Below are 71,927 nucleotides of genomic sequence, written 5' to 3'. Positions count from 1 at the left end.
TCCAGTACCCACATACATGTCTGTTCACCACTTTCTTTAATTCTAGTCCCAATGGATCTCAAAGGCAAGTCTAGCCTCCTTAGAGATCAGATACACAAATGGTATGCTGACATACTTGCAGGCAAAACGCCCATACACATAAAAATAAATACAAATTAAAAAATAGTGGGCTATTTTAAATATTTTTTAAAAGTTCATTGTTGAGCTGACATGTAAGCAAGTAGACTTTTGAGAGCGTCTTGGGAAGAAAACTGTGAGCTCCAGAGGAAGTAAGCACAGCAGCCACACTTGTCGTTCTGCTGGTGTTCTGAAGGCCAAAGAAGCCTGGAGCTTTGGTTTTTACAGAGTAGCCATGGAAGGCTGGACAGTCCGAGGGTTGAGTAAGGTGAGAATATCCACGGGACCTTCGTGGAAAGCTGAAATTCCCTAAAAATAATCAGTGAATATACTAGGAAGAAATAGCAAACCTGTTGGAGGATACAGGGATTGGAAGTGAAGTGTGCAGAGAAGAGTGTGTGAAGTCCTTTTCTTGTTCCTGTTAACAACATATCTGACAGAAGGAACTTGAGCAAGGATCACTTGACTCCTAGTTCAATCTGCATAGGACAGAGACAATGTGACTTAGTTCCTTAGTGATGGTTGACTAGAAAGCACAGCACTTGGGCAGGCATTGGAAGAGATACAGCTTTTAAGGCCTGCTTTAGCTTCCCACTCAGGCCACATCCTCTACAGCTGGAGAACAAGTGTTCAAATACCGGAGCTAGTTGGGAACATTTCAAGACTCAAACCATAACATGTTTGTCTTACCTTGTGTTCACTGGGAGTCTGAAATAGTAGGTCCACTCTACCTGGATTTGGAGATAGAGTTCATACTATGGGAATGGTACAAAAAACCCAAGATAAGAATTTAGTGGAAAGTGGTCTCAGGTTTTGGTCTTAGGACTAATAACCAATCAAGCCAAACCCTTTGTTCGTTCCCTTTCCCCTTTTATTCTTCTCATTTCCTCCTTTTCTTTCCCAAGACTCCCTCCTTTTCCTCTTTCCCCTTTCCTGAGTAGTGTCACATGTACCTCAGGCTAGCCTTGAACTCACTCTGTAGACAAGACTGACATCAAAGACTTGATCCTCTTATCTTCCCTACACTTAGGATTGCATTAATCTAGATGCTTTCTTCAGGAATGTTGCATTCTAGACTTAAGAGGCTTAGGTGTAGCCTTAGAAAGTAGAGTATGAACTCACGGTCAAAGAAGTAAGAAAAAATTCTGTCTTCATCAGGGCTTCTATTGCTGCAATGAAACACCGTGACCAAGAAACAAGTTGAGGAAGAAAGGGTTTATTCAGCTTACACTTCCACATTGCTGCTCCTCACTAAAGGAAGTCAGGACTTGAACTCACCCAGGAAAGGGACCTTGGGGCAGGAGCTGATGCAGAGGCCATGGAGAAGTGCTGCTTACTGGCTTGCTTCCCCTGGTTTGCTCAGCCTGCTTTCTTAAAGAACCCAGGACTACTAACCAGCACAGGGGATGGCACCACTCACAGCTAAGTGAGAAAATGCCTTATAGCTGGATCTCATGGAGGCATTTCCTAAACTGAGGTCCCTTTCTCTGTGATGTGTCCAGCTTGTGTTAAGTTGACACACAAAACCAGTCAATACAAACCTTGAAGTCAGTGATGTTTGTCAGCAGAGCAGTGAAGACTGTAACCAAGCACTCTACAGTTATAGATACGCTGTGTCAGATATGGCACATGCAATAAGTTCATATTTTTAAAAGACTTGTTTATAGTTACTTGTGTGTGTAGTGGTTGGAATAAGAATGGCCCCTATAGGCTCATATGTTTGAATGCTTGGTCTCCAGTTAGTAGAACTAACTGGGAAGGGTTATGAAGTGTGGCCTTGTTGAAGGAGGTATGTCACTGGGCTTCAAAAGCCCATGCCATTCTCTACCCCTCCTTCTGTCTTCAACTTGTAGATAACTGATAAAAGCTCCCAGCTACTGTATCAGCACCATGCCTGGTTGACTGCTGCTGCTTCCCCTCCATGTTCATCAGAGACTGACCCTCAGTTAAGTGCCTCCTTTTGTAAGTTGTCTTGGTCACTGTGCTGGCTAGTTTTATGTCGACATCCAAGAGAGGAACCTCAATTGAGAAAATGCCTCCATAAGATCAGGCTGTCAAAATTAGATAAGCTGCATTCAGTAAGGTGTAAGGAAATAATTACATTAAAAAAAGTTTTAGCAGGCAAGTTTGGTTCTGCATTTTAAAAGAATACTAATGTAATTATTCATAGAAGCAGTTTAAATGTTATTTCCCTTGCTTTTGGTACCTGGATTGAGCCCAGGGCCTTATACTAGGCAGTGCTCTGCCACTCAGCTATGTCCTCAGCACATGAACAATTTAAGAAAAATGGCAGTGCCTTTAAAATGCAGAAAATTAATTTATTAAGTCTTTTATGGTTAAAACCTATTACAAACTAAGGACAGAAAGGAGATTATTTGACCTGATAAAAGATATCACTTTAATGATTGTCTTAGTTTGGGGTTTTATTACTGTGCAGAGATACCAGTGACCAAGACAAACATTTAGTTGGGTCTCGGGTCTGACAGTTTCGGAGGTTTAGTCCATTATCATCATCATGGCAGGAAGCATGGCAACGTGCAGGCAGACATGGTGCTGGAGAAGGAGCTTAGAGTTCTCTGTCTTGGTCCAAAGGCAGCCATGAGAGACTTATTATCCACACTGGATGGAGCCTGAGCTTAGGAGGAGACCTCAAAGCCCACCCCTAACACACTCCCCAATAAGGCCACACCTACTTCAACAAGGCCACAACTCCTAATATTGCCACTCCTTATGGCCAAGCATTGAAACTCATGAATCTATGGGGGCCAAATCTATTCCAACCACTACATTCCAGTCCCTGGCCTCCATAAATTTGTAGCTATAACATAATGCAAAATGTATTTAGTCCAACTTCCAAAGTCTATCACAGTCTCAATAATATTTAAAAGTTCAAAGTCTCTTCTGAGAGTCGTGTAATCACTTAATTGTTATAATTACTACAATCACCTACAAAATCAAAATTCAAAAGCAGATCACATACCTCCAGCATCACAGGATATCCATTATTGTATTAGTCAGGGTTTCTAGAGTCACAGAGAACGTAAGCAACGTCTCTATATGACGGGAATTTGTTGGGATGACTTACAGTTGGTAGTCAGCTACCCCAACAATGATCAGCTGTGGATAGGAAGTCCAGGAATCCAGTAGTTACTCAGTCCCATGAGGCTAGTTGTTTCAGCTGGTCTTCTATGGCAGTAGGTTCCAACAAATAATGCTGGCAAGTAAATGCAAGCAGGCAAAGAAGATCGAATCTTCCTTTTTCCCACGACCTTTTGTTAGTCTCCAGCAGAAGGTGTGACCCAGATTAAAGGTGTGTACCTCCATGCCTGGATCTGGGTCGTGTTTTGTCCCAGGCTGACCTTGGACTCAGAGGTCTCCTTGCCTCAGTCTCTTGGGGTTAAAGGCCTGTACTACCTTGCCTAGGCCTAAGCTTTTCATAGCCACTTTGCCTCAAAATCTCCATGCCAAGATCCAGGTCAGAAATTTGTGTCTTCCAGCCTCAAGATCTGGATCACAGGTGAGCCCTCCAGTTCTGGGTTGTAGTTCATTCCAGATAGAGTCAAGTTGACAACCAGGAACAGCCACTACAATTATGCTCCAGCCTGTGGGGGTTCAGCGGGAACCTGAGGAGGGGGGTGAAAGGATGGGGGGGCAGGAGATTCGAAGAAGGAGAGCAAGTTGTAGTCTGATCAAGCTCTCAAACTTTATTTCAGGGCAGTGGCTTATAAAGACAAGCAAGTGGGAAAGCCACTCAGGGCCCAAGACCCAATTCATCACCATCACCACCCTTCCACTGTTCTTTGGGTTCCTGTGACCATAAACCACAAGTTGCAGGTGTACTGATAAGAACAGATAGCTGGCTAGGCTTCCCAGAGACAGTGGGCCTGAAACAGTCCTGAGAACAATTCCTGAAACAGGGTGTATAAGTGGGCTTGGCTCCTGGCACAATTATTATTCCAAAACATCATAGTGAGGTAATACTGGACCAGAGCATGACCAAAAAACCAGCTGGGCAAACTCCAAACTCTGCGTCTTCATGTCTGATGTTCAACTCCTTTCAGCTTTGTTGACTATAACACAGTTTTTTCTCTTGGCTCGTTCCACTCCCTGTTGCAGCCTTCTGCAGCAGATATCCATGACTCTGGCTTCTCTAACATCTTAGGGTCTCTAGACAACTTCAACTTCACAGTTCTTGTTCCATTGCCTGGGATCCACACATGGCTTTGACAAAGGGCTTGCATCACTTCTCCAGCTCTGTCTTCTGAAGCACTCTAGGCTCTGGCTGACTCCAGGCCATTGTTGCTGATATTTTTAGTGGCCATTCCTATGATACTGGCATCTCTAAAACACTGGGGTCTTCCACTGAAAGACCCCCGGAGTGGGGAGACCCTCACTCAAGTCTCGGGATGACGCAAACCCCCAAGAATTCACACAAGACCGTCCTTGTTGTAATCACATGAGGTTTATCGATAGCAAGTGCACTGGGGTCGAGACTCGTATCCCACGCAGGGGCAGTGGAGTTCGACCCCGAGAGGCTGGGAGAAGAGGTATTTAAAGGGAGAAACCACAACCTGAGGGGGCAGGGATGGCGTCATAGAATAACAGTGAAAAATCACAAGGAAGAACTCTGTGTCTCCCAAGATTGTTTCCTAGGAGAAGCTGTCTCTTACTTCTCAGATTGTTTAACTTCATGGTCCGCTAGTTCTTAGGAGAAGTTATTTCCTGCTTTTCAAGATTGTTCTCTAAGATTTATGGTCAGCTAGTTTCTGGGAGAAAGCTGTTAAGCTGGCCAATGTAATTATCTATTCTATAGCCTTAGGAGAGGCTTCTTGGAACATATAATTCTGGGGCCTAACCTGTTTTCTTTTTCTGCTCTAAACTTTGTGTCTAGGGGGGCAACTTTAAAACTTTTATCTTTCACCACTACAATTAGGCTGTACTTTTACCAGTAGCCTTTGTGGTCCACAGAATGAGTATGGCCCTCATAGATGCATGTGTTTGACTGCTTGACCCATAGGGAGTGACACTATTAGGGGGTATGGCCTTGTTGGAGTAGGTGTGACCTTATTAGAGGAAATGCATTACTGTGCTGGTGGGCTTTGAGGTCTCACATATATGATCTAGCTACACCCAGTGCAGAAGATAATCTCCTAGCTGCCTTCAAATCAACATGCAGGACTACCAACTCCTTCTTCAGCATCATGTCTGCCTTGACACTGCTGTTTCCCACCATGATGGTAATGGACTGAACCTCTGAAACTGTAAGCCAGTCCCAATTAAATACTGTCCTGAACCTAAGCGTTTTTAAAATTTCCTTTTCACAAGATCTTTCTTTGTAAACATGACTACTATTCCTCAAGATCTGGATCAGAAGCCTGTGTCTTCCAGCCTCAAGATCTGGATCACAGGTGTGCCCTCCATTTCTGGATTGTAGCTCATTCCAGGTAAATAGTTAGGTTGACAACCAAGAATAGCCATCACAATCCATCCCTTGTCAATTTGACATACAATCATATTTTCTCATGTCCAAATAAAAACAATAACCAGGTCATAATAACACCTATCATGATAATTATCCCTGTTCAACTGCAGACTCAGAAATATGCTTAGCTGGGTGGAATCTTGCCCTGAGGTTACCACTCCCTTAGTCCATATAATATCCTTGAACATAGGATTTAGCTCCATTTCACTTCCTGCCCCTTTAATCTTTGAACTGTACATTTTGTATTTTTCCTTTCTAAATTTGCTATATCTGGTCAGAAGGCTCTTCAGAAGAGAGAACCACAGGATGGACAGAGTCTGTGCTAGGCTGTTTTGAGATTACCTTCATCAATGCAATTAATCTAAATCTCTTCATTTTAGCCTTAGGCAGACTTTTTAGACAAAGGCAAAAAGCAGCCACATTCTTCACCAAAATATCACAAGAACTGTCTCTAGGCCACATGCTAAAATTATTCTTCTCTGAAACATCTTGAGCTAGACCCCACAGTTCTAATCACCCTCAGCATCACTGTCTTCCATGTTTTTACTAGGAGGTCTATTAAGCCTTACTTAAAGCATTCCCCTGCTTTCCAAAGTCCCCAAATCCACATTCCTCCAAACAAAAGTGTGGTCAGGCTTATCACAGCAATACCCCAGTCCCTTGTACCAACTTCTGTAGAAGCTGGAATCCTGAAGAAGTAGGCTTCAATAGATGTGCTGGCCAATAAGTGCAAGCAGGTAAGGAGAAAAAAAGACCTCTTCTTCCATTGTCCTCATGTAGGCCTCCAGCAGAAGGTATGGCCCAGATTAAAGGTCTGTCTCAAGACCTGGGTTAAAGGTGTGTGTTGATCCAGATTAAGAACGTGTGTCATCTCTTTTCTACTATTGTGACAAAGCATCAAGAGCAATGCAGCTCCTAGAGTAAAGAGTTTATTCGGAGCTTACGGCTCCACAGGGAAAATCCGTGACCATCATTGCAGGGGATGTGGTACCAGACAGACATGGTGCTGGTGCTATAGCTGAGAATTTACATCCTTATCTGCAAGCATGAGGTGGGGAGGGGCGTGGTAATTTTAACTGGGAATGGTGTGGGCTTTTGAAACCTCAGAGCTCACCCCTAGTGACACACCTACTCCAACAAGACCATCTCTAATCTTTCCCCCAAAATCCCACCAACTTCAGACCAACGTTCAAATGAATGAGTCTTTGGTAGTCATTTTCATTCAAGCCACCACAGGTGTCTATGAAAGGCCTTCAGCAAGTGTACTCGATGGCAAGACATTCCTAGTGTTCCTTTAGACCTTAGCAGCAGTAAACACCTACCTTTTCATTTCAGTACATTTCTCTTGAAGACCCTAGGCGGTAGAAGCTACCAGGCTAAAAGAAACAGTGATCATCCTTGAGAGTCAGTGTGGATGTTTTCATAGAAAATTCAAGGGTCTCTAGAGAATTTTCAGATTTATAAGTTTACTAGCTTGCTTTATATACAGTTACAACAGTAAAGTCAGTTTTGTTGCTCTAAACTAGCAACATATAACAAAAATTTAGTAATGTCTCAGAATAGCTAAAAATCCACCTAATTGAGCATTTAAAAGAAAATATGTGTCTTTAGGATTGTGTTAAATCAGCTTTTCATGCTGTAACACATTAAGATAAACTGGCTTTAAGAGAGGAAAGATTTACATTGGCTCATGTTATTAGAGGTCTTAGTCCAGAGTTGATTGTTCCTGTTCATTGTTGCATGTGGAAGCAGAGTTGGGGGCACGATACAGGAAGCCAGTCTACCTCATAACAGCTGAGAAGGAAAAAGAGAAATAGGAAGGGGCCTTAGTCCCAATATCGTCTTCAGAGCCTTCTCTCTGTGACCTCCTGCCTTTAACTAGGCACCCATTTTAGAAAGATTCCACCACTTTGTAATAGCATACTGGCTTGTGGTCAAGATTTAAAGTGTGGGGCGTTGTGGGAATATTTAAAATCCACAATAGCAGGCAGAGCAGTATCTTTAAATAGGTTCTGAAGTTCAGTCCATTATCATGGCAGGAAGCATGGCAGTTGAGAGTTCTGTATCTTCATCCAAAGGAAGCCAGGAGCAGACTGTTTCCAGGTAGCTAGGAGGAGGGTCTCCAAGCCCACCTCCACAGTGACAGTTTCCTCCAGCAAAGCCACACCTCCTAATAGTGCCACTCCCTGGGCCAAGCATATTCAAACGACCACAAGAACCAAACCCAGGATTTTCACATATGTTAAAACATACGTCACTAAGCTACACATACAGGTTTTATACTAAGTCTTAAAGCTCTCATACAGTAAGCATTGGCTTCTGAAATATCTTGGCCATTCTTGACCTTTTTCCAGATAGATCTGGAATTAACTTGTTAGTTCCACAAAAATGAACTAATCAAAATATACCCTACACAATTACCTAAAATTACCAATAAATTTATTCATTAATGGAAGTTTGTTATTTTCAGCTTGTATCTTTTTTTTTTTAATATTACCCCACGATTGCTAAGAAAATCCATTTTTGCACAGTTCTTTCAATTGTGTTCATGTCTCAGGCAACAGAACACTGTGGGAGTCAGGGTTACAGGGCTGTCCTCCAGTGCCGTCAGGCTCTTCCGCACCCAGCTGGTCAGCCCTGATTTTTCTGAAGGGTAAACCTGCCGCTGCAGTCGCGTAGCAGTTTGATTGGATAAAGAGCAGGAAAGTAAGTGTTGATGAAGTGGGCAGCTGCTAGTCTCCAAAAATTTAGATTCTTTGTATAGAAAAAGTTCCAGTATTTTTGAAGCCCTTCTTTCCTCCCTAGCAGTAGTCACTAATGTGTCCTTGGTGTGTAATTCTGTGTTTGTAATATAGTTTGGGGCTTAAGCAGTATGTCTTGCTTTGACTTGTTAAATGGAATAAGCTATACCTGCACTGAAAATGGTGTCTCTTACTCCTTGTACTCATAGTGACACAGACATAGTTCTGGTTTATTCAGTTTGTCTGCTGTCTAGTACTTTGTTATATATGTCATTCATTTTCATGTAAAATAGTTTTATTTAATTTGCATGCTTGTCTGTACGTGTACACCTTTGGAAGCCAGAAGGAATCCAGATTCTTTGGAGCTGGAGTTGTGAGTTAGAACCAAACTAAGTCTTCTGTGCACCCATGTCTGCAGTGTGCCCGCGTCCCCCACTCCCATTTTCCTCTGGATGTACCTTCAGGTTGTCACTCTTTACTTGGCCACTATAGACTATAGTGTAGATACCTTCAGACTGTGAACCTGGGGTTGGATTACGAAGGGCCATGGGGGTGCTTTCTTTAGCTTTACTAGATATCACCAGTTCCTTTCTTCACTTGTTGTCATCATGTTCCTCCTGCTTTCATTATTCATTCTTCCTCTTACTCTGTTGGTGCTGGGGATTGAACCCAGGGCCTTGCCATCCTAGACCAGTGCTTACCATAAAGCTAAGTTTCCAACTCTGCCTTCTTGCTTCATTTGGAGAAGTTTTTATATGTTCTAATACTAAAATCCATGAGCTGTTTTGTGACATTTTCTCTCAGTCTTTGGCTAATCTTTTAACTTCATACAGTACATTAACGGTTGAATATTCACCCTTGTGCCTTGTAGCTCACCTAGTGCAGCTCCCTCTTTCCAGGGTTGCCATTTCTCTAGTTTCTTCCTGTGTGTTTGCAGATAATTGTTCTTGTTTCATCCAGAGACAAAACTGCTCATGGCAGATTCATTTATATAACTTTGCACTTTGTATGCACACATCTACTGTGCTTTTACAAAACAATAGGACCTTGTGGAATCTCTATGGTTTTGTCCACATGCCAAGTACATGCCACGTCATTAAACTTCACACCTTTTAATATACACATTTTGTCTTTTTATCTTAATATCAATTACTCATACTTGGTTTAATTTCTGTCATTTTATACTTTCTATATTGGCAAATTTTCTGTGATTTTTTTTTTTAAATCCCATTCCTAATTCTCTTTTGAATAGATGTTACTTTTTTCTAAAACTTTGATTTTTTTTTTTTTTCCTTCTTTCTCCTCTCCTCCACTTGCCTCTCCTCTCCTTCCTTTTTTTGTTTGTAAAGCTATTTGTTGAGTATTCTCTCTAACTCTGGGCCGCACTCCACATCTGAACTCAGAGCATTGAGCTTCATGGCAGAATTCAGAGTAGTAAATTTTAACCTAAGAAAGCCTAGAGGAATTACTGGCAGAGAGCCATGGACATTGTCCCTACCTCTCCACTTAGATGTTTTAACAATCTCTTTTTACTTGTTTTCAGTGTGATACTTAAATAAAAAGCCCAACATTAATTAAATATCTATCCTACATATAAACATGGAGACCTTACATTTTATTTTCAGTTCTCAAGTGTGTTGTCTAGTATTTTTATTCTTGTAATAATTATTGAGTTTCTTTCTCTGTCTTGTGCCAAGAACTGCCAGATACTATAATAATGATATTAGACAGAATACAGGCTTTGCATTTTTGCAGTTCATATGACAGTAAGCTGAGTAACTATGTTGACTAGAAAATATTGTGGTGCTCTCATCTGGGGAAGTTCCTGTTGGATTCTTTACTTCCCAGAAACTGCTCCTCAGAGTGATGTTTGATGTTGTTTCCTAGTAGCTTAGGTTTTGGTTAGAGGAAACCGAATATAAAGTCTTAAAAAAAAAAAGGCATTTGTGTTGAAGACATAAAAGTGACAGAAGAAATTAATAATTTACTCTGAGTATCGCTTTGTACTGAGTGAGGCCTTAGAATGTAGCTAACAATTCCTGTTCACCATGTGCTGTTGAACTGTGAGCTCCTATGAGCTCCTATGCCATTGACAGACAATCCTGTATTTTCCTGCTTCTGTGTTTTAGCTCAGTTTATGTAAATATATTTTTGGCCTTTTTTCTATTGTAAAACAAGTTGGTCTTTCTCCTCACCAGTTTTTTCCTTGTAATCTCCATCTTCTCATACTTTTGAACCCTTTGCAAAAATACGAAGTCACTTTGTAAGTTATTCTGTGCTCCATCACCTGATCCCATCCAAAGTTAGACTTGTTAAGGCAGGATCTGATAGTCCGTTTTGTGTTTCTACCACAGAGTCTTGAAAAAAATGAATCAAATAAAAGCCATGTATTGTCTGTCCTAGTTTTGGAGGCTAAGAAGTCCAGTATCAAGTAGTCAGCATCTGATGAGGACTTTCTTGCTGTGTTACAACAAGGTGGAGGAGCATCACATGGTGAAAGCCAGCATGCAAAGCAGGCACGGCAAAGGTGCATGCCTTTATTCCTAGCACTAGGGAGGCATTAGGCAGGTGACCGCTATGAATTTGAGACTAGCTTGGTCTACATAGTGAATGCTAGGTCAACCAAGGTTACATAATGAGACCCTGTCTCAAAAAAAAAAGTCAATGGTCTCTCTTCTTTCTTTAAGGACACTGATCTCATCATGAGAGTCCCCATTCTTTTTTTTTTTTTTTTTTATTAACTTGAATATTTCTTATATACATTTGGTGTTATTCCTTTCCGGTTTCAAGACAACATCCCCTCCCCCCCTTCCTTATGGGTGTTCCCCCCCACCCCCCCCCATTGCCCCCTCCCCAACAGTCTAGTTCACTGGGGTTCAGTCTTAGCAGGACCCAGGGCTTCCCCTTCCACTGGTGCTCTTACTAGGATATTCATTGCTACCTATGAGGTCAGAGTCCAGGGTCAGTCCATGTATAGTCTTTAGGTAGTGGCTTAGTCCCTGGAAGCTCTGGTTGCTTGGCATTGTTGTACATATGGGGTCTCGAGCCCTTCAAGCTCTTCAGTTCTTTCTCTGATTCCTTCAGCAGGGGTCCTATTCTCAGTTCAGTGGTTTGCTGCTGGCATTAAGCCTCTGTATTTGCTGTATTCTGGCTGTGTCTCTCAGGAGGCGATCTACACTTCTGCACTTCTTTGCTTCATCCATCTTGTCTAATTGGGTGGCTGTGTATATATATGGGCCACATGTGGGGCAGGCTCTGAATGGGTGTTCCTTCAGTCTCTGTTTTAATCTTTTGCCTCTCTCTTCCCTGCCAAGGGTATTCTTGTTCCCCTTTTAAAGAAGGAGTGAAGCATTCACATTTTGATCATCCGTCTTGAGTTTCATTTGTTCTAGGCATCTAGGGTAATTCAGGCATTTGGGCTAATAGCCACTTATCAATGAGTGCATACCATGTATGTCTTTCTGTGATTGGGTTAGCTCACTCAGGATGATATTTTCCAGTTCCAACCATTTGCCTACAAATTTCATAAAGTCGTTGTTTTTGATAGCTGAGTAATATTCCATTGTGTAGATGTACCACATTTTCTGTATCCATTCCTCTGTTGAAGGGCATCTGGGTTCTTTCCAGCTTCTGGCTATTATAAATAAGGCTGCTATGAACATAGTGGAGCACGTGTCTTTTTTATATGTTGGGGCATCTTTTGGGTATATGCCCAAGAGAGGTATAGCTGGATCCTCAGGCAGTTTAATGTCAATATTCTGAGGAACCTCCAGACTGATTTCCAGAATGGTTGTACCAGTCTGCAATCCCACCAACAATGGAGGAGTGTTCCTCTTTCTCCACATCCTCGCCAGCATTTGCTGTCACCTGAGTTTTTGATCTTAGCCATTCTCACTGGTGTGAGGTGAAATCTCAGGGTTGTTTTTGATTTGCATTTCCCTGATGACTAAAGATGTTGAACATTTCTTTAGGTGTTTCTCAGCCATTCGGCATTCCTCAGCTGTGAATTCTTTGTTTAGCTCTGAACCCCATTTTTTTAATAGGGTTATTTGTCTTCCTGCGGTCTAACTTTTTGAGTTCTTTGTATATTTTGGATATAAGGCCTCTATCTGTTGTAGGATTGGTAAAGATCTTTTCCCAATCTGTTGGTGGCCGTTTTGTCCTAACCACAGTGTCCTTTGCCTTACAGAAGCTTTGCAGTTTTATGAGATCCCATTTGTCGATTCTTGATCTTAGAGCATAAGCCATTGGTGTTTTGTTCAGGAAATTTTTTCCAGTGCCCATGTGTTTCAGATGCTTCCTAGTTTTTCTTCTATTAGTTTGAGTGTGTCTGGTTTGATGTGGGTCCTTGATCCACTTGGACTTAAGCTTTGTACAGGGTGATAAGCATGGATCGATCTGCATTCTTCTACATGTTGACCTCAGTTGAACCAGCACCATTTGCTGAAAATGCTATCTTTTTTTCCATTGGATGGATTTGGCTCCTTTGTCAAAAATCAAGTGACCATAGGTGTGTGGGTTCATTTCTGGGTCTTCAATTCTGTTCCATTGATCTATCTGTCTGTCTCTGTACCAATACCATGCAGTTTTATCACTGTGCTCTGTAATACTGCTTGGAGTTCAGGGATAGTGATTCCCCCTGAAGTCCTTTTATTGTTGAGGATAGTTTTAGCTATCCTGGGTTTTTGTTATTCAGATGAATTTGCAAATTGTTCTGTCTAACTCTTTGAAGAATTGGATTGGTATTTTGATGGGGATTGCATTGAATCTGTAGATCGCTTTTTTGGTAAAATGGCCATTTTTTTACTATATTAATCCTGTCAATCCATGAGCATGGGAGATCTTTCCACCTTCTGAGGTCTTCTTCAATTTCTTTCTTCAGTGTCTTGAAGTTCTTATTGTACAGATCTTTTACTTGCTTGGTTAAAGTCACACCGAGGTATTTTATATTATTTGGGTCTATTATGAAGGGTGTCGTTTCCCTAATTTCTTTCTCCGCTTGTTTCTCTTTTGTGTAGAGGAAGGCTACTGATTTATTTGAGTTAATTTTATACCCAGCCACTTTGCTGAAGTTGTTTATCAGCTTTAGTAGTTCTCTGGTGGAACTTTTGGGATCACTTAAATATACTATCATATCATCTTCAAATTGTGATATTTTGACTTCTTCTTTTCTGATCTGTATCCCCTTGACCTCCTTTTGTTGTCTGATTGCTCTGGCTAGAACTTCAAGAACTATATTGAATAAGTAGGGAGAGAGTGGGCAGCCTTGTCTAGTCCCTGATTTTAGTGGGATTGCTTCAAGTTTCTCTCCATTTAGTTTAATGTTAGCCACTGGTTTGCTGTATATGGCTTTTACTATGTTTAGGTATGGACCTTGAATTCCTATTCTTTCCAGGACTTTTTTTATCATGAAGGGGTGTTGAATTTTGTCAAATGCTTTCTCAGCATCTAATGAAATGATCATGTGGTTTTGTTCTTTCAGTTTGTTTATATAATGGATCCGTTGATGGTTTTCCGTATATTAAACCATCCCTGCATGCCTGGGATGAAGCCTACTTGATCATGGTGGATGATTGTTTGATGTGCTCTTGGATTCGGTTTGCCAGAATTTTGTTGAGTATTTTTGTGTCAATGTTCATAAGGGAAATTGGTCTGAAGTTCTCTTTCTTTGTTGGGTCTTTGTGTGGTTTAGGTATAAGAGTAATTGTGGCTTCATAGAAGGAATTCGGTAGTGCTCCATCTGTTTCAATTTTGTGGAATAGTTTGGATAATATTGGTATGAGGTCTTCTATGAAGGTCTGATAGAATTCTGCACTAAACCCGTCTGGACCTGGGCTCTTTTTTGGTTGGGGAGACCTTTAATGACTGCTTCTATTTCCTTAGGAGTTATGGGGTTGTTTAACTGGTTTATCTGTTCCTGATTTAACTTCGGTACCTGGTATCTGTCTGTCTAGGGAAATTGTCCATTTCCTGTAGATTTTCAAGTTTTGTTGAATATAGGCTTTTATAGTAAGATCTGATGATTTTTTGAATTTCCTCTGAATCTGTAGTTATGTCTCCCTTTTCATTTCTGATTTTGTTAATTTGGACACACTCTCTGTGTCCTCTCTAGTTAGTCTGGCTAGGGTTTATCTATCTTGTTGATTTTCTCAAAGAACCAACTTTTGGTTCTGTTGATTCTTTCTATGGTCCATTTTGTTTCTACTTGGTTGATTTCAGCTCTGAGTTTGATTATTTCCTGCCTTCTACTCCTCCTGGGTGTATTTGCTTCTTTTTGTTCTAGAGCTTTTAGGTGTGCTGTCAAGCTGCTGATATATGCTCTTTCCTGTTTCTTTCTGCAGGCGCTCAGCGCTATGAGTTTTCCTCTTAGCACAGCTTTCATTGTGTCCCATAAGTTTGGGTATGTTGTACCTTCATTTTCATTAAATTCTAAAAAGTTTTTAATTTCTTTCTTTATTTCTTCCTTGACCAGGTTATCATTGAGTAGAGCATTGTTCAATTTCCACGTATATGTGGGCATTCTTCCCTTATTGTTATTGAAGACCAGCTTTAGGCCATGGTGGTCCGATAGCACGCATGGGATTATTTCTATCTTTCTGTACCTGTTGAAGCCCGTTTTTTGACCAATTATATGGTCAATTTTGGAGAAAGTACCATGAGGAGCTGAGAAGAAGGTATATCCTTTTGCTTTAGGGTAGAACGTTCTATAAATATCCGTTAAGTCCATTTGGCTCATGACTTCTCTTAGTCTGTCTACGTCTCTGTTTAATTTCTGTTTCCATGATCTGTCCATTGATGAGGTTGGGTGTTGAAATCTCCTACTATTATTGTGTGAGGTGCAATGTGTGTTTTGAGCTTTAGTAAGGTTTCTTTTTTTATGTAGGTGCCCTTGTATTTGGGGCATAGATATTTAGGATTGAGAGTTCATCTTGGTGGATTTTTCCTTTGATGAATATAAAGTGTCCTTCCTTATCTTTTTTGATGACTTTTAGTTGGAAATTGATTTTATTTGATATTAGAATGGCTACTCCAGCTTGCTTCTTCAGACCATTTGCTTGGAAAGTTGTTTCCCAGCCTTTCACTCTGAGGTAGTGTCTGTCTTTGTCTCTGAGGTGTGTTTCCTGTAGGCAGCAGAATGCAGGGTCCTAGTTGCGTATCCAGTTTGTTAATCTATGTCTTTTTATTGGGGAGTTGAGGCCATTGATGTTGAGAGATATTAAGGAATAGTGATTATTGCTTCCTGTTATATTCATATTTGGATGTGAGGTTGTGTTTGTGTGCTTTTCTTCTCTTTGTTTTGTTGCCAAGACGATTAGTTTCTTGCCTCTTCTTGGGTATAGCTTGCCTCCTTATGTTGGGCTTTACCATTTATTATCCTTTGTAGTGCTGGATTTGTAGAAAGATATTGTGTAAATTTGGTTTTGTCATGGAATATCTTGGTTTCTCCATCTATATTAATTGAGAGTTTTGCAGGATACAGTAGCCTGGGCTGGCATTTGTGTTCTCTTAGGGTCTGTATGACATCAGTCAGGATCTTCTGGCCTTCATAGTTTCTGGCGAAAAGCCTGGTGTGATTTTGATAGGTCTGCCTTTACATGTTACTTGACCTTTTTTCCTTACTGCTTTTAATATTCTTTCTTTATTTTGTCGTTTGGTGTTTTGACTATTATGTGACGGGAGGTGTTTCTTTTCTGGTCCAATCTATTTGGAGTTCTGTAGGCTTCTTGTATGCCTATGGGTATCTCTTTTTAGGTTAGGGAAGTTTTCTTCTATGATTTTGTTGAAGATATTTACTGGTCCTTTGAGCTGGGAGTCTTCACTCTCTTCTATACCTATTATCCTTAGGTTTGATCTTCTCATTGAGTCCTGGATTTCCTGTATGTTTTGGACCAGTAGCTTTTTTCCGCTTTACATTATCTTTGACAGTTGAGTCAATGATTTCTATGGAATCTTCTGCTCCTGAGATTCTCTCTTCCATCTCTTGTATTCTGTTGGTGAAGCTTGTATCTACAGCTCCTTGTCTCTTCTTTTGGTTTCTATATCCAGGGTTGTTTCCATGTGTTCTTTCTTGATTGCTTCTATTTCCATTTTAATTCCTTCAACTGTTTGATTGTGTTTTTCCTGGAATTCTTTCAGGGATTTTTGTCTCGATTCCTCTCTGTAGGCTTCTACTTGTTCTCTAAGGGAGTTCTTCACGTCTTTCTTGAAGTCCTCCAGCATCATGATCAAATATGATTTTGAAACTAGATCTTGCTTTTCTGGTGTGTTTCGATATTCCATGTTTGTTTTGGTGGGAGAATTGGGCTCCGATGATGCCATGTAGTCTTGGTTTCTGTTGCTTGTGTTCCTCCGCTTGCCTCTCGCCATCAGATTATCTCTAGTGTTACTTTGTTCTGCTAATTCTGACAGTGGCTAGACTGTCCTATAAGCCTGTGTGTCAGGAGTGCTGTAGACCTGTTTTACTGTTTTCTTTCAGCCAGTTATGGGGACAGAGTGTTCTGCTTTCGTGTGTGTAGTTTTGCCCCTCTACAGGTCTTCAGCTGTTCCTGTGGGCCTGTGTCTTGAGTTCACCAGGCAGGTCACTTGCAGCAGAAAAGTTGGTCTTACCTGTGGTCCCGAGGCTCAAGTTCGCTCGCGGGGTGCTGCCCACGGGCTCTCTGCGGTGGCAGCAACCGGGAAGATCTGTGCCGCCCCTTCTGGGAGCCTCCGTGCACCAGGGTTCCAGATGGCCTCCGGTGTTTTCCTCTGGAATCAGTAATGTGTGCAGAGAGCAGTCTCTTCTGGTTTCGCAGGCGTGTCTGCCTCTCTGAAGGTTTAGCTCTCCCTCCCACGGGATTTGGGTGCAGAGAACTGTTTATCCGGTCTGTTTCCTTCAGGTTCCGGCGGTGTTTCAGGCAGGGGTCCTGCCGCTCCTGGGCCCTCTCCCACGGGAGCCCAGAGGCCTTATACAGTTTCCTCTTGGGCCAGGGATGTGGGCAGGGGTGGGCAGTGTTGGTGGTCTCTTCCGCTCTGCAGCCTCAGGAGTGCCCACCTGACCAGGCGGTGAAGGTCTCTCTCCCACGGGTTTTGGGAGCAGAGAGCTGCTGCGGGCCGGGATCCGCGGGTGTGGGACTTCCGGTAAACACAGGACGTGCCCGGTCCTAGAGGAATTCTGCCTCCGTGTGTCCCGAGATCACCAGGCCGCTTTCTTGCAGCAGAAAAGTTGGTCTTACCTGTGGTCCCGAGGCTCAAGTTCGCTCGCGGGGTGCTGCCCACGGGCTCTCTGCGGTGGCAGCAACCGGGAAGATCTGCGCCGCCTCTTCCGGGAGCCTCCGTGCACCAGGGTTCCTGAGTCCCCATTCTTTATGGCCTCAGATAATATCAGCATTCAAATTTTGGGTTTAAGTTTCTAACATACAGTCTTTGGGAGGAGCACATTCATGCTAGCCAGAGCCTAAACTTTTTCATGTTTTAGTTTTCTCTGTTAGCATAGTGTCTGGCATGTAATTGACAGAGTTTGAACATACTGTGGATATATGATCTTCAGTTGATTAGCTGTAGCCATGTACTACATAACAGGATTCAGACAGAGGTAGACCAAATATACAGTGATATATACCATAGAACCTAGAGTCATAGTAGGCTTTGCTGCTAGGATTTTATAAGTAACACTTGTAGGTTCACACAATAATGATCATACCTCATGACATGTTTCTCAGAACAGTCTTGTTAAATGGCACCTGACAATAATACCATTTCTAAGATGGGTGTGTCACAGCGTACTTTATACTTTATTTTTTCCTTCACAGGATCCATTCTGATCTGAATAATAATTGTGGCTTGCAGGATGTTTGGGGTGGGGTGTTGACTGTAGGAGTAGAGTACCTCATTCCTGAAAGGTTAACCTCTCACAGAGAGGTTCATATCATACATGGAAGGAAGTTTCAAGGTTGGTCTGACTTCAGGATGCATCCAAGCCCCACTGCTTTCCACAGTTTCTTTGCCATTCCCGGCATGATGAAGTCTTCCTTAAAGCTTCGAGATAGCTTCAGGACTTGAAGTATATGTTGATTCAAAGAGGGAAGAAAATACTATTTTTTCTTTATCATTTTTTTTCCATAAAGAGAAAATGTTCTCCAATGCTTTCTAACATCTTTCCCTACTGGTTTCATTGACCATGACTTAGTTTTGTACTTGTGTAAGATATAATACAGTGACTGTGGTTGTGGTTGGCCTAGGCCAGTCAGGAGTAGGTGGCCTAGTAGAGAATTATCACAGGAATTCTCTGGAGTCTGCTGACACGGTGAAGAATGGTGGGTGTGAAGGAAGGAGTGAACAGTATCCACTGTAGGCGTTGTCTGCTGGTCTCTGGCCTTCTCCTCTGAAAAGTTGAGGCCGTTCTAGGAGGAGAAAAGATGAGGTACACTGTTTCCCCTGAGGTTTTGGTTAGTGACATTTTATTAATTAACTCACTTATTCTTAAAATAGAAATTCAGTGGAGTGCCCATGCCTCTTCTGTCATACTTAGTTTTGGGGAAGCAGCTGAATAATCAGTGGCCCTTGCATTCAGGTGGGCAGCTGGCCTACAGTCTGTGTACAGGTAGTGGAAGTGTGGGGTGAGGAAAGAGTTAACTCTGAAATTCACTGATTTTAGGCAATTTATTTTTTAACAGATGGTTTGAGACATGTGGATTTGTGATATGAAGTCATTTGAAAAACTCCTTTGGGGTAAGTTGATGATAATTGGGAATTATGATTTCAAAGTTATACTTCTCTGTAGATATTGAAACTTATACCATTGGATTTTATGACTTATGGTCATGTATTAGAAAGGACTTGTTGTTTTAGGTTGTTTTTTTTATAGTCCTGGCTAACCGAAAACTCACAGAAACCCACTTCCCCCTCATTCCCAAGCTGAGATTAAAGACATGTGTCACCATGCTCAGCACTAGAATGATTCTGTACTAAGTTCTTACTTTAATAAAATTTGAGAAATATAGCAGTCAAGTATAGTCAGTATTACTTTATTAGTATGTTTATATTTGTTATTAGCAAGTCAGTTTGAAGACCAAGCTCAGAAAAGAACTTTTAGCTAGGACTAAACTTAAATCTTCTCATGTGACTGGAAATCATTGACAGTACTAGTGTGGAAGATACTGGAGTAAAGTTTGTCTTGAGCTTCTGTGTTCCAGAAGGTCATTTCATTGCATCAGTGCGAATGTAAAAGAATCCTGATTGTTTCATCTAAGAAAGCAGCTCTAGAAATACCACTTACTGTTTACTGAGTGCGTTTTTGCAGTCAGACTATAAGGGGAGTGTATTTTCTTTTAAAGAAACAATGAGGCCACATGGGTTTTGGTGTTTGTTGCAAATAAAATAACTGACACAGTTATTTTCTGTATAAAGAATTTTACAGAAAGAAAAAGACAGAACACATTATTACCTAGTAGAGTATTGGGGCGGATTTCAGTAGGTATGTGAGAAAAGAAATGGAATGATCCCCAGTTCCAGCAGAGACAGAACACCCAGGACAAAGCTGGGTGCGGTGCTGCACAGATGGACTCCTGGACGGTGGGAGATGAGGCAGGAGGGTCTGCGGTTGGAGGCTAGCCTAGGTTAGACGGTAATACCCGCTCTCAGCAGACAGACCAGACATGTGGCTACAGACAATACTGATTACACACAAACTATCAAAATAAAGTCTCCCGTCAACAGTGTTGTTAACGTAAATACAACAAACTTCGGAAAGTATATGTTTCTTCTGACTGGGCACCCAGACTGCGTGTTGGAGATCTGGGATTCTTGTGATGATGACTCAGGAGCCAAGAAGAGTTTTCACATCTTTAAGTGGATTGTTAAGTAAAAACTATTTGTAATACGAAATTGAATTTCAGTGTTTGTAAGTAAATGGTTGGGATGTTGCTGGATTCATTTATGGCCGTTTTCTTCCTACAACACCAGAATTCAAAAGAAGTTTACCATCTGACCCTTTGCCAAAACAGTTTGCTAATCACTGCCCAAAGTAATTTCTCTGGTACCTGTGCTGAGATCTGGTTGCCACAAAGTGCTCAAAATAACAGAAACGGGTATTGAAGTATGGTCCGTCTGTCCTGAATGACTATAAAAATACTTGAGCACTAACAATGGAATATAGCTCTGATAATAGTTTATGGCAGTCGTGAGATTTTACTTTACAGTGTTTGAAGAGGGTTTTTATTTTTTAGATTTATTTATTTTATGTCTATGAGTACATATGAGTGCTCTATCTACATGTACACCTGCATGCCAGAAGAGGGTGTCAGATCCCATTACAGATGGTTGTGAGCCACCACCTGGGTGCTGGGAATTGAACTCAGGACATCTGGAAGAGCAGTCAGTGCTCTTAACCTCTGAGCCATCTCCTCAGCCTCCCTGAAGAGTTCTTTATATTTAGCATATATCATTTTATAAGTTGAGATATAAATTTTCAAGATAGTTAGAAGCTAAGGCAGCTTATCACCTTTAAAAACTGGTAAACTAGTCAATGTGCTCAACATTGCATGCCCCAGATAGACACACTTGATCTAGTAAGCTCCGTTAAGAGGCTACCCATATTCCAAGTTTGGTTTGTTCTCCTGACCTCTAAACTTGGGATAATAACTTGGAGAAATAGTTTAGTGATCACAATAGTGACTTTTTAAAATTCTGAGTAGTGTTTCTCTCTCTCTCTCTCTCTCTCTGTGTGTGTGTGTGTGTGTGTGTGTGTGTGTGTGTGTGTGTCTGCGTCTGTAAATCTATAATGCTCTCAAGTCTGAAACATTGAATGTAGATGATATACTCAAAATGTTTTAAATTTTGTAATGTTTCAAATTTAGTATTCTGGAGCTCAAAAAATTAGATCTGTGCAAATATTACAAATCTGAAAAGTTCTAAGACCTGGAACTGTTAGTTTCTGAAGCATTTTATTTAAAGGATGTTCAAAGATACTTTTAAAAAATTGCAGACAGGTTGTTAGGTAGACCTGCTTTTCTTTCTCCTTAGCTGTCTCAATGTGAAAAGACATGGTTTTTAGATATAAATGAACTGACAATAATATATATTAGTGTAATGGTTAGTAGGTCTTAAAGAATGGGTCTGGGGAAGTACTTAGTTGATAAAGGTCTTGCCTAGGATGCATGAGATCCTATATTTGATTCCTAGCTCATATAAACCTATTTGCCCACTTACAATCTCAGCACTAGAGTGTTAGAGGCAGGAGGAGTAGAAGTTTAAGGTCATTCTTGGCTCTTTAGGAGTTAGGCCCTCTTGGTCTACATGAGACCCTGGTTTGTTAGTGTCTTGGGTTTTGCCATCCCCCAACCCCCAACCTGCGGCCCTCTACTACATTAGCAGTCAGATTCTTGGCCAGATAGTCTTTCATGTGAAATGGCTCAAATATAAATCTACATACCTAGCTTCTGTGGGGAGAGCCATTGTTTTGTGACATTGTGTTCTGTAATCCTTTGCTTTTTAAAAGTCACTACTCACTGCATGTGACATAATCAAATGTCATATTGGATAGACGTGATGTTGAGGCAGAAAAAGTCTGTAGCACCCTTGATTTCTCTCACCTTGCTGTCAAAAAATGGTGTTCTGATGATGTAGGAGATCAAAGTCCCCAGAGATGTGAGCAGAAGTAATTTTATGTTGCAAGTATCATTTAGTACTTCTTTGGGTGACTGTCTGGCTGTTGTCTAGCAGCCTTGTAAAGAATCACTAGGTGTTTCATAGGTGAACAGCTCACATGCCCGGACTGTTCAGCTCACTCACCTTTGCTGCCACCCTTCCCAGAAGCTGCACAGCACCTGCCAGTCTTGCGTACATGGCTTTCAGTGTGGGTCCATGTACAAAGTTCTCCTCAGTTTTCTTGATTGAATACACTTGATTTGTTTCTGTCCTAGCCAGTGCAACACTAGCTTTTGTGTTAGTTATTCAGTGACATGATTCTCAGACTGCTCCAGGACTCTCCAAGGTAAACATTGACTTGTTAGAAACAATTTAGTCAGGGTGTCCCTGTCACTCTCTAATAACAATAGAAGAGTGTGGTGCAATGTAGAAGAGAGGGAAGTGGAGTGTAGGAGTAAGTTAGAGTCCCTTCCCTTCCCTTCCCTGCAGTGTGTTCTGGCACTGTTTTCTAGGTGAGTAGTAACTTGAAGTTTGTACATAGAATTTGGTGGGGAAAAGAGGACAGAATTAGCCTGAAAGACTGCAGTACCAGCTGGAGGAGAACTGGATATTCAGATTGGCAGCATTGTTTGCTGCAGATCTTGGCTGATTAATTGTTACTGCTTTTGAGTTGCTTAGGATTCAGTAAAACAGTTGGAGAGGAAGGAAGTTAGGACCCATGTTTCGATGAGACTGAAGCTTACTGCTGCTTTAGTTTGCATACCCAGCTATAAGAAAATAAGCACAGTTGCACATTTTTATTGGCTATTTAGATTTCTCTTCTGCAAATGCCTGTTTATACCCGTTTTCCCTTTTCCTGTTGGATATTGCTCTGTAAGAGTTACTTATATAAGAATTTTCTTGTTAATGAAATTAATTCATATCTTAATATATATAATGTTAAATTAATCATATGGTCCGTTTCCTAGGTATTGAGTTTAAGAGTCTTTTCTCCCTTTTTCTCTTTTTAGGATATGACTGTGATTTCTGATGAAACCAGATTGGAATAATTTTCATGATATTTGTATATTTATATATATATATATTTTAAAATTTTACATTTGACTTAAAGTGCCATGAGAAAATTTGCATATTGCAAGGTGGTTCTAGCCACCTCCTTGGTTTGGGTACTCTTGGATATGTTCCTGCTGCTTTACTTCAGTGAATGCAACAAATGTGAAGAGAAGAAGGAGCGAGGGCTTCCTGCTGGGGACGGTGAGTGCCTGTGCAGCTGCTTCCTAAGCGTCGCGGTCGCCTGCACTGTGTTTAAAGTCAGATCTGTGAGATGAGTAGTAACCCACCACCCATGTGGTGATTGTATCTCTAACAGTATTGTGGTTGGTTCTTCTGACAGTTGAATGATAAAAGTGTCAGTTGACCTGCTCAGTTTAGTTTTTTTAATTTGATAATAAATGTAATTTCCTACAAATTACATTTCCAAATGACATAGGGAATCTCATAGTTGGAACTACTAAAATTGTGCTGAAGATGGTCTAATGCCATAATGCAGAGTGAAACATTGAAGTTTGTGTGCAGGTATCAAGTCTTCTGCTTGACTCTTGTTCTCTAGAGCAGTGGTTCTGAATCGTCTAATGCTGCACCCTTTTAACCCAGTTCCTCCTTCTGTGGTGAACCCCAACTATAAAATTATTTTCATTGCTACTTCATAACTGTAATTTTTATATTGTTACGAATCATAATATAAATATCTGTGTTTTCCAGTGGTCTTAGATGATCCCTGTGAAAGGATTATTCAGTACTCTCACTTTATTTGTTTGCTTTAGTTTTGTTTGTTTTTTGAGAGAGTTTCTTTGTCCTGGAACTCTCTCTGTAGACCAGGCTGTCCTCAAACTCAAGAGATCCACCTGCTTCTGCCTCCCAAGTGCTGGAACTAAAGGTGTGCACCACCGTGCCTGGCTTGGCATTTTACTCTTTGAAGAAATGATACGTAGTTATTCTTCCAGTACTAATTTTCTTTGACTCTTTAATTTTTATAAGGAGGAAGTTACTTGGTTCTCCAAAATTTGTGATCTAAAAGCTATTTGTGTTAGGAACTGTGCCTGTTTAGTTGTAATTGTTATAGATAGGTTTATATAACCAGCTCTGCTTAGTTGCTGGAGCAGGATATTAGTAATACCTAGGTTAGTCCCATCAATCTGCTTATAAGTTCACAAAATGCTACCTTTGTAGTTCTTCTGCTTCACAACATTTCTGAGTTACAAAACACGGCCTTCTTCCTTGGTATTAGAGCTGTGTACCCTGTTCCCTTGAGACCAGAGGGCAAGTGTTACCTCCCACTGGTAAGAGCTGCTGTTCTTTGTGTTTTGTAAAGATGTATTTATTTATTTTATGTGAGTACATTGTCTTCAGAGACCAGAGGATCCCATTACAGATGGTTGTGAGCCACTATGTGATTGCTGGGAATTGAACTCAGGACCTCTGGAAGAGTAGTCAGTTCTCTTAATTGCTGAGCCATTTCACCAGCCTGAAACTGTTGTTCTTTTCCCAGAGTGACTTTCCCCTCCTTTGATGTTCAGTTAGAGTTGGAGCTTCTGGTTTCTGTCTGGAATGCAGAGGCTTAAAAGCAAGAGAAAATAGAGACTCTGTAGCACATCAAAACTCTCTTGGAGAACGTGTTCAAATTCTCTGATAGGTGCTGGACAAGAACAGAAAAGGTTTGAGCTGGAGAGGTGGCTTGGCAGTTAAGAGCACACTAGAAGCTCCTGCAGAGGACCTGGGTTCAGTTCCCTGCATCTATACCGTGACTCACACCATCTGTAACTCTAGTTCCAGCGAATTTGACACTTACTGTAATGCAAAGCACTCATACATATAAAATAAAATAAATACATCTAAAAATAACTGCTACCTTGAAGAAACTTGTCAAAGGTGAGCATGGTGCCTACACAGTAAGCAGAACGGGGGTCTTGTGGCATGCAGCAGACTCTGGCTCATCTGCAGACAGTGGCACACCCTCAAAGGAGTTCAGACAAGGTGTGAAGTCTTCTAACAAGCCTGGGACTTTTGAATGAATTAGTGGTTGTGTGCTAGAAGAGACTGTCTAGAAGAGACATGGGTGCATAGACTAGTTGCAGCCTATCGTGAAAGTTTGAAAGAAAGAAAAGTCTAAGTCTACCCTCATGTCTCCTTGGTCAGACAGATTGGTGATGCAGACTCCCTATTGGAGGAGCAGCTTGGGTGAAACTCTGGGTCTTAGAAGGTTAGGAGTAGGCTTTGTGCAAGTATTACCGAGGTGCACTTTGCTTTCCTCTCCTTCCCTTCGCACACATCTGCACACAACGCTGAGTTTTCTTTCTTTCTTTCTTGTTTGTTTGTTTGTTTGTTTCTTTCTTTCTTTTCCCATTTTCTTCTTTGGTCATTTAAATGCTGGGATGTTTGGCAAGATGAATTGTTTGTGGTATGTTTGGTAATAAGGTTTCTGATGACCCTTGTAAATGCCATTTCAAAGAATGCAAACATGGAAGGCAGTGATTGGGTGCAAACATGGAAGGCAGTGATTAGGTGTAAACATGGATGGCAGTGCTTGTGTACTATTGAAAAACAGAAGTTCAGCTTCTTTAGGACACTTCAGCATGAAGGAAGCGGATAATACCGTGTTATAGAAATATCTGTGCACATCTGTGTGTATGTACATTGAGAGAGGATTTTGGTAAAGGGGGGGAAGAGGAAATTATCAACAGGTAGGACAGTGTGGTATTGAAATCACAAAAAAAGGGTTATTCTTGAAGATCCTAAGGTTAATATCGTTTTGAAACATTAGCGACATAGACTTCAAAGAAAAGGAACAACTTTTGTACAAAAATTCAAAGTAATGGAGTAATAGGTTGGAAATAACAGCATGAAACAAGGTGATAACGCCTTCCTTATGGAATAAAGACTGAACAATCTCAGAAAAGGTGATGGGGTTCATGAGCTGTGGAGGAGAGCTGGATGTGAGTCAGATCCTAAGGGGTATAGGATGAAGTAGTTTTGTGATGGTGAGCAGTGGGAGAGCATCACTTTGGAGAAACATGCTAGCTTTCTGCCACTGTGGCAATATGAAAGGTAACTCACTGTTCTTTTAGCCATGACGAGGCCAGTGCATCATGACTAGGGCACAGTGTGTAGTTCACTGTGGAAGCTGTTCACCCATGATGGCCAGGAAACAGTGAAGGGGTGGGGTGGGGACAGGATGTGAACATCCCCTTCAAGGATACATATTAGATGCTAGTCTCATCTCTTAAAGGTTCACTTGCTTGGCAGACAATAGTCAGGATTCATTTTTTTAAAAACTATATTATTTGAGACTCCTATGATTTCAAATATTTTAATCTCTATCTTAAAATCACAGCAACAATGAGAAAATTATTTTTTTTTCTTAGTGAATTTGTGGATACATTTTATATTCTTGAGAGTTGTTGGAAACACACTGAATAACTTCATAATTTGCAGCTCTGGTGTTCTTTCTGCTCTTCTGCTCTTAAGATCTCTGCTGAAAGAATTCCAACAGAACAAGCAGACTAGTGTCAACAGTCTGTTACAAAGTGAACTGGGCCACCCTCAAGAGATGAGAAAGTGCAGTGGCCAAAGGGACCGTGGCAGAGTAGGACACTGAGAGCGGCCAGTGAAACCACTGTGCTCACCTACAGATTCTCACAGGCCTTGTACTGTTCTTAAAGTGTCTGTACCATGTTGTTCTTGTCTTCGGGTTACTGACAGACCCATCTTTCAGACAGTTTAGAATGTTACAGTTCTACCCAGAACCAGGGATATAACTCATTCTTATGGATGGTAGTCATTTAATAGAACAAATTGTTTTAAAAAGTGAATTTATAAAAATCACGTTTATAAATGGAGGTGGGAGTAGAGGAAGCACCTTTCCTTCACAAAGCCCTACTACGTCTCATTCTTTCTGTCCCTGTGTGTGTGTGTGTGTGGGTGCGTGTGCCAAGGTTGTGTGACAGAGTCGGAGGACAACTTTTGGGAGTTGTTTTTAGCCTCCCCTGCTCTTGTTTGAGGGTGTTTTTTGTTTTTTGTTTGTTTGGTTGGTTGGTCTCTGCTACTGTGCTCCATGCTGACTGACCCTTTCCGTGCCTGGGTGATTGTCCTGTCTCTTTTTCTTCCCAGCTCTCTTTAGGAGGGCTAGTATTGCAGATGTGAGCTCATCTAATGATCCAGGGTTTCAGGGATGGAATTGTGTTATCCAGCTTGTGTGGCAGGCACTTTAAACACCGGGCCATTCACCTGACCCTGTACTGTCTTTCAGTGATATTTTAGAGTTTAGTAAGGGGAGCTGTGGTCATGTTTCCTTCTTCCACATGAGATTTCAGTTGTGGGGAATCTGGTGCATATGTGTGTGACGTCTGTATGTGACACACAGAAACCCAAGTTGATGTCTGCTGTCTTCCTTTATCACTTAGCATCTTAATTTTATTTTATTTTTTTGGCTTTTGGAGACATGGTTTTTCTGTGTATCCCTGGCTGGCCTGGAACCCACTATGTAGATCAGGCTGGCCTCAAACACAAGAGATCTTCCTGCTTCTGCCTCCTGAGTGCTGAGATTATAGGTGAGTGACACTACTGGCCCTCAACCAGGGCCCTTATTTTTTGAGATAGGGTCCCTTAACCTGAAGTTCACTTATTGGGCAAAATTATCTGGCCAGCAATGCTCCAGAGCTCCCGTTACCTCCCCAGCACTGAGAGTGCAGCCACATGCGAGCCGCTCCACTCAGCTGACTGGCTGACGTTACCACTTTCATTAACAGTTCAAGGAGAGTCAACTGTGATAGTTCTTTTTATCACTGTTTATCACTCACTAGTGTGCTAAAAGATAGGGAGAGAGAACAGGGCTGACTTTTAAGGAAGGATGAACAAACCTCTGCCCTATAGATCCTGTGGTCATAGAGCATGTCCAAGGACAAGGACAAGAACAACAAACCATGGAGCACGCGGTCTTCTGCTCATTGTCCACAGAATCCCTAAGACCAAACATGAATACAGCTCACTAGGAGGACCTTGAGGAACCAGGGGCAGTTTTAAGTTTAGTCGTATTTTGCACCAGTGTTGTATGTGTCGTGTGCAGTGTGTACATGGGAGGTGACCTCCAGGACTGGGTCACTCCCTACTGTTCAGGTTCCAGGCATCAGACTTCCAAGACTGTGAGCTGAGTGGTGAGTGCTTTATCTGCTGAACTGTTAGCAGCCGTGACAACCGAGAGCCTGCGGTTTCAGTCCTCGGTTTTATAAGCTGCGTATTATAAGAGAGGCTCTCTTAGTGATCTGCAGGCCTGCTGCTAACCTCTGCCTGGCTGCTTTACAATGTTGGTCGTTGCCTTGTACTATCCCTCAGGCAGTCCCTGCTGACTGTAGTACGTGGGCAGATGCTGTCAATCCAAGACAATTCTGTTCCCTTGAACTCACCTTTATTGTGTAGACACACTTTCAGAAAACTTAAAAACTTACTGCTAGATATAAAACTTTTGGGCGTGAAATAAGCAAATGAGCTGGAGAGATGACTCAGCAGTTAAGAGCATTGCTCTTGTAGAAGACTGGGTTTGAATCTCAGAACACACATAATGGCTCACAACTGTCTATAACTTCAGTCCCAAGGAATCCGATGGCTTCTTCTGGTTGCCTGGGCACCAGGCATGCTGGTAGTACACATATATACCTGCAGGCAGAACACTCATACCCATAAAAATAAAAACAATAAACACATCATACCCAAAACTTAATTTTATGCCATTATTGATCTTATGCATTCTCTTATTTATCCTGTGTAGATGAGAAATTTAATACAATAACTTCAAAGTCTAGTGTATGCTACAACCCAGAATTTCTTGGAATATTTTTTATCTTAAAAGCATAGAAGACAGAGCAGTTTGAGCAAAAGCTCCTGGTCTAGCACTGTCCTTATTCACAGTACATTCACCACCATATCACATTACTTATGATTGGTTATTCAAGGTGCTCTCCAACATCTGTTGTAAAGCCCAGCATTTTCATTTGAACCTACATATTAGTTAAACCTACATAAAGCTCCTGTAAGACACTACTGAACTCTTGTAGAGTATGCATGTCTGAGTGATGGTTTACTGGGCTGTGCCCACATAGAGATTAGTAATCATAAGAGACAGTGGCTGATGAGAAACATGGGAGTCCTGGAAGGGCAGAGTATGTGGCAGTGGAGAGATGATTGTTTGTTCAGAGTCAGACATAAATGACCATGCCCAAGAACATGGATTCGTGTTGCCCCAATTGACATGTTTCACTGTCAGAGTGGTGACATGAGCTTCTCTTAGTCTCAGAACCAACAGAAGTTAGGTCAGCACACTTAGCAGAGTTGTTGGCAAGCAGGTTACCACAGAGTGGGGAGGCTCTGCAGTGCCCCACGAGTCTTAGTTGTTAGTGGTGTGCTTAGATTACATCTCAAAGATACCGGATAGTCAAAAAGTGACTAAAAATAGCCAAAGATAGTTTGGCTCTGGGCCTGCAGCATTCCAACTCCTCATAGTCTGATCAGTCAGACAACATTGTAATCTTCAACGCAGGTTTGGCTTTTGGGGACTAAAGGTTATAAGAATAACGAATGACTTTTTTAGAAAGGAAAGGGAAGCCATTTCAGTTGCCTTTAAAAGGTGGACTAGTAGTTTCCTGTGGTAAAGAAGATAGAACCAGGAAGCAGGATATCTGAGGAGGCAGCCTGCATGAACAACGGCAAGAGAGGCACAGACAGGCACAGACATTAGGCAGATGGAGGGAATGCTGAGGAGTGGCTAGTAGGCTTGGGAAGTTAGGGTCATTCCAGGAAGTGCAGTGAGGAGCAGTGAGGACTGCTTCAGTCTAGGAAGGCGGGAGGAATGGTCTCCCATACCTGCAAAGCTGTTTAGCACCAAATGAAGAGAATAAGGCTAAGAGGCCAGATGCTTCCTCAGCGTGGGCAGCCATACATTCTGGGAGCCCAGGTAAGGCTGCTCTGCTTGGTGAGGGCAGTTTTAACTTGAATGTTGTTACTCAGAAGCATGCATTAGTTGTTATGAAGTTGGTTTTCAGCTACGCTTCTTCTTTCTTTTTAGTTCTAGAGCTGGTGCAGAAGCCTCACGAAGGTCCTGGAGAAATGGGAAAACCAGTCGTCATTCCTAAAGAGGATCAGGAAAAGATGAAAGAGATGTTCAAAATCAACCAGTTCAACCTAATGGCGAGTGAGATGATTGCATTCAACAGATCCTTACCAGATGTGAGGCTAGAGGGGTAAGTATGCAGTTGCTGTGGATGGACGCATGCTTGTGTTCCCAACAAGTACTCACCTTAGGCTGGCAGCTCTGTCACCATTGCCGTTTAATTCTAGTGAAGCCTGAGTTGAGTGCTGATGAAGTAACTCCCCGGTCATTACTGTTCTGCTGACTCAGGAACTAGGAAAGCGGTTACTTTTCTTAATGAATTAGTAGTGGGTCCTAAACACTTTCAAAAATACTCATGTTTATCCTTTTATGAAAGATTTTAGGTGTCTGCACCTTGAGGCAGTGAAGTGTATAGTCCCACATGTACATTTTACTGAATTTCTATGTGTATGTACATAGCTGTGTAACATCATCTAAACCAAATAAAGTTCCTTTATTTACCTCCTCAGTTGTTTCTCCCACTTCCAGAGACAGCCATTGTTTTGACCCTTGTAAACTGAGATGATACACTTTCTGCATTATAGAAGACAAGAGTCTGACCTCTGCTGGAGAACACGGTGCCTATAGACAGCAGTACCAAACGGCATAAACCTCTGTAAGGGAAGCTGGAAGTGCGGCTCAGGAGCCCGCACTGCTCTTGTGGAGACCACAGTTCACTCCAGGCACCTACAAGGGGCAGCTCTCAACCACTTAGAATTCTAGCATCAGGACGATCTAACTCCCTTCTCTAGCCTCTCACGTGTACACTCACGTGTACATCACACACACACACACACACTCTCTCTCTCTCTCTCTCTCTCTCTCACAAAAAAATTTAAGAAAAATAAAGAAAAATCTAATAATTTAGATGTTATGTGCCTTTATAAGTAGATATTATAGGCATATTTAAATTTTAGATCAAAACCTTTGATGTCTTTAATCCCAGCACTTGGCAGGAATATCTGAGTTCAAGGCCAGCATGGTATACATAGTGAGTTATATGAGACTGTTTCAAAAACATAAAAACAACCAAACAAAACCCAGAAAATTTAAATTACCAGTTCCTACAAAATATAACTTGTTGGCTTATTTTTTTTCTTTTAGTCTATTTTATTTGGGTTCTTTTATCTCCACCTTCTGACCCTGATTCTTTCCAATACCCCAATACCAGGTAGAGAGAGAAGTTTATCGGGGAAAGGCGGCATAGATCTCTTTAAACTATTTCTTGCAGATGAGGGGCATTGAGTTCCTTGAGGCAAGTCCGTTTTTATCTAGTCAGGATATCTCCAACTTTCTGTCTCTTTTCTCTCAACCATCAGCAGTAGTAGTAACAGGAGCAGGAACCACCAGGAGAAACAGCCGCACCTTTTTTTCAGAGCATCCCCTCACCCTGTCTGGGGCCTGGCATTTTACCTTCTCCAGAGACCTCAGATTTAAACTGTCTGCAGCTGGCACAAGCACGACCCTGTCGGAGCAGCGTGCAGGAGGCAGATAGTCTGCTGCCTTAGAGAATATGAAGCAGCCCCATATCCCACACCTAGGATTAAATCAAAAACATGTTTACATAACATAGCTGGGTGTTTAAAGAAACCAAAACTCTCACTACAATAACTGGTGTGAGAGCAGAAACATTAAAGTAGTATACCTGTTAAATCTGTACATTATTTAAGGCCTTTATACAGAGACGTACATAAACAGTAACAAACTTCCAGTCATGCAGAGTCTGTCACTGAAATAAATTTTATGTATATCTAAGGAAGAAACAAAGCCAAGCTTTTACTAGAAAAAGAAGGAACATACCAGTGTCCATCATGAAGTCAGAGTGGTCAGTAAAATTAGATGGCAGCATACTAACCAGGAGTGTTAGCCTTACAAGTGAAAAGTTAAGTGAACCTAACAGTATGTAAATTCATACATCAAGCCAAACTGCTATTCATAGAGCGATGATTGAGCCATTTTAAAGTCATTGAAATTCACTACAGGGACCGAAAAAGGATGTGTTGATATGAATATTTCTTTAAATACAAGAAAATATTTTTTAAAATGTATTGTTGTCCTAATATCCTTAGGAACTTCGAAGGGCACTTTTTTAATCTGATCAGTAGGGCATCAGAACAGAGCAGCAGGCAAACCCCTACAACAAATAGCTGTGTTGAACTTTGCCCGAAAGATGAGGGCATGCAGAGTGCTTATGTCATTACTCCGTTCAGTGTCACCGGAGGTCTGCCAGGTGTGCTGTACGCCCAGCCCTCAGGAGCCTGAGGCAGGAAGGTTGAGAGGTTGAGGAAGCCTGGAGAGAGATACATAGACTCTGCCTCAGCCTTCTTCTCAGCCTCCCGTCCTGAGATGGTCACAGTAGAGGATTATAACCTTACGATTATAATCCATCCAACCCTATCCATCAGCGAGGCAGACGGTTGGCACGTGCTGGTTAGGCAGACTCTAGAAGATACTTTTAAGATATCTTTTTAGATATTATTAGAACATAACAAGTGTGTGTGTGTGTGTGTGTGTGTGTGTGTGTGTGTGTGTGTGTGTGTGTGCTCTATTCCTTGAAGGAATTTCTAAGTTGAGATTAAAGAAAGAAAGAAAGAAAATACCCTGTGTTCATGATCAGTACTATAAAGATGTTGATTCACTCAGGTTTGTTAATATAATGTAGTTATAGTCATAATTGTGTGAATATATATGGTGTGTATGTGTGTGTGTGTGTTGTATAATTTGATTAGCTGATTATTGCTTGTTTCACTGGAAATACAAAGAGCCAGGGGTTATTGTAAAATTATCAGGATTTCTCTAAAAGCTGTAGTAATCAAGATATCATAAAGTTTTTTATAAGAATAACATAGATCAGTGGAACAAAATAGGAAGTTTATCTCACATCCCATTCATACATGAACATTTCATTGATGACTGCAGATCACTGTGTAACCGTGAAAGGATGATCTTTTAAGCAACAGATACCTTTGAGTAAATCTCTTGTAATTAAGGACAAAAGAGAAATTGTACTTTTGCTTCCAGCATAGAAGACAGTTCGTATTCTGTGTATTATAAATATAAATACAAAGGCAGAGCCGTAAATGATTGCATGTGATACCTCTTTAAACTTGGAAAAGATTTTTTTAAGATTCATGTTATGTATATGAGTACAATTAGAGATGAGATAGGGACCAAACCTAAGGATGTGTTCATGCTAGGCCAAGTGCCCTACTATTGATTAGGACAACCAACCCCCTTAAAGAGTTTCTGTTTACTGAATAAGGGGGTATATTAAATCAAGTTATTGCTAAGGAGACTGTTTGTGGAATTTATAGCTAGTAAAGTGCTCAAATTCAGAAGTACAGTTCCTACATATCAATAAGAAAAATAACCCAGTAAAAAGATGTGAGATTTGAGCCAGGTGAAGGCAGGCAGATCTCTTGAGTTCAAGGCCAACTTGGCCTACAAAATGGGTTCTAAGCCAGTCAAGGCTACCCAGAGAAACCTTGTTGTAGGGTGGCTGGGGTGAGAGATTTGAGTATCATTTTACAGAAGGGATTATTCAAATAACTGAGGATATGACAAGTTACTCCAACTTGTAAATAATGATTTTAAAAACCAACTCAGTGGCAAATCATTTGATACTCTCATATACTACTGGAAAGTAATTTGGTATAGCCATATTGAAAATGTGGCCATTTATGCTAAAATCAGCATTTATATCCTTCACGGCTCAATAGATATCTTAGAAATACACACACACACACACACAAAGTAGTTGCACATATATGTATTACACACATAATAGTTCTACGTATATATTATATACACACATAAGTTGTATATAATGTATTATATACACACACACACATATGCACACACATACACATATTTAAAATTTAAATTGAAATCCAAAATTTAAAATCTCTAGCTTCTATTAGTGAAATAGAAGGTCTGTCATGGTGGTGCTTGCATTTAATGACAGCATTCAGAAAGCAGAGGCAGAAGGATCTGTGAGTTCAAGGCCTGCCTGGACTACACAGTGAGTTCAAAGCCAGTCAGGGTTACACAGTGAGACCCTGTCTTCAACAACAACAGTAAATAGGATAGGATACTTTATAGTAGTAGAAATGAGCAAAAGTCACATGTTTGTACCAACATAATAGCAATAACTGTATAATACAGAGAGTACTGTCTGTGAACCAGACAGAACAAACCAAGGAAAGCTTTAGGGTCACCGTAGCTTTTCTTCAAGGACAAATGAGACGGTAGCAGAGCGGTTGGTGGGACGGTGAGCGCTCTTCTCACCTAGTAGCAGTTAGGTGGTCATTGCTCTCTGCCAGTGCGTTCTGCTCACAGATACTGGGTGTGTTTGCTTTGTTTTTGCAGTTCCGGGAATCGAGCCCAGCAGATTTGATTTGTGCGCTCTGCCGTATTCCATAGTAGAATCACCTTGGGGTTGAGTGAGATGGGAAGCACTGGATAGCAGTGCATGTGAGATAAGGCAGTTGTGATGAGGTGAGGCCTGTGGGGAGGAGAGGGTAACAGTTGGTGGAAATGACCCAGCTGAGAGGGACACAGTTGTAAACAGTGTAAAAGGCAAAGGTTCTGGACATCGGTAGGTGAGAAGCTGTGGAGACAAGAGTAGATCATGGAAGCCCTCTACAGAGGAAAGAGCAGGTTCTATGGTCTAAATACTGATGGGACGGTGTTGGTGGCATTATAGAAGTTCTCTTCTGGAAGCTTTTTTATTTCTTTTGTGAAGTTGGAAACAAAGTCGTAAATGAGGAGGGCAAGGGTAGTTTTAGAAATCTGAGGCGTTAGAGTTTGAAGGAGTTGTCTAGGAAAGCTGAGCGGCAGCTCGAGTGTGAGGAGAGCCCTCGTGAGGGTTGTACTTAATTTAAATGGGGATCGTCCTGCCCTTGGATTTTGTGAGCTACATTGAATAACCCAAGGGCAGATGCACAACTAGGACAAGGTTGGTCAGAGCGAAGTTTTCATGAAGTCTGACCTCTTCTAGCCTTCTGTTTAATAGAGTTTTTATTCTATTCCCTCCTCTCCTGGGCACAGTCTGAGCGGATACAAATCTCAGCTTCCAGCTGGTGCTTTGGAGCTGTACATTTTGTCTCTGTTCACGTAGCACAGCATCTGAGTACGCTGCCATGGGCAGGGTGGACTCTCTTAGACTTGTTCATAGCTGTACAGTACTGTTTCGATTGAGCATTCATATTTCTCAGGTACAGCTGGTTCACCATTCGCTCCAGTTTGGTCTTTTGGACCAACTTATATATGATAGTCCCAATCTACCACTGGGGTTGGCATAATGGAATGCGATGCTTCCCTGGGACCTGTAGTAGGATGCTGCTCAGTTACAAACGTGGCTTTTTGTTCATCCTTAGTTCTCAGTTCTCCTTGAACACATTGCAGATGTGCATAGTAGACACACACAGAACACAGATTGTATTAATTGTATTAGTCCTTTCTCTATCAATAATGACAATAATAATAATAATAATAATAATAATAATAATAATAATAATACCACCACCACCACCACCACCAAGGCTGGTTATGAGATTTATTTACTTTAGTGTTTTTGAAGGTTCAAAGTCTACAGCTTGGCAAAGGTTCCCCATCAGAGTCCACCATGGCTGGAGTACATGTGAGAGGGATAACTCATGTGCTGAGACAGGAAAGCAGAGGAATTTAGGGTTGTCTCTTCGTTTTATAGTAACCTTGAGACCTCATTCACCTGAGACTGGTGGCTCCAAGTGTCTGCTTTACAGAGTGACTACCAAGATTAAAAACATGATACACAGGAGGCACTTAGTAAGGCTTCTTTTTTTGAAAAGCCGATTGGTTCTTGGGTGCAGTTTGAGCTTTATTTCATTCTTCATTAAAATGAATTAACCTAGCCACATGTGATAAACACCTTTAGCTCCCAGTTCTGGGAAGATCTCTGAGAGTTCCAGGAGATCTTGGTCTGCATATCAGGTCCCAGGCCAGCTAAGGCTGTATAGTGAGACCCTGTTTCAAAAAACAAACAAACATGAAAAAACAACAAATAAGTAAATAAAATGAATCAAACCAAAAGTCTGTATCAGGAGAACTTATTTTAAGAATATAGGGGGTTTGGGGATTTAGCTCAGTGGTAGAGCGCTTGCCTAGGGAAGCGCAAGGCCCTGGGTTCGGTCCCCAGCTCAAAAAAAAAGAACCAAAAAAAAAAAAAAAAAAAAGAATATAGGCAATATCTTTAAGATAATTTTTATTTAAATCTATTACTCTATATTAGTCTTACTTATTATACATGCAACATTAATCAGAACTTAAATGGAAAACCACTTATAGCCTCACCATTAGCACAGACTTTCTGTCGTTTTGTCGATATTCCCAGTACAGAGTCATTTACTGTAGTGTCTTAGGTCATCTTTGTAAAGGCATTTGCTTTGTCTCTAGGTGTAAAACTAAGGTGTACCCAGATAGCCTTCCTACGACAAGCGTGGTGATTGTCTTCCACAATGAGGCGTGGAGCACCCTCCTGCGAACAGTCCACAGCGTCATCAACCGCTCACCAAGACACATGATAGAAGAGATTGTTCTTGTAGACGATGCCAGCGAAAGAGGTAAATCCTGCCTTGTGTAATGCCAGTGATGTCAGACCTTGACCACTAATAGCTTGCAAACTATTGCTGTAACTTTACCCTAATAATAATTGTACGTAAACTTACAAGTTATCTAAAAATTCTTGCCATGTAAACTCACTCAGGGAAGTGTACCATTGCGAATCATAAAAGTATGATTTAGTGTTGTGCTGCATCCTAATCTGAGTGGAAGAAGGAACAATGCTTTAAAATGTGATACTGATGCTGAACAGGAAGAACCCACACAATTTAGTTAGAGTTTTCTCCATGGAAAGCTGCATTTCTGATCATGAGGGGAGAAATTTAGTTCTTAGTGATAGGAAGAACTTTTGACAGCAAAATGGAGTTCAGACTGGAGTTCTCTGGATTCTGCCTGTTTCCTTTTTTTCTAAATTTCAGGAATGATCTGTAGTTAGGTGCATAAAATAATTAAGCACGATTAGAATGTGGTGTGTACTCTGGCGTTTTTCTCACAAATGCCTGTCACATCTCTTGCTTCGATACCCTTCTGAGAATATCAGGATTTTTATAGATTTAGAATACCCTAATCTGTTTCATGAGACACTCTGAGGAAAAGCTACACTAATGGAAAAGTAACTTGGACCACCACTGTTGGTTCTGAATCCTCGGAGATTTCACGTTGTGAACACTGTAGAAAAGATAGAACTTGTTAAAATCAGAACCAGGTATTTCCCGATTGTCTTTCTTCCACACCCATCTATTTAGCACTCAGTGGTGTCATGTGTTGTGCTAGTATTTCTCTGTTTACACGGGAAAGATTTGGTAAGAACTACAGGAAATAGATTCTCATTGCTCTTCATTCCTTTCTATGTGTTTTTTATTTTATTATTTAATTATGTCTGTGTACTGACTTGTGCATGTGAGTTAGGTGTCCAGAAGAGGGCATCAGATCCCCTGGAGCTAGAGGTATGGGCAGTCCTTAGTCTCCCAGTGTGGGTTTAGAAACTGAACTTGGACCCTCTAGAAGAGCAGCAAGTGCTCTCTTAAGCCCTGAACTGTCTCTCCAGAGCCTCATAGCTTTCCTAATGAACGTTAAGCTTCTTGGCCCATCCTTTTCACCTCTTGGATAGAATCAGCCTTTTCCCCTGTTATCTCATTGCATCTGCTGGGATGGTTACAGGTGAATATTGTGCCCTTTCCACTGTGCCATACTATAATTTAAAAGTAGTTCTACTTAAACATACCATATTAGTTATTGGGAATAGTTTATGTTTTAATAATAGTTTAAATCTTATTATTTTGCCAGCTTATACAAGTGCAAGTGAAAAATAGGAGTTTTCAAGTGTCCTCATCTTACCTCTTTAATCAAACAAATAATTTGTAAGCTCAGATGATATTTAAATATACAGTATATAATTAAATGTCAAACTGAGAGCTATTATTAATTAAGCGGACCACACTGTAGGCATAATTTCTTGTAACCTTTTAATAAGGGTTCAACCTCTCCTCTAGCCCACACCCAGCAGAGGTGGTGGAAGAGAGAAGTTACTGGGCTATGGATCTGTTTACAGCAGGTCTTTGGGGGCAGCTCCATGTTCTTGGGCAGCAGTTCAGTCCTATAGCAAACACCAAATATGACTCAGCAGCTGCTTACCAGTCCTCTAGGCAGGCAGACCCCAGGCATGAACCAGCAGCTACACACCAGTCCTTTCAGCAAGCAGACACCAGGCAGCCATAGTTCAATTCTGAGGAAACCAGGCTTACCAGCCGGCCTGAGGAGAGGCCACTGAAGCGGCAAGCTGCTACAGGAACCTCACAAACAGTTCTTGGGTGAGCTTCTCTCAATGGCAGCGTTGCCACAAGTTGAACTCAACAGGTCTATGTAAGGTGAACCAATACATGTGTGTCTTTAGTAAAAAGTAATGAGGCGGGGCAAACCAAACCTATGCTCAGTGCCCGTCTCCCATTGTGAGTGTCTGTGAGCTCATAGTTAGACTCCGTCATCAAGCCCCTTTCAGGTGTTTGCTATATCAAAACAGCCTTTCACATGTTTGCTTTAGCAAGACATCCTTTCACCTGTGTGTCCCAGCAAGCTATCATTTGACATAACTTGTGAAGAACTGTAAGTTTGCACTTCACCACACTTAACTGTTGACTGGCCAGGCGAGTGCTTGAATTCAGTCTCAGGAACCATCAGTAGAAGAGGACTGCGTCCCTGGAATTAGAACACAGGGCCTTGTGCATGCTGGGCAAATGCTCTGCCACTGGCCCACATCCCCAGATGAGAACTGACTCTTGAGAGGGGTATCTCGACCTCATGTGTCTGCTGTGGTGTCTGTGTGTCTGCACTCACATCCGCATCCCATATGTTATTAATAATAATAATGTGATAAAATGAAGCTTTTTAAAATGCCAAAATAGAAGAACTGGTGACAATAGATGTAAACCATATGTTGATAATTTTTAGTTAGGAGCCAGTTCTTTGAGAAAATTAATATAGTATACATGATATGTATACTATATATACATATATAGTATAATGATATGCATAATGATATGGACAGTTCTGAGAAATTTAATCATTAGAGAATTTTTGTCATTGTACATATCACAGTATTGTTAACACAAATTAAGATGGCTTTGATGTCACTAAGCAGTACCATATATGTTCTCTGCCGTGGACTGAAATGCCGTTCTGCAGCGTGTGACTGTGCAGACATTGATCTTCCCAATAACTTGTGCTCAGTTTACTTATGTGTGCAGTGATACTTTTCCCAGACAGAATAAGGTTTTTTGTCCTCACCCTTGAAGGTGTTCTTACTCCGTGAGTGCCCACGAAGGCTGAAGAATAGGATGTTTTGTAGAATGCGGTTGCGTTAGAAATGTGGACACACCCACAGCTCTGAAGCAACGTAAACTCACACTTAGCAGTTCTCTCTCCTTTCCTAATGTGGGCCTTTCTTGGCACTCTCATGTGTATGGAAACTCCCGTGGCAAATTCCTACTTTGATGCTGAACTGAGGCTCGTTGTTACTGGTGGGGTCTCTTGAGTGCTACCCCAGCTTCCCTGATTAGGGTCTGGGTCTCCTTTATCTTCCTGCCCAGAAAGTCTTGAGAATCCGTTTCCCTGTTTCTGGCATCTGGAAGCCACCAGTTACTGCATTCTGCAGTTAAGAGTGAATGCAGGTATCATCCAGAGTTACCGAATGGAGTTTTATTTGGCATCACTGTCTAGAGGATAATTTTGGGTCTCAGTAACCAGAGCAAACTTTTTACTTTTATGTAACTCTGTGTGTTTGCTTTTCCCTGTTCTAGAGACAGTATTTCTCACCTGGACTCTAGACCAACCAGTCCTGCCTGTCTGTATTAGCGTTCACTTTCCCCGTCTGTTCTCCATGGAACAGTAGGGCTCAGCAGTTAGAGGCAGTAGCTGTTCTTCTGGAGGACCTGGAAGAATTGCCCACGTGGATGCTCACCACCGTTTGTAATTCTATCCTGCAATTCAATACCCTCCTCTGACCTCCTTAAGTACTCAATATACATAAAATAAAGTAGATAAGATTTAGAAGACAAAAGTGTGATGTGTGCAGTTCTCTAAGACAAGGATGGCCTGGCCCTACTCTGGTCATACGAGCATACACTGCTCCGTATTCCCACACTCCCACAGCTTCCTTTGATTTTCTTCAACGCGCCATCCTCTTTGCTGCTGCCTAGGCTCTTCCCCTGTGTTCCCATTTCTCTAGGAAATGTTCTCCACCATCTTCCCAACTTGGTTATCACTCTCAGTGCTCAGTAACTTATTTCTAGAAGCTTTTTTTGACCTTCTGAGACCTGTACAGTCACAGAGACTGCCATGGCCTCACCCTACCCCCACTCCACCCAGCCCCATCCCCCAGCACACCTGGGAACACAGTTCTCACCAGAGTTTCAAAACATCCTATCCATGGTCTCTGGAGAAAGACTCTTCTGTTTGGGCTGCTGCACACCATTATATGACCAAAGCTGACTTGGCCTGGCCATACTGGTTTTTCATAGTGTTCTAGCTAATGTTTCTCAGATGTTCCTGAATGGCACTTCCATCATGGAGTCAGTTGTGCTAACATCGGGGCATACTAAGGTCTGGGGCCCTGTTACACCTAGATAGATTATACGTACTAGTAACTCACGTTGGTGAGAAAGACATGGTCCTATCAATAGTTTGTAATTCACACTTGTCTGACAAGGATCTTTCTTTACCTTTCAGTTCCTGTCTAGCATTTCTCTTACCAGATTTTTACTTTCTGCCTTCTGCTAAGTCTTTAGTCAGAAACTATGGTGATCAGTGAGACACTTTGTTTCCGTCTTGGAAGAAATTTCACAATTTTAAAAAGGAATAGTTGTGACATAGTAGTTCTTTTCTCTGCTCTCTAGATTGATTTTTTTTTCCTTTTCTTTCATGTACATATGCGTGTGTCTGTGCAAGGGAGGGAGGGAGAGAGAGAGTGTATGTGTGTGTGTGAGAGAGAGAGAAAGAGAGAGAGTGTGTGTGTGTGTGTGTGAGAGAGAGAGAGAGAGAGAGAGTGTGTATGTGAGAGAGAGAGAGAGTGTGTGTGTGTGTGTGTGTGTCTGTGTGTGTCTGTGTGTGTGTTTGGGGGTATTGGCATTTTAATTTTTGAGATAGGATCTTGAAATTTCCTGTGTAGCCTTACACTGGCCTCAAACTCAAAATCCTGCTGCTCCTGCCTTCCAGATATTGGGATTACAAGTGTGCACTGCGGTGTCTGGCTCAGCTACTTTGGTTCTGTTGCAGATTCTTTAGCATGATTAGGAAGAGAGTTGTGAATCCTGATAGATGATACATCTATCCTGACGTGCCTGTCCTGGGCGATAATTGAGCCATAGATACTGTGTTGGCATTGAGGTGGCAACTTAGAGGCAGCTAGTTCGCACCTTGGTAAAATTAGCTTCCTTTCGAGACAGTGGTGATGGGACAAGGAGCCTCACCTAGTGCTCTGTCAGTATGTGTGTGTCGAAGGAGCTCTGCAGATGAAACTTGCTTTACATTTGGGTGATGCTGGTTCATGCCTTTTCATTTCATTTGTTCTGTTATATTTTCAGACTTTTTGAAAAGACCTCTAGAGAGTTATGTGAAAAAGCTTAAAGTGCCAGTTCATGTAATTCGAATGGAACAACGTTCTGGGTTGATCAGAGCTAGATTAAAAGGAGCTGCTGTGTCCAAAGGCCAAGTGATCACCTTCTTAGATGCTCACTGCGAGTGCACAGTAGGGTGGCTGGAGCCTCTGTTAGCCCGGATCAAACATGACAGGTAATTTTCTGGAATTTGTGGAGTCATTCTTAGTACTTTTTATCTTAAACTGTGTGGAACATTGCAAATTTCTGTTTTTAAATAAGTACAAAAATACCTTCCTTTCAAGTTGCCTTTAAAACGCCTCCAAGAGTGCTCCAAACAAACACAGACAAGACCATATTCTTAAAGTCTGGCAGGTAACACATTTGCAAACTGTCCTAATGGGGATGGATTAGGTATCATGTTGTAGAATAATTACTCTGTGCTTTGTTGAATAGGTCTGAGCAGGTAGACAGTGAACTCAGGGAAAGTGTTCTTGTCCCTGCTTTCAAAGGAGACCACTGGGACAGGCAGATTATCTCATCTTTGTTGATGTCTTCCCAGGAGGGACTGTAGATCTCATCTTGTAGCACAAGGCTGAAAGAGGCACATTGTGTCCTGTAATACTCAGTCGTGTGTGGAACAACTCTGTAATGCCATTTATATAGAGTGAGCAGTGCTGCAGCACATCAGTGGTTGTCAGCCTTCATGCGGCACACTTTGCAAAGAATTGTCTGATTCTGTCTCAGTTCCTAAGGATCATGAAAGAACTAACGTCAGTCTGCCTGACCCCTGTTATTAGTTAAATCTCTATTTGCTGTGGCAATTTGACCTTGAAGCTGTTACATCAACTTTAAGGTTTAGGTTTTACAGAGGAGACTTTTACTAGCCCAGTGGAGAGTGGAGGGGGTAAGGCCACCTCATTTATCCTGTTTGTTAGCAAATGGTGGCATACAGCTCTCTGTTCTCAGAGACACAAAACCAGCATTGGACCAGACGACACCCAACAGTTGAAAGAAAGAAACCATTGCCCTCAAGAATCAAAAGAATAGACTCTCTACTTTTCTGTAAGTAAAAGGTTTAAGGAAATACTTGCATAAAGATAATAAATAAACTTTAGAAACATGATCCTGGACCTGTACAGAGAAGGCAGTGTGTGATGTATAAGGAATTGACTAAAACAACAAAATAATTTACAGTTTCGGCTGTGTGGTAGATAATATATCCTAAATAGTTTCCAACGGATACTATATATTTTTTTAAATACACTACTGAGTTGTCATAAAGAAAAAAATGTATCACAAAGTGAAAGCAAGCAAGCTATTCATTCACTGAAGGCAGCTGGTATTTGTGGTTTCTGCAATGAATTCTGGGTATTATTTGTCCCTTGATAAATGTAAAGGTTGAGAGTAACAGGAGCGAAGCCTAATGGTGAGGCATGCTGTGAGTCTTAACAGGGAATCCCTAAGTAAAGCTGAGGTACTGAAATCTACCCAATGAGCCTGAGACCTGGATCACACACATCAGAGGAAACCTCGCTGTTTCACCTTTGCTGTGGGAGGGGGTGCTCCCAGAACAATGTTCAAGCAGGACATGCAAAGAGTAGGAGACTGGACTGTTTCTGTGAAGCTACGATAATTGTAATTAAAAAAATGAAGACCTATACTTTAATCTTTAAAGTGTGTGTGTGTGTGTGTGTGTGTGTGTGTGTGTGTGTGTGTGTGTGTGTGTGTGTGTGTGTATGTAAGGCCAGAGGACAGCTTGCAGGCATTGGTTTTCTCCTTCCACCATGAGTCCAGCACTTTTAGCTATCGGGACATCTTGCTGCCTCAGAAACATGAGAAAAAGGTCATGATGCTCATGGAGAGAGGTCAAGGGACAACCTTCGGAAGTCAGTTTTCTCTTCCTACAGTGTAGATCCGAGGACTGAACTCTGGTGATCAAGTTTCTTTACCCCCTGAGCCATTTCACAAGTCCATGGAAAAGATTGCTTTAAACACCAATAAAATGTAATATGGTATCACATTCTGTAAATTGTATGTACTAAAGGCTGTACTGGGGACATTTTTCCTTCAAAAAAGCTGTTATTATTTGTGATTGTTTTTAGTTTTAAAAAGAACCAACTGGAAAAAAAATTATGAATATATGACCACACAGTCTATACGGAGAAATATAAACCAGAAAGAAAAAAGTTTCCTTTGTAATTAAAATAATAATTTTCATCTGGTGGTAATGGTGTGTACCTTTGGTCTCAGAACTCAGGAGACAGAGGCAAGAGAATGTCTGCATTTGAGTTCAGCCTGGTCTACATAGTAAGGTCCTGGACAACCAGGACTATATAGAGAGACCTTGTCTCAAAGAACAAACAAAATTGTGTGTGTGTGTGTGTGTGTCCTGAGCTATTATTTTTAAAATATAATTGAATTAAAAATGTAAGAAATCGACTTCAAAGTTAATAGCAATGTGCTACAGCTGTAGGGAGAATGTGTCTGTAACTACATCACACGACTAGAAAACAGCAGTGAGTGTTGCCAGTGATTGAGTAACAGCAGTGCTGGACAGTTTTTCTGAAAGCAGATTGTGGACTCCCTTTACCACTAACACAAAAATGAAGAATAGGAATGCAAAGAGCTGTTTATAAAGAAAATTTTTGCCTAAAAAGGATTAAGTATGTATCACTAAAATTTAATTTTTGAAATACTTTATAATATTTCCCTGTGGCAGATAGTAAAGAGTGTGTGTAAAAGAGAAAGGTAAAAAGAAGATTCTTGGCCAAGAAATGATTTCGATGCTGGCTCGGTATGGATATTAGCATGAATAAACCTTACCATGTCTAGTTGTATAGTTGTGATAGTAAGTAGGTACAGGTGAAGGTTTTAAACTTGCTTTTATGACCACAGGAGGACAGTGGTGTGTCCTATCATCGATGTGATCAGTGATGACACTTTCGAGTACATGGCGGGCTCTGATATGACCTATGGTGGATTCAACTGGAAGCTCAATTTTCGTTGGTATCCTGTTCCCCAACGAGAAATGGACAGAAGGAAAGGTGACCGGACTCTTCCTGTCAGGTAATTTGTCAGACGTTTTCTTTATAATATGATGGACAGTTGTGACACTTTATCATGGGGTTAAAGGTGTACTTTGTGAAACAAAGCAATTGTATACTTTGTATGTAGTCAAGAATCGTATTTCATATATTTTTTAAAGAAAGATTTTCCCCCTCCAGTTAACAGTTTTTTCCATTTTTAAACTCCTAGTACACATGATAAGTGCTAACATACCTATGTTCTTTCTTTTCCGTATGAAAACTACAGATCTCTAAACTTCAGTCTGTGTGTAAATCAGGCTACTCCTCAGTCAGTTGTGTCCTTATGTTAAACACCCGCTCAGAGCTGTGCCTTGCACTGCAGCATTTTACTAGCACCACCGCCTGGTGGGACGAGCTGACTTTTAAGCTTACAAAAGTTTGGTCCTCATAATGCTAAATGGAGATTATGAGAAACACATTCAATTTAAGGAGTCTAAGATAGAAAGTCCATCAGTACTAAGAATCAAGAAAGATGCTAAAAAAAATGAGAATTAATGGGTATAACAGAATTTCCATTAATGTGTATTTTTTTATTACTATACTTGATCACATGTAGCTTTATTCAGGAAAACATAAAAAGCACAATGGTAAGGACATAACCTGAGACTTAACTGCACAGACAGACACCTTAGTAATATATTCTAGATGCTTCCACCTGCAGCAACACAGTACCACGATTCTGAGAGTCTCTGTTCTCCCCTGTATTCAAATGCTATTCTTGAGAAGTCAAAGAGATTTTTTTTCCACTCATATTCTTTTTCAGCCTGAGTTCTTACCAGTACAAGGAAGATCTTAGTTCAGTTCAGTGTTAAATCAAGATCAAGGACTGTTAGGCATTTGAAAACTTTGTAAACTACAGCGCTCATTGGAGAGACACTGCTGCTGCCCTAGAGGGGCCTGGAATGTGGGTGTCAGTGACTTCTGAACTTAGGAGCTTTATCTCTTTGGAGCCAAGAACTTGTATTTTCTCCTGCTCAAGTCAGTTTCTTCCCCTTCACATTCATCCTTCATGGAAACCAATGGTTAACTGAAACCACTGTTACCCATTCATGTAAACTCTCTGCTTAATTCTACATGCTTCTTCCTCTACACCACCCTGTGCACACCTAGACTTGTCTTCTGCAGAAAACATGCGTGGGTAGTCGGCACGGGTGGTCAGAATGGTAGTCCCTTTGGAAGGGGTGTGCTAATGCTACTCTGTACTGTGCATTCTCTCCTTTAAGAGTTTTGTAAATCTAGGAAAGGGTCTCTTGGGTTTCATCCTGCTCTAACCTGCTGTTTTCTGTAGTATTTGCCACTCTTTAGAACTTGGCCTTTTAACCCTAACCCAAGTCTAGTTGAATAAAATAGTGAACTACCTTTTTACTTGCTAAGATTTTGGAGCCAAGTACCTGGTCAAATGGAGATTATAAGAAATGCATTCATTGTAAGGAGTGTAAGGATCAAGAAAGATGCTAAGGACAGGAAGCATGCTTACAGCTTAAACAGAGCATGCGCAGGTACAGATCATGTCTGACACAGAAAACCCCACAGGCATAAACTTGCAGAAGAGGGTAAGAGTATGCATTGTTTTGTAGGTGTAAACAACTGTAGAAGTATAGTACTTTTAAAAGAATACTGATTATAAATTTTAAATTCTTAAAATTAATGGCATAGTATTATGATTGAATTTCAGAACACCTACAATGGCTGGAGGCCTGTTTTCAATAGACAGAGATTACTTTCAGGAAATTGGAACATATGATGCTGGAATGGATATTTGGGGAGGAGAAAACCTAGAAATTTCCTTTAGGGTAAGTTCCCTTTGACAAAAAATAAAATCTTTTATTTAACTACAAATATGTGTTCATTATTCTTGTTGTTTGTGTAAGAAATAAAATGTAGTGAATTTAATCTGACTCCAGAACCTTCAGCCTGTAACAAGTCTGATGACATTATGGAAGATTTGTTAAAACCAGTTTCAGCCAGTAACGCAGTTATCTTTAACAGTCTAGCTGTTAAACCTGTGCATGACCCTTCAGTTCTCAATTTCTGTTACTTTAAGGTAGTGATTCAGACGGCAGCAACTAAATAGAAACAATTGTAATTTAAAGAGGCTGCTTTGATGTGTAACTAGAAACAATTTTATTGTGTTATATACTTACCTACTTGAAAATTGTTCTCTTATTAAATCTGTTTACCTTACTGGTTTTATATTTTTCAATAAAAGAAGACAACAGTTTTGGAGAAGGCTCAGTTAGTTAAGTGCTTGCCATGCACACTAGGAGATTTGAACAGGATTAGACTGTGCAGAATTAGAGCTAGAGGGCGCTTCCCACAAGCTGTCAGACTTCCCTTTACAAGTGGGCAGTCTTGTAACTCCCACTTTACAAAAAGCTGGACTTAGATCTGCTGAGGTGATGTGATCTGCTCAGTGGGTAAAGACACCTCCTGCAGTCTGAGTCCTGACAGAAGGAGAGAACTGACTCCTACAAGTTGTTCTCTGACATACTAAATAAATTAATTAAAATTTATTTATTAAAATTGCTTAATTTTTTTAAAGGCTTGGCATGACAGTTAATGCATGCTATAATTCCAGTGTAGGGGGCATAGAGACAGTAGAATCTATAGCTAAGTCCGTGAACTCTAGTTTCAGTGAGAGAGCCTGTCCCCCAAAATAAGGTAGAGAGTGATTTAAAGACACCCAACATTAGCCTCTGACCACCACACACACCTGCGTACACAGACACCACAAGAAAGAAGAAAAGGGTAAAGCATTCTGGAATTACTCTTCAGTTCATCCAACCTTTCATTTCGTATTCACGACTGTTAGCATGTTGGATGACAATGTATGCTGCTAATGGCTTCTAACACACAGCACATACACTAGAGGCAAATCTGAGTGTGCTGTGGTGGAAGCAGGAAGCCCTTCTACCAAACACTCTGCCCACTTGTAAAGGGAAGTCTGACAACTTGTGGGAAGTGCCCTCTAGCTCTAATTCTGCACAGTCTAATCCTGGGGAACCTGAAGGTAGACACTGAACATTTAACAAAGGCAAGCCTTTCTTCAAAATGTGAGTGTTAATCGCAAGTATGATACTTTTCTTTATGATACAAAAATATATTTTGAAAATAATTGCATTGAATCAAGAATATAAGTCTATTGCTGATTTTCCATTTGTTCCATGAGTTTGTTTACTGGTTGAGCAGAATAGGATGTTCTCTTTTTCTTGTTAGAGAAATCATGGTGCTGTCTGTTTTATGTTTTGTGTCATTAGTGGCACAAGTTTGGAGAGGCAGAAATAGAAAAAGATTTGCCTGGATACTCCATGCTCATGGGTGTGTATAGTGTAGTGTTAAATTACAAGCCGCATCAAACGTGTTTGAGCATTTCCTGAAATAGTGACAAGGGCTGATTGTGGTTCAGCAGTTTGAATTTGTGATGCTGTGCATTTAGAGAATTGCTACTACACATCCCACTCTTCTGTGTCTAGTTCATAATGTATCTATTCTGTATTTTAATCTGATTTTGACCAAAATTTTGTAAAGCACTTGATCCTATTGGCTATTTACCAGAGCAAAATGTCTGAGCCCTGAACTCTGTTGTTTCTTTTGAGATAGTTTCACTGTGTAGCACTGGCTGGCTTAGAACTCTACAGTTAAACCAGGCTGGCCTTAACTTACAGAGATCACTGCCTCTACTTCCTCAATGTTGGTATTGAATGCATAGCCCACCATAGCTAGGTTTGTGCTCTGAATTTTAAACTGCATGTCCCAACACTGTCTGCTTTGCTCTTTAATTCAGAGTTAGTGATTGGAAACCTTTTAGGGAAAATCTACCAGTAACTACAGCTTTTTCCATTCAAGGTTATAAATGCAGTGTTACAGGAGCCTTGGTTAGGAAGTCACTAAGCGTGTCCTGATCTTCTCAGATTTGGCAGTGTGGAGGGACTCTGGAAATAGTGACGTGCTCCCATGTTGGCCATGTGTTTCGGAAAGCTACGCCGTACACGTTCCCGGGTGGCACGGGGCAGATCATCAACAAGAATAACAGACGGCTCGCGGAGGTGTGGATGGATGAATTCAAGAATTTCTTCTACATAATTTCTCCAGGTTAGTGTATATTGAATAATACTTACAAAAGTGTACTTTGCTTTATGTATGTATATAATTTTTCTAATCTGAGTGGGGTGGCACTTGTGCCATAGCCCATGTGTGAACTCCAAATTTAACTTGTGGGAGTTGATTCTCTTGCCACCATATGGGTGCCAAGGATTGAACTCATGTCTTCAGGTTTTGTTAGCAAGAATCTTTATCTATTGCATCATCTCACTGACTCAAGATTGTATTATTGCAGGACATACTCCCAACTGAGCCATCTTACCTCCCCATGAAACAGAGCCACCTCAGAAGTGTGTTGTGAGCAGTCTTCATAAGCGGGCTCTCTGCTGCTGTGTAGGGCTTTCGTGAAACCATCTCATGTAAAGCCAGCACAGAGCCCATAGCATTCCTCAAGAGGGTTCTCTACAGAACAGTCGGGCTTTTGTGCTTTTCTATTTTCTCTTCCTCAGAAATAAGCCTGTCTGAGAGTAGTACTGTTCTACCTTGGAGTTCAGTTACAGTAGCTCCAGGCTCGGATGGGTGCGAACATAGACCAGTGAGTTATGAGAGAGAAAGCTGACTGGAAATAGTTGTACTGTTTAATATTTACACCAAATAGATCTTTATTGAAAAATTTTTACCTTAATGTACATTAAAGATTTTTGATCCTGTGTCGCTTTTTGTTGTTTAATTAGTATGTGTTACATTCTCACATGATTTTTTTTTTCTTGGAAAACAGTTAAAATACATGCCTTGTCTTTGCTTTCTCCTCTGGGAGGTGGATCCGTAGCATATCACTTGGAGTTCATGTATCCCTTAATAACTCCCATTTCCCAGTCAGCTGCTTTGTGAGAATGAGCATATACGCAGTCGTGCTACCAAACAGAATTCTGAGAAATCAGTCATTTCTTTCAACAGGTGTTACAAAGGTAGATTATGGCGATATATCATCAAGAGTCGGTCTGAGACATAAACTACAGTGCAAGCCTTTCTCTTGGTACCTAGAAAATATTTATCCCGATTCTCAAATTCCTCGTCACTATTTCTCATTGGGAGAGGTAAGCACAAATTTATATATATATATTCTGTATAGTTATTATGTCTTTAAGAAGTTACCAACCAATAAGTACCTTCATTATTAAAGTGTATTTAACCTCAAGTATGGGTGGTAAGGTCTTGTTAACTAATAGTCTGCCTCATAATATGAAATCTTGTTAAATTTTTGTCTTCCCCGCCTCCTACTACTAGGACATGGATCTGAGAACTTTGACATGCTAAGTAGTTGCTTCACCACTGAGACTTTCCCAGAAAAGTTTCACTGTTTTTTTTGTTTTTTGTTTTTCCTTTTTTCTTTTTTCTTTTTTTTTCGGAGCTGGGGACGGAACCCAGGGCCTTGCGCTTGATAGGCAAGCGCTCTACCACTGAGCTAAATCCCCAACCCCAGTTTCACTGTTTTTAATCACATTGTGTTTTATTAAAATAAAATGCTTGGGACTAGAGAGAGCGCCCGGCAGTTGAGAACACTTACTGGTCTTGCACAGGCCAGAGCCGCCTCAGAAGCCTGCTGTGAGCAGTCTTCATAAGCGGGCTCCCAGCACTCATTCGGTAACCCAGAACCATTATGTGTAATCCAGTTACAGGGGATCTAGAGTCCTCTTCTGGCCCCCGAGAGTACTGGGCATATTTATGGACACATGTATATGTGCTGGTAAAACATACACATACATTAAATTAAATAGATTTTTTAAATAAATGTAGCAGTGCCGTCAGTGTATGTATTTTAACAAGCTAAGCTATTTACTTGAAACCTGTACCTTCTAAAGCTAATACCCTTGAATTAGTCCAGGTCAGAGCCTGAGAAATTTCAGAGTGAAGATAGCTTGACAAGGAGGGAGGGTTGAAACATTTTTCTGTGTATGCATTTGGGGTATGTGTTTATTTTCCTTTGGAAATTTTGTTTCATGTTTTAACAGGGAAACAGGGAAAAACATGTTTGTCTTTCGTGATGCCCTATGTTGCTTCTCTTAGAATTCAGCATTATTTTTCTTGAAATAATTGGCTTATTAATCTTATAAATAAGACAAATTGGCAATTAGTTGTACTTTTTAATCCTAGTTCAGGCCTGTACTAAAGGCTCTGAAGAAGGTGTCGCTGTCTGTTATGATGACCTCGACAGTGAACAGTTTCTTGTGTCTTGTTTATATTATGTCAGTTATGTATTTGTTAGCTTCTAGCCAGACCTCTGTTCTGTGTTTTAAGTTCAAATTGGAACCAGGCATAGCGACATATGCATTTAATCTGAGCACTAGGAGACAGAGGCAGGTGGATCTCTTTGAGTTTGGGCTGTATAATAGAGATTACACCACCACTACCCCCCCACCCCCCAAAATCAGTTTGGTCTTTCTTAGTCTAGACTTCTGGTCTTTGTTTAAAAGTTCAGTCTCTAAGTCAGAACTCTCCTCCAAGACTGAGTTATTTCTTTTCTTGGAAGAAAACCAACCACCTTCCATATAGTTTTATTAACTCTTTTCCTCCATTCCAAGAAGGAGTTGTGTGTTTTTGTTTTTGTTTTGGGGTTTTTTTTATATTCAACTTTACTCTTATCTGTTGACTTCTTGTTAGTGGCAGCCATGTCTTCGTTTCCATGGCCACCCTAGAGATCTTACATGCATCACTGAATTACTACTTAGTGAGTGCTTTACCACTTGCAGTTTGGCTACTCCCCCCCCCAAGTTTCTGAAGCAAAAACATTGGACTACTCATTCGTTAGAGTAGAATACTCTAGCCTATTAAACCACAAGACTTGAACGGTCTTTTCCTGGTATCTTCTAACTCCCCAAGGTCCTGTTTGTTAGTTTAGGACGCTATTTCCCACAGCCTAGCATAGGTTAGCATCAGTTTGGGTGCCTATCAAGTAATGTAGGAACAAATGTATTGAGAGTATGTTAGAGGGATTTGTTTTTACTGGACTGTGGGGTAAAGGACATTTTTATAGTTAATCGTGAGTTTGAAAGTTGCTGACTTCGAGAGTCTCCCTTGATAGCATTGTGTTATAGGAGTCACCGAATGTTTTCTGGTTATTGGCCTTCTGTATTGTCTACCTATCTGTCTGTTGCAGAGGACACAGGACTTCTACCTTGTCATACTATAGTTAGTCATTTCCTCCCCTTCCTTCTCCCTCTAATAAAGTTCTGTGATTGGGATTTAGCCTGATTTTCTTCTGAGACACTCTTAGAAGTTAGAGTCTCAGAAGGATTTCAGAGAGGGCGCAGGGACAGCTCTTTCAGGAGCATAGGCACATGTTGGCTGTCTGTCTGGGATGGGACACTTGCGTCTAGGCTAAATCCAGTCTATTTCCATGCCTGTGCTTTATGACTGCCTTGGGTCAGTTTTATACACTGTACTAGGGTCCAGCGGTTATCCTAGCGACCAGGTTGCTCACAGACTGAAAATATGTATCCTCTGGCCCCTGGGGTGTGCAGTTAGGGGCAGTCATTTGTGCTCCTCATCCTCACCAGTTGGTGCAGCCAGTCTTTGAAGCGTTTTCCTTCAGATGACAGAACAGACCTTGGGATACTCACATCCTCCTTTTTACTTGTTAGTGTAATACTATGCCTTCCTCCTCCTCTGAAAATGTTGTTTCCACTGGGTTGATATGTCAGAAAATAGGTCTGTGTTGCCTGTTGTTGCCTTTTCTTCCGCTGTCGCAGTGGAGCATCGGCCATCTGTAGTTTGCTGCAGATCTCTATGCGCTTTGAATCACAGAACTCATATAGAAACATTACACACCCAAGTACAGGGAAACCCAGCTATTTTGTAATAGACGTCAGTGGGACAGCTTTCCCTTGTAAGTCATAACTGCACATGGATATAAGAGGGCACAGCCATCTTTGATTTCCGTCTCCCTGACACTCAGAGTATATAATCCCAACTCTGTAAGTTGGGATTTCTTCACTGACTTTATTTATTCAACAATTGTTTGAGTGCCTACATGGCAGAAAATAAAATGAAAATTCCATTCTTGTTGATCTTATACTTGGGGGAAAGTTAATGAATAATATAGGGTATCTCAGATAGGCTAGAGCAGATGAGACAGAGGATGACTGGTGAGCGTGAAAATCATGCTGTGTTATGTAGGGCTGTTGAGGAAAGCACCCCAAGGGGATTTGTGAGCAGAAACCTCTCTGAGGTATAAGTTTCAGGCAATGGAGGCAGGAGTGCAAAGGTCCCTAAGATGAGCAGATATGTGCCAAATTCCAGACACAGTAGGAGGCCACTTGCCTAGAGGAAAGCAAGCAGGCAGGTAATCAAACCATAGTAAGGGAAGCTGGGGTGGGGGCTCAGTGGGCGTGGCATTTGAGTCACAAACATGAGGACCTGAGTTCAGATCCCATGAACTCAGGCTGAACACGGGTGTATGTCTCTATAATCCCAGTGCTTCTATGTGAGATGGGAGTCAGAGACAGGAGAATCCTTGAAGTTCCTAGGTCAGTTACCCAGGTTTATGCAGTGGCAGGTAGCAAAGAGAAAAGGAAGACTCCATTTCAAAATGAAGACTCGACAACCAAGGTTGTCAGCATTGTAAGTATAAACCCTCACTCATACATACATGTAAACCATATAAAGGATCAGATAATAGAGGACCCAGCCGTAGGCAACTGGAACGGTTTGGAAGCCATAGACATTACTAATCCTAGTACTTGGAAGGACAGAGGCAGGATTGCGTGTTTGAGGCCAGCCTGGTCTACATAGTGAGTTCCAAAGGTACATAAGGAGACCCTGTCTCAAAAAGCAAAACAGAAAAGAAGACAGTAAAGTTAAAAGGAGAGCAGGAGAGTGATGTCTCAAAGACTTGAGTGAACACAGAAGTGCTCAGCTAATGTTGAATGCTGCAGAGAAGACCGATAACAAGAGTATGGAGACTTGGTTAGATGTTGTCCGTACCTTCTGCCTCAGCATTGAGAGGGGCCACAAGAGTATTAGGGACTCTGGTGCTTCAAGAGGTGGGAGAAACGTAGGTCCTGCATGTGTACTATCATGCAAGGCAAGGTGTTTTGCTGTAAAGTAGTGCAGAGAAGTGAATAATAGGTAGAGAAGAATATGGGAGAGGGGAGAAATTTACTTATTTTTGTGAAACTAAAGCTATATGCCGAGTTCTTCCTCATTTTTCAGGGTCTGGTACAGCCTGAGGCCTTGATTGGAGCAGGATTCTTATAAACTTTATTAAGAATGTCTGGGTCTCCTTGGAACCATGCTATACCTAGGTTACAAGGCAATATATGTAAGATTAGGGTTGATGACCTTCTTCATTAATAAAAATTAGGAGTAATGGTAAAAGAAGTAAAACTTTGGGTGGAGAGTAGGCTTAGTTACAAGCATTCGATGCCTGTACAGAGGACCTAGGCTTGATTTCTAGCACCTACATAGTGGTTCACAACCATCTAGAACTCTAGTCGCAAGAGATCTGATGCCCTCTTCTGACTTCCGTGGGCAGCAGGCACATACATGGTGTACAGAAATAGAAAACAAATCTTTAAAATGTAAATGCAGCTTTGAGAGGCTCAAGTCTTGATTCTGCTTGCGGCCATCATTAGCCTCCAGTCCAGTCAGAATGGCTAAGTCTGCCAACCTATAAACATAAGCAAGTTATGTTAAGTGGAATGATGGAGCCTTGCTGTGTACTTGTCTAAGTGCTGTTTATAATGTGGTGTCAGTAATTTCATGAGCTGCACTTGTGGGCACTACTCTCTGCGTCTTGAGATCCTTTGTGATCCCACGGGCGCCATCAGAACCGTACTGAGATGCTGGCCTTCCAGCCTGAAGAATGACGAGCCGTCTTTGTTGCCTAAGGGATGGTGGTCTTGGTTAGGTTCTGAGTTAAATTCTAATATTGAGTAAATATCTAAGTGGGTTTGCTATTTTAAAAGGAAGGAAAGAAACCTGTGGTGATGAGAATAACCTAAAAGAGAAAATTTGACCAAGCCAGCCTCCCACGCCTTAAGATAATTTTTGTCAAAAATAGCAGCAGGTATAGGTAGAGATGTGGGAGAGTCAGGACCTCTGTGCACTGTTGGTGGGACAATAAAATGGTACAAGTACTCTGGAAAAAAATACGGAGTTCCTCAGAAAATTAACACCGTATTACTGGGATCTGACTCAGTGATGGTGCTTTTGATCAGCACTGCACAATGTAAACTATAGCCATACTTAGGGACATACATGTACCATGGCAGCATTGTTAACAAACCTAATGGCCCGGGCGACTTAGATTTCCAGAGACACGAGTGGTAAGCAAAAAGCTACATGTACATAAGTGGAAAATTAGCCTTCAAAGAGATGAATGTCCTGATGTATATTACCTCATAAATGAACTTTGAAGGTATTCTGCTTAAGTGAAGTAGGCTGGTGACAAAAATAATGTGTAATCCCACTTCTGTGAAGAACCTACAGTAGTTGTGTGTGTGGAAACAAAGTAGAGGCTACCAGAAACAGATGGAGGTCGAAAAGATGCTTTGTTTATGGCTAAAGTGGTTCAGGCTTGTAAGCTTGAAAGTGCTGAGATCTGTCTCACAACAGTGTGCGTGTGCTTAACCCTTCTGGGCTGTCTGCGAGGACCTGGCTATGCTGATAGATTTTATGTCCCATGAGTGAAAGACCCAGTGTAAGCAGAATGCATTTTAATTGATAGGAAGGGAACCCAGCACCGAGAGGAGAGGAGGGAGGTTCTAATTTAAAGGATGGAGCACAGGCATCCTTGGGACAGAATGGAAAGGAGAGGTGGGGTCAAGTACAGGTCAGATGAGAGTGGTGGAATTTTGTGTTTGAGAAGTCCCCTTGAGGTGACCTCAGGTGAATACGGATTATTGGTTGAGAGTAAAACAGAGGCTCTTAGTGGTATCTTCTTGAAAGAGGGCAGACAAACCTAGGCTGTCGGTGAGCACAGGGGGAGCTGATGCTGCTGAGTAAGCCATGAGCCCTGCCCTCACTCCCCTTCCCTTCACATCCTCCCCTTTCAGTGAGAAGAATCTAGGTTGAGTGATACGTCTCACGCCTTTAGACTGGTGAATGAAAGGTTTTTCTTTCTTTGAACTGACCCAGTGTTGGACAATGCCAAGACATTAGCTGGGCTGGAGTTGAGGCAGATTAAAAGGTGATACTTGTCCCACCTCATGGGAGGTGGTTATCAAGGCAAGTTGGTCTCTTACCTTCTAGCCTGCTAGCTTCCTAAGCGACAGAGACATTACTATCTGGTCTTCTTAACATTGCCTCAGAAATGTAGCCTGCGGTCTTTTTGTACAAGGTCCCATCCAGATGAAAAGTCTCATTTCTGGGGCAGGACCTTTAGTATGTCTTCAACCAAGTTCCAGAATTTGTTTCGTAGGATTTGGAACCAAAATAAATGTTTCATTATAATAGCTAATAGTTGTTAATTTATGAATATTGTAAGGACTCACTGAGAGATACAACCCGACCTTTCCCTGTTTAGCTAGTGGGGCAAAGCATTTGATGATTTGAGCAGTTCTAATGGTTCTAACATTTACTTAGCATCTACTTTCTGTTAAACAACAGGCTGAGTGCCTTACCAGTCTGAGATGACTCAGTCAGATGGCTTTTGTGGAATAGATACCTGTCTAATGCCATGGCTGCTTCCACAAGCCAGTTTCCAAAGCTCTTTTGGCCTGAGAATGCCTGCCTACAGTCTCCTGAGATGTTGTCAGAGGGACTGTGAGATTCCCCATCTTCATGGGAGGTCAGCTGGTGTTACGCAGGTCATGTTTAGGCAGCCATGTTCTTCAGATTTCATTGGTGCAACGTCCCTGTCATATATAGAAGACATTATCGTGAAGCAGAAGCCCTGGCCCTCTGGCTAGCACAGTCTTTTTGCTCCTTTCATGATGCTCCCTGAGCTTTTGCAGGGGTTATGTTATACCACTTGGGGCTGAACATCCTAGTCTGTATTGATATTCAGACCAGTTGTGGCTTCAAAGAGACTATTTGCTTCAAAAAGAAGCTTCTGTAATGACAACCAAGAGCTACCCAGAGAAATATTTAGAATGTAGTTAGAAACTATACTGGTTTAGGAAAATGGCAGTCTCCCTTAGGGTCTGTGACTTTACCAGTTACATGTGAGTGGCTAGGTCTTACTGCCCCAGGTATGAATTCCTTCCCATTGAGTGGGCCCTAAGTCCACTTAGATAGCTCGTGTTTATACTCAAGATATAAATGTCACTAAATAAGAAAGGATTGAGTTTATTGTTTTGTATGTACCTCTCTCCTCTAGTTAAGCTCCAGCATTCTAACTCTTGATGTCTCCATTGTCCCACAGATACGAAATGTGGAAACAAATCAATGTCTAGATAACATGGCTAGAAAAGAGAATGAAAAGGTTGGAATTTTTAATTGTCATGGTATGGGAGGCAATCAGGTGAGTATGTTAGTAAATTTTCAAAACAACTTTTAGTTTAGTTTACTTTGCTCTTTTAATCCCATAACATTCAGGAATCATTTTTATATCATTAAGGAAAAATGAGTGTTAGGTAAAGGGTACTTTCAATATAATGATTGATACATACTTTATTTTTTAGATAGGTCTCACTGTGTGGCCTTGGCTAGCTTATAACTCTAGTATAGACTAGGATGGCTTTGAGTTTGAAATCTGTCTGCCTCTTGTAATGATTTCTTCCCACTCCCTACCCTCAGTCAGGGCTTTCTTCGTGTACCTCCGGAGAAACTCACTCTTTAGACCATGTTGTTCTGGAACTCACAGAGCTCCATCTGCCTCTGCCTCTCAGAGTACTGGGACTAACGGTGTGCACAACCACACCGATCTTCTAATGTTAGTAAAACATTTTTAAAGACCTCTATGACAACTGAATTAACATTGCTGAGCACAAAATTTGTTTTGTTCTTTGTAGAAAACAAAACAAAATAGCCTACAGAGAACTAAGGTGGTTTCTACTCCTCTGTAAAATTGGTGTAGCTTTTCTGAAACTTTCCATTACTACTTTAATAATGTACAAAAATCGTGTCTTGAAATAGTTCCAGGTTGTTTTACTATAGCCCAGGGAAAATTTAAGCTTGAGTTTTATTTCGTATCTCTATGCTCAGATGCTCCTCTGTGTCTGTTGAAGCTAATTCTGATGTTTTTATTCTCTCTCTCGGCTACAAAATATAGAAATGTCGGCATCTAAAACGCCGAGCACTTTGTCTTTACCACTAAAGCTCACATGGGTTCCTGTTTGCTCTTCAGGTTTTCTCTTACACTGCCAACAAAGAAATTAGAACAGATGACCTTTGTTTGGACGTTTCCAAACTTAATGGCCCAGTTACCATGCTCAAATGCCACCACCTAAAAGGCAACCAGCTCTGGGAGTATGACCCAGTGGTGAGTGACCCAACTGCCTGTAGGAATAGACGTTACAGCGTGCCACCGGTGGGCACATTCACGTTTTATAGCTGGTGTGTCAGTAGTGACTCATATTGTTAATACCGCTATCACAAGTGGTCCAGATGGTGTGTGTGTGTGTGTGTGTGTGTGTGTGTGTGTGTGTGTGTGTGTGTGTGTGTGTGTGTGTGTCTGTTGTGTGTGTGTGTGTCTGGGGTGTGTGTGTGTGTGTGTGTGTGTGTGTGTGTGTGTGTGTGTGTCTGTATGTGTACTGTTGCTGTCTCCTCCTATAGCTCTGTGCCAGTGGCACAGCCTTTGTGACAACCAACAGTTTCTTTGTTTTTTTGTTTTTTTGTTTTTTTAAATGAAGAAGCTCCTTATCTTTAGTTTGGAATATAACAAGACATTAATTAGGAAGATACTAATTAGGTAATAACCTACTTACAGCAGCTTCAGTGATTAGACTATACTTTTCTTACATAATCTCTAGGTAGATAGTTTCTGGTGTGGATTATGGTCACTCTGATGCCTAAGATAACTGACTTCAGCTCTAAAAGAAGGGAGGATGGGCTGTTTACAGTCAGATCTTTTACCCTTTTTCAAGACATAAACTTTCCTAGAAAGCACTTACCAAATTGTTGTAATTTGTTGGGAATTGTAGATTTGACCCATAGTGACCCCATACATGTAAGGAAGATAAGGAAAGCAAGTGCTTGGGTTTCTTTACCGTGTGAGGTAGCCAAGACACAAAGATTGGGAATTGTCTTGGCTAGTGAAGCTGCACCGTGCCACAGTGGGTATTTGAAAAATGAATGTTCAGTTATAAGTGTAGGAAGCTAGAGATGGCTTCCAAGTATTTAAAAAGAACTAGTTCTACGTAGAAGTTTTAAAATTTTCAAATCACTTTGCAAAGTCTTTTTCCCTGAGATAAAACTAATAATGGCTTGGGCTTCTCACAGAAGCAGGCTCCAAGATAGAGGTGAGGTTGAGGTGTTTGCTAGGGAGGGAGGCTGGCAAGCTGGGCAGATTCCAGAGAGGGAGCTCTGCAGGGGAGCAGACCATCAGAGCTGCCCTGCTTCTGTCTGTCACAGCTTAGCAACCAGGAAAGAACGGAGCGCTGTGTCAGTAGTCCACAGTAAAGCCTCAAATCAGGATACTGTTCTATGGGTAGAAGTTAGTTGTCCCTGGTCACACAGTGGTAAATAAACAAATTTGTAATAAATAATAAAGACGGTATAAAGCAGACCTGGGATTCTTGATCCAAGACTCTTTGTTTGATACCCTAATATTTTAATTAAATTTGCATATCTGTGCATGTTTAAGTCTTACCTGTATCACGTACTGTATAAAGTTTATAGTATCACAGTAAGCCTTTGCCTTGCTGCTTGTTCTGCCTCTTCTGAAACAGAGCCTGTCCATTTACATGTAGAGACCGGAGGCGGGGGTGGGCGCATTTCTCATTACTGTAGGTGGCCGGGCAGTAAGTAATGGACGCATTTGTCCTCTCCTTCACGAGGGTGTGAGGAGGGTGTTGCTGGCCTGCCCAGTGCCCGAGTCGTGTTCTCCCTGGAGACTTGCCAGCATCTTTTAGGTCCTCTGCTGAGTGCTGTGATGACACCGTGTACAGTGCTGGATCCTTGTCTAGAGCGAGGTTCCTCACCAGTGTCCAGGTCTCCTGGGATGCTTACTCCCTGCCGACAGCAAGTCATTCTGGATGTTAAGCGCTTGAGAGAAGGTTTAAAGACTAGAAAATTGGATGTGGTGGCACATTTTAGAATCTCAGCACTCAGAGGCCATGGAGGCCTGGGTTGTACAGCAAAACCTTGTCTGGAAAAAAAAAAGGAACCTAAGTAAATGAAATGTGTGTTCTTAGAAATTGGGTGGAAAACAACTGCCCAGTCAATCATAGTTTTGTTGTACTTTGGTTTTCTTCTGCTTTAGTAATACTGACCACGAGCCTGAGGAGGATACCACCTTGGGAGGGAGGTTGGGATGTCGGATGGGCCCTTAATTGTACACTGGCTTTGTCTCAACTGAACTGAAGACTGAAGTGTGGCACGCATGTAGAGCCTGGCCTTCTTCCTAGCTGCTAGATTGTGTCACACCACAGAACCCACCCTCAGCCAGGAAGCCATACCCACCTGCTTTAGAAAAGCTAGCACAGTCACAGCGCACAGCTAGAGTGTCGGTGTCCTCTAGATGCAGTTCCCATGCATCTGTGAGAATTACAGTTGGTGAGACTGAACCTCAGGTCAGTGTGGTGGGACCATCTGCAGTCATTGCCAGGGCTCACTTAGACACAGCACAGCTAAGACAGAACCAGAAGTAAAGAAATGGGCGCCAGCATTAGTTTCTGTTATCTTTTACATTAACAAGACTGTTAAAGAGGTCATGAAAATGAGATGATTCAGGGGCAGAGAGACGACTCAGTGGTTAAGAGCACTAGCTGTTCTTACAGAGGACCTAGGTTCAATTCCTGTCACCCACATAGTGGTCCAGTTCTAAGGGATCTTATACCCTCTTCTGACCTCTGAAGGCACCAGGCCTACACATAGCATATAGATATACAGACTAACAAAACACCCATACACATAAAGTAAAATAGAATATAAAATTTTAGGTGAAAAGAATCACATTAAAATCAAGACACAAGTAATGAATCAGATAAACGGGTTTGTTGTCGTTACTTGACCTGTTGGGTACCACTCAGTGTGTACACCCTGCACCAGCCCATTGTCCGTCTTTGGTCTAGAACACGTTATCAGATTCATTGGGGATCATGATCACTGTGAATTTATTCTTCAGAAATTACCCTAAAAATCAGCATCTAAAACACTGAGCTAGATAGCTAGATAGCTTTCTCCTCCCTGACTGTTCACAGCCCTGTTTGTGAGGGAGCCACCGCATAGTTCAACTCTGTTGTTACTGCCTCACAGAGCCTCTTAAAGTATGGGCTGTATTAGTAATAGTTACTTTAAACGTGAGAAAGTCCAAGTTGCCCAGGCTGGGAACCCAGTCTAGGTTCTGGTGATTTGTGTGCCACAACTCCTCCCTTCACCATAAGGATACGCCTGGGTTTTATATGTAAGCTTAAGATTATTTTTAAATGCTTAAAGTTTAGAATCATAGAGTTAAATAGCCTTTTCACAGAGAAATGAAAAATAAGGGAAACCGTCGTTTGGAAATACGCTGTAAGAACCTAGATTAGTAGTCACTAACCTTGCCTGGAGTTTTCTTTTATTTTAAGGAAATTATAAAGTATGGTGGGGGGTGCTGGGTGTTGCTTTTTCCACTTCTAGTTAAGGTGTGTGCTTCCTTCTGCCACTTTCAGAAATTAACCCTGCAGCATGTGAACAGTAACCAGTGCCTGGATAAAGCCACAGAAGAGGACAGCCAGGTGCCCAGCATCAGAGACTGCACTGGAAGCCGGTCCCAGCAGTGGCTTCTTCGAAATGTCACCCTTCCAGAAATATTCTGAGACCAAACTACAACAAAGAAAGGATTGACTGGGCTACCTCAGCATACATTTCTGCCACATTCTTAAGTAGCAAAAAAGGAAAAGTGTTTTCCTCTTCTGTGGGATGTTAAGGTTTATCAGCCATTAAAACTCAGACTCCTCTAGCTTTTCACTTGCTGTGAACCAGCCTTCCTGTCCCAGGACATGAGACTGCAAAGTAGTGAGACTGTGTACACTGATGTTTACAAGACTGGACGTCTTCATCAAGAGCAGTGGCAAAGCCTTCAGATCCCAAAACAGGCGCACGAGTGCTCTCGGGATAGATGCACTTCCCACAGCCTGCGTGCACGTCAGCCGTTTCTGCTGAATGTGCCTTGTGAAGAAGAGATTTCCTGATTAGAATCAGTAGCCGGAATATTAAATATTGATAGAAAAGTAAGTGGAAAAGAACTGGAACCAGGTTCAGAATCATGAAAACATTTTTACAACAATAAAAATTATGTCAAACAGGGTTTAAAGGAAATTAAAAAGAATTATGAGAAGTACAATTTGTTATAGTATAGTATGAGATTTCTATATAGATTTTATACCTCAGTGGGGAAAAACTGATTCCAGTGACGTTCATGTTGTTTTCATCTGTGATAGTCATGGATGCTTCTGTTTTCCTTGGGGTGCTCAGAATGAGATAGTGGGTGGGGTGGAGCTCTCTAAACATAGTTTGGATTTCTTTTTACAATATTTTTATTTGATTTATGGGCTCTTGGAATTGTAAGTTTTAATTGCCTTTTTTTAAAAAAAAAAAAATGGAAATTTGCTATGCCTGGTCTCAGTTGGAGAGTATGATGTATGTCTGTTGTTCTTGGGTCGACCGGCGTACAGACTGCCTCACCCGCCCTCCTCCTCCACACTCACCTTCTCACCACGTTTTCAACCTCTTAACCCCGTTGAACTGATTGTGCTTAATGCCCAGACTCATGCTACTGTACTGCAGGTCTGTTTCCACAGCAATAACTTCTCAGATGCCTGCGAGGCACTTAACAAAGGCTTACAAAGAGCGCTGTGTGTGGACACTTGGAGATCATGCAGTTGATGGGTTCTTGGAAACCTTTTCCACTCACGTACAGGCGTGCTTCACTGTCAGACGCACATTTAGCTTAGTCTTGAGTTGTGGTGTTGATTTGCTGCTTTTTTAAAAAATAAAAATTGACTGAAAATGTTTAATTGGCATTTTTAATGAGTTAGCCAAAGAAGTGCAGCTGTAATTCCACATTACCGTCCTGCATTTCCTCCCTAAATTCCATTTGTTAATCGATTTTCTCTACTCTGGTTTTTAGTAACAGAATTACGTCATTAAAATTTGCTGTTAATTAAAGTTTACTTTTTGATCTCACAAAAATCTCATTGTGACATTTTTCCATAGCAACGCATTGGCCACAATGCATATACTCTGCTTCCTGTCCGTCAGGTTATATTTAATGGAACTCCCCCCCCCCTTTTTTTTTTTTTTTGGATTATCAAAGAGTTGGGTTCAGGAAGCGCTGTTTCCTGTGCTTAAGAATGTTTCTGGAAGTCACACTCGCCAGTGGCATTTGCCTACGTATGTCCAATCAGCATCGAATATGTGGATGCTTAGGGTAAGGCTGTCCTCCAGGACGCAGAGACTCCTCGTGAGAGCTGAAACAAAGCAGGTGTTGTCTGGAACACTTTTTCTCCTCTGTGAGCTATGTTAATTCTATTCCAATGGGCCCAATGTTTGAAAAGTCAGATGTCTAATAAATTATTTTCATGCTCAGAATTTCAGATTTTTGTACCCTAACATAACATGGTTTTATTCCTTACTGTAAAAGTTTAACAACATTGTGATTTAAAATGTGTCTCACTTTTTAAGTGGGGGGATGTGAGTGACAATTCATGGGTACTTTTAGAACCTATTAGATAATCTTATTGCTTTTATTTTTCTAATTAAAATATTCCTAAATACTTTGAAAATATAAAGTATTCTGAGTAGTTGTGCCTTACATTGGTTTTCCTGAAGGTGAAATGGCTCCTTTCATCATGGCTGTTTGTGGGCTGAGCAGATGCTCATCTCTATGGGAGTCTGGTTGAGAAGGAAAGGACGAGAAGGAAATGAAGAATAAGACTGGGCTCGTTTTGGCCAGTGGAACATTCAGAAGGGTGACAGCTGAGGTTGTGTTTTGTCTGCAGCACAGACTCACATCAGACGCACAGCAGTCCTCCTGCCTGAAAGGCATGAACCACCAAACCTGGCCAAGATCATTCAGTCTCGCATCTTTTCACCCCTCATCACTCACCGGCTGTTAGAATGTTTCTCAATCCTATTGGGTTTCTTGATAAATGGTGTTTTGTTCACTGTTTAGCCAGGTCCTCAGTTCCCTGTTCTTTTAGCTGGAAAACAGATTATCTTGTTGGAACGGAAATGGCGTCATAGGTTTACAGAGTGGGAGCTGGAGGGTGGTCAGTGGTTAAGAGGGCAGGCTAACCCAACTGCAGACATGGGATCTTCACGCTGACGCACAGCTAATGGACGAGGTTACTAAGGGCAGAAGTGCACATCAGCCAGAAGCTGCAGTACTGAGGTCTAATGTTACCCCGCGGACCTCGAACGGGTCCTGTACAGAGGAGCTGACTTAGCAGAGCTCCTGCTGTTCTTCCAGACCACCCAACCTCCACATCTGCAGTTTCAAGGGATCCAGTGCCCTCTTCTGGCCTCTGTGGGCACCTGCACATATGGGGCATCTACACACATACACATAAAAGATTATCCTACAATTTACATGGAAAGGAAAAGAAAAAATAGCTAAGACAGTTTTGATTTAAAAAAAAAATGGAGCTGGCTACAGAGTTGGCTCAATGGTTAGGAGCATTGGCTGCTCTTCAAGAAGACCCAGGTTCAATTCTCAACACTCACATAACCACAGTTGTCTGTAACTCCAGTTCTAGGGGGTCTGATGCCCTCTTGCCACTGCAGGTACCAGGCATGCATACATTGCCAAGACATATATGTAAGCAAAACACCCCCATGCACATATAAAATGTGAGAACCCTACCTCATTTTGAGATTTATCATACACTTAGGAGGGGGGAAGGGCCGTGTCTTGAAGGACCTTTATCCTACATTATAAGCATATTAAAGGTTCTGAATGAAAGACTTGAAGTTGTAAAATGCCTCCAGGAATGTACAGGGGATGCATTGTGTAACTTTGGAATTGATGATTTGCCAGATAGGACAGCAGCAGTGTGGACAGCCAGCTGGACATGGGGAATTTCTTCACTTGTAAAGTTGCACTGAAAGAGAGGTAGGTGACCTGCTGGCACATGCCTTTAATCCCAGCATTCTGGAGGCAGAGGCTGAGATTCCTATGAGTTTGAAGCCAGTTGGTCCACACAGTGATTTCCAGGGATATGTGGTGATGCCCTGTCTCAAAAAGTCAGCATCCACATTTTTAAGATTAGTTTTAACTGTGTAGGCGTATGTCTGTGTATGTGGGTATGTGCACATGAACGCTGAGGACAAAGGCATTGATTGCATGGAGCTGTGGGTACAGTTGGCTGTTAACTGCCTGGCACGGCCACTGGAGACCAACTTGCGACTCTGGCAGAAACAGCTAGTGTTCCTAACCGCTGAGCCATCTTCGACACATTTAAAAGGGATTGAACTGAATCATGTTTATCAGCGAGTTGCTTCCATTTACTCCTGTCATTAGTCATAACCAGTTTTGTGTACATTTAAAGTGATTAGGCAGGAAAAGCTCTAAAGTTAACTTTTAAAAAAAGTTAAACTTTCGTTAACAAGGATATATTGGAACCTCAGTAAGCCCACAGCCTAAGTTGAGCAGTAGCCTTCCTCTCTATCCAGTGACAGATTTCACTCCTGCATGTCAGGAGGGGTAAAGGGAAGGCTGGCTGCCGCAGGTGAGCCTTCCCACCCCCACCCCGCTCTGCTGTGGGATCAGCTCTCCTAGTGGCATCCTTCAGCCCGACGTGTTGCCACACTGGCATGGGGAACTTAACATTTCTGAGCTGAGGGAATGACTCCATCAGCAACCGTGCCATGCAAGCATAAGAGCCCGAGCTTCATCCCCAGGCACGATGTTTTAAAAAATAAAATACACCGGACGTGATGACATGAATCTAACTTCAGCTCTGGGACGGGAGGAATTCGCCAGCCAGCTGCCAGTGAGCTCCTGGCAAACCACGCTGTTCAGAAATCAAGCACCTAAAGGTGGAGAACTGAGGTTGCCCTGTGACCTCCACACGGAAAACAGGAACTGGGGAAGACATGAGAGACGACTTCCCTTTCTGTTCTCAGCTCTGTCTCAGCATTGGACTGTGTTTCCTGAGGGGGTTGTGGGGACAGAGAGTCTCTTCATAACTGCCATTGGAACTGATAAGATGAGCAAGTCATTGTGAGAGAAGTTGTCAGTCTGGCTTCGGAGGCAGCACGGGACTTGAAGTCAAGTAGCCGTGGGTGCAAAGAACATTGATGAGACAAGTCAGGAGAAAAGCATGCATTTGACTGACCTGCCTTCTCAGACCACACCGTGTTGATTTTCCTTGAGACCACAGCCAGTGTTATATTTAACCACAGCCCCTAGAGACCTTGCTATTTGAATCAAGAACAAAGCAAGGATGCCTGCAATCTCCATTATTTCGTGGCTGTTCAGGAAGTGTAGCCTGCAGGACACGAAACAGAACGGAGAGGCAAAAATATCAAGCCAATCATTCATTCCTGCTGTTTGAAGGTGGCTGTCATTTATCAACTGGATGTACACAGTCTCCTACCATTTAGTATGCTGAACTCCTTGTCCTCATAGAGCTGCTGGGGGTTGAGCTAGGAAGAGGCTAGGTTAAAAAAAAAACCAAATGAGATATGGCTTAATAGTTAAGAACACTTGATCCTCTTCCAGTAGATGTGTTCAGTTTCCAGCACCCACATGAAGGAAAACTCCTGTTCCAGGGGATCCAGTGCCCTCTTCTGGCCTCCACAGGCACTACATGCAAGAATTTTTAAAATTATTTATTTTTATACTTTTTAAAGAAACTTATTATTTTTTAACTAAGTCGGTAACAGCCTGAGCCATAGAGACACTAAGCAAGGGACAGTCCACCTGAAGAAGGAGATTTAACCAAAGCTCAAAGGACAAGCCGTGGGTGAACTGTGTTCAAGTGGTGAACAGTTGGAGAAAAGGCCCTGACTCTCGTGAGCATTCGGGGACCCTAGCCCAGTTGCTTGGGCTGGCATAGGGAGTCAGAGAGGACCTGAGGCCTGAGAATCAGGCAGGAGCCAGACTGCAATGGCAAGAACTCAGACTGTAACCTGAGTATACTAGGAAGAATGCTCGTGGGACAGGAAGTAGGTGAACTGCTCTCCCTGTGCGGCCACTCTGGCCTTTTGTGGAGGACCGCCTATTAGGATAAGCGGAGCCCGAAAGAGCGCTTGCTTCCTCTACACAGCAGCAAATGAGAGGTCTGGGGGCAGAATGGGAACATTTGAGTTGCAGATTTTGAAGATAAAACCAGCACTTGTGAGACTAAAAGTGTAGCTTAGTGGTAGAGTGGGCGGCATGTGCACGGACACGCACACACGCATGCACGCACATTCACGTGTGCACACCTGTTATCAGTTCCCACTGGATATGGATATAAGAAAGACAAATGTGCCGAGGATCAAGCTACAGCTTTTGATCTGAGGGATGGGTACTTTAACTAGAGTCCTGTGGGGATCGATCCAGACCATCACTTAAAACATGAAATGGCTTCACTTACGTTCCAGCCCGGCGCTCAGGGGAAACCTGAAATACTCTCTGTCACTGCACAGGTAATAATCTTACCCCAGGACGCTCAGATGTGGAGCATCACCCAGATCTGATTTGCGCAGTCGTCTGGAGACTTGGGGTCGATAAGATGGACGAGGCTTTGGGCGTCGTGGACCTGAGAGGTGCCAATGAGTCTCGTGGAGAATCTAAGGGTGCGCGCGACATGGCAGATGGAATGATGACAATCCCCGAGGCCGTGCTTGGACCCCTGGAGCAGTGATTGGAGTTTCAGGTTGAAGTAAGGGTGCTAGTGAGCTGATTTAGAATGGGGAAGTCATTGTAGGTTGGGCGGCTCCAGTGTGATCAGATGTCCTTAACTGTCAGAGAGAGGAAAGGCACTAGCAGCCCTAAGAGCCAGGGAAAGCAAACAAAACAAACTGTCCTTTAAAACCCCCAGGAAGGAACATAGCCCTATCGATTTATCTCTGGGACGCTCATTGCAGATTTACGAACTCCACAACTGGAAGACAATTCAGGACCATAGACAGGCCAGGAGAAATCATGGGATCCCCTGGAGCTTGTGTTACAGACAGTTGAGTGCTGGGAACGAAACCCTTCCTGAACGAGCAGGACTGGCCGTAACTGCTCAGTGGTCTCGTCTTTCTAAAGCTGCTGTTCTGTTTGTTACAGCAGCAGTATGAAGCTAATACAGGGAGACACCACACCGACTGGCTTTCAGATCCTGAATCGGCCCTGTATCCCAGAATGAACCCTGTTTAAGCCTGGTATAGAATTTTTCTGTGGCTTCCTGGGCCGGGATGACTTTCTCTCCGTTTTCATGTTACGTTTTTATTGTCATACAGATCAGTGTTTTTATTTTAGATTGTCCTGGATGCTTTGCCTGTGGCTCACAAGGGATTCTGGTCTGTGGTTTATCATGTTATGATTTTCATGGTCTGTAAGCTAATTAATGCTGACTTCATAAAATGAGAACTTTCTCTCCTTTTCTATTTTCAGATTGAACAGAAATAATTTAGAACTCTTCAGACATTTAATAGAATTCTGAACCTGGAACTGCCTCCCCCTGCCCCAACAGGGTCTCCCTTGGAACTCTCTTTATGGTAATTTCCCTAAGTAATTACAGGGAAATTAAAATGTTCTATTTCACACTCAGTGTGTTTGGTAGTTGTGCTCTCTGAGGAACTGGTCCACTTTACCTGAGTTGCTGAAGATTTGTCTCTTGGGTTTGTAGTACCCCCTTGCAATCATTTTTATTTCTGCAGAGTAAATGGTCTGTGCTTTGGTCTGATATTGCTGCATTTGTTAGCTGGCATGGCGTGTGGTAGGATTATTGATCTCTTCATTGGGTCTGTTTTGACTTCACTGATTTCCTTCTGTTTGTCAGCCTTCAGTTCTGTTGATTTCTAGTTGTTGTTTCTGTTGTTTGGGTTCTACGGGGCTTGCTTTGCTCTGGGGCCCCAGGGTGAGCACTTACATGGTTGCTGTGTGATGCCCCTCATTCTCGCAAAGCTCTTGCTGCTGTGGGTTCCCCTCTCAGCACTGGGTTCCTCTTGTGCCCTGCAGTGTTGCTTCATTCCCATCCAGTTCATCCCCACTCTCTTGCTTCTTCAGTTCTCCATTCTGTCCCCAGACCTCTCATTTGCTGCTGTGTAGAGGAAGCAAGCGCTCTTTCGGGCTCCGCTTATCCTAATAGGCGGTCCTCCACAAAAGGCCAGAGTGGCCGCACAGGGAGAGCAGTTCACCTACTTCCTGCCCCACGAGCATTCTTCCTAGTATACTCAGGTTACAGTCTGAGTTCTTGCCATTGCAGTCTGGCTCCTGCCTGATTCTCAGGCCTCAGGTCCTCTCTGACTCCCTATGCCAGCCCAATCACTTCGTATGCCCTTCACTCCATGGATCATTTACAAACGTGCCATCCAGTGTCAAGTATCTGGAGATTTTTCCCAGTTATTTTTCTGTATCAATTTCAACTTTGAGCCCACTATGGTTGCAGAGCAAATCTGTGTGATAGTTTGTCGGGCTTTGTTTGATCTATGGTGGCTAATGTTCCGTGGGTGTTCAGGAAGACTGCGTACTTGAGCCGTTGTTGGGAGAGCGTCATCCAAGTGTCAGGAGAGGTTGTCGGATGTGCGGGATTCTCCTTTCCTGTTAATGTTCAGCCTTGTTGCTCTGTGGCTTGTCACAGGAAGGACGGTGAGTCTCCTGGTGTGGGTGGATGTCTGGTTCTGTGTCCAGGCCTGTCAGTTTTGCTTCATAGATTCTGCACTTCTGTTGTTTGGTGTGTTAATATACAGTACAGCTGTGTGCAAGCATGTGCTGTATACCACCCTGACTCCATTGACCCTTTCTCTTTCCTTATGGTTTATCTGTCTCCAGGAATTTTCCTTGCCCTCGAGTCTTTGGATTTACACAGGATCTCACACTATAGCCCTCCTGTCTCAGCCTTCCAAGTATAGTCGTGTGCCCAGAACGTAGCTCCCTGACAACACCCGCTGCTCCCTGAAGTCTGCTTATTAGACAGCTGTGCCTTTGGTTCAGTTAGTGTGTCATCTAACACACATCTGCATGGCAGTGTCATCTCCCATCCCTTCTCTCAGCAGCCTTCACGTAGTACATAAAGAAGCAAATTTCTCATATCACTTCAGATAGTTTGAAATTCAACAAGCCCAGTCTTTTCCTTACTGCGTTTGAATCATCTACAGTGAATTTAATTACCAAATTACCAAGTTTGGGTTTAAGCCTGGCCGGTTTGTTTTGTGGTTTCTTTTACTCTTTTTTTTGTTTTTGTTTTGTTTTGGTTTTTGGTTTTTACTTGATTGAAGACAGGGTTTCTTTGCGTAGCCCAGGCTAGCCTTTTAGGCATGCGTTACAACTACCACCAGGCAGTTTCCTCTGCTTTTAAAGTCTCTCTCCCTTCTAGGTCTGGACTTCCATCTGTGATAACATTTTGTATTTTCAGCTTTTTTTTTTAGAAAAATGTTTTCTTGTATGCGTCGTGCATGCATATGCACACTTGTACATGTGAGTGTAGATATGTATGAAGATAGGAAGAGAGCACGAATTACGCGTGGTTATGAGCCACTCGGTGTGGGCGCTGGGTCCTCTAGCCCTTTTTTTTTTTTTTTTCTTTTTAAAGATGTGTTTATTTGTATGAGCACTGGCGCTCTCTACCTGCGTGTCTGTGCAAAGGGCCAAATCTACAACTGAAGTTACCCAATTGTGAGCTGCCATGTGGGTGCCGGGAATTGAACTCAGGACCTCTGGAAGAACAGCCGATGCTGTCAACCACTGAGCCAGTCCTGGAGTTTTACTCTTTTCAATAATGTTTTTGTATGTCCACATAATTATGTACAGTGCATCGTTCTCTCAACTTCAGAACATTCCATTACTGCAGAAAGAAACTCCGTCCCATTAGCTCTCACACCCTAATCTGCATTTTCTCTTCTGTCTAAACCACTGATCTAAGTTCTCCCTAAGAAGAGTTGCTGGTTCTCAATGTTTCATTTCAGTGTGATATTACAGTGTGCTAGTCCATATGGCTGGCTTCTTTTAAATAAGAATAGATATGTATGTGTACATATATAATATATATGGATAATACATAAAGTATAGAATATATACTGTATAGATGTTTTACCTGCATGCAAGACTGTTCCATTTGCATGCCCCATAGAGGCCAGAAGAGGGTGCTGGATCCCTGGTACAGGGGTGACAGTTACGAGCCACCGTGAAGGTGCTAGAAATTGAGCTTGGTCTCTCTTCAACTGCTGAGCTATGTATCTCCCAGCCTTTGGTTCACTGTCCTCATGACATACTTAGGAATATAAAAGCCTTAACTTGTAATAAAATATGGGTTCTTTTGGTTGTTGTGCCCTGATGTCATAGTCCAGAAACCATCACCAACACCAGAGTCACAGTGTTTTACCTCCAGCTTTCTTGGAAGGGTTTTATGTTGTGGTTTTTAAATTCTGGTCTTCGGCTGTTGTTTACTTTGCCTTTGTGATGGGATTCTGCCGCTGTGCCCTGCTGGCTTTGAACACCAGGACTCAAGCAGTTCTCATGCATCCTGGCCAGTGCCTGGGACTATAGGAGGCTGCCACTTGCCTGGCTTTGAGATAATTTTTATATGAAGTCAGGTGTGTGGGGCAGGGGGAATGCCACGGTCCATACATTCCTTGTTTTCTTTGTGTGCCAGTAACCTCTGATGGCCATTCTCATAGGGTAGTTATATGAGCCACAAATTCCCATGGCTTCCTTCAGTCTGAATA

The 71,927-nt window shown here is 41.9% G+C and overlaps 1 protein-coding gene across 1 annotated transcript; it reads left to right on the top strand.

Annotated features, from left to right (window-relative positions):
• The first annotated feature begins 18,992 nt into the window (after window positions 1–18,992).
• On the top strand, window positions 18,993–63,852 carry Galnt1 (polypeptide N-acetylgalactosaminyltransferase 1). The gene is made up of 12 exons (XM_032886218.1): window positions 18,993–19,047; window positions 22,974–23,217; window positions 30,077–30,251; window positions 36,596–36,762; window positions 41,839–42,046; window positions 44,749–44,919; window positions 46,615–46,732; window positions 48,851–49,031; window positions 49,938–50,077; window positions 57,346–57,444; window positions 58,270–58,404; window positions 61,736–63,852. The coding sequence occupies exons 2-12, from the start codon at window positions 23,079–23,081 to the stop codon at window positions 61,880–61,882; spliced, it is 1,680 nt and encodes a 559-aa protein (XP_032742109.1). The 5' UTR covers window positions 18,993–19,047; window positions 22,974–23,078; the 3' UTR covers window positions 61,883–63,852.
• The last annotated feature ends 8,075 nt before the right edge of the window (window positions 63,853–71,927 follow it).

The sequence above is a fragment of the Rattus rattus genome, chromosome 15, assembly GCF_011064425.1.
Source record: "Rattus rattus isolate New Zealand chromosome 15, Rrattus_CSIRO_v1, whole genome shotgun sequence".
Classification (NCBI taxonomy): domain Eukaryota; kingdom Metazoa; phylum Chordata; class Mammalia; order Rodentia; family Muridae; genus Rattus; species Rattus rattus.
The sequence above is the reverse complement of the archived record's forward strand: the minus strand, read 5'-3'. Positions and strand labels throughout refer to the sequence as shown.

What these genes read in the sequence shown, in the direction of transcription:
- Galnt1 (XM_032886218.1), top strand. Translation starts at nt 23,079, where the DNA reads ATGAGAAAATTTGCATATTGCAAGGTGGTTCTAGCCACCTCCTTGGTT. An exon ending in CTTCTACATAATTTCTCCAG is followed by an intron (nt 49,032 to 49,937) that starts GTTAGTGTATAT and finishes TTCTTTCAACAG; the next exon opens with GTGTTACAAAGGTAGATTAT. An exon ending in ACTATTTCTCATTGGGAGAG is followed by an intron (nt 50,078 to 57,345) that starts GTAAGCACAAAT and finishes ATTGTCCCACAG; the next exon opens with ATACGAAATGTGGAAACAAA.